The 72,089-nt window shown below is 35.9% G+C and overlaps 3 protein-coding genes across 4 annotated transcripts; 1 reads left to right on the forward strand and 2 right to left on the reverse strand.

Moving 5' to 3' along the window:
• Nucleotides 1-3,765: 3,765 nt before the first annotated feature.
• LOC108988443 (phosphatidate phosphatase PAH1) lies at nucleotides 3,766-19,366 on the reverse strand. Its single transcript, XM_018961703.2, has 11 exons — nucleotides 19,102-19,366; nucleotides 17,019-18,692; nucleotides 16,333-16,922; nucleotides 16,163-16,236; nucleotides 12,990-13,074; nucleotides 7,720-7,806; nucleotides 6,552-6,624; nucleotides 5,327-5,370; nucleotides 5,105-5,233; nucleotides 4,929-5,027; nucleotides 3,766-4,154 (listed from the first exon to the last, which is right to left on the reverse strand). Exons 2-11 carry the CDS (start codon nucleotides 18,505-18,507, stop codon nucleotides 4,098-4,100), a joined length of 2,727 nt encoding a protein of 908 aa, XP_018817248.1. The 5' UTR covers nucleotides 18,508-18,692; nucleotides 19,102-19,366; the 3' UTR covers nucleotides 3,766-4,097.
• A 31,767-nt stretch (nucleotides 19,367-51,133) lies between these two features.
• On the forward strand, nucleotides 51,134-61,966 carry LOC108988442 (calcium-transporting ATPase 1, endoplasmic reticulum-type-like). Of its 2 annotated transcripts, XM_035689327.1 has the most exons (9): nucleotides 51,134-51,203; nucleotides 51,381-52,975; nucleotides 53,229-53,301; nucleotides 53,429-53,550; nucleotides 55,521-55,802; nucleotides 55,913-56,290; nucleotides 56,791-56,900; nucleotides 60,606-60,834; nucleotides 60,973-61,966. In XM_035689327.1, the coding sequence occupies exons 2-9, from the start codon at nucleotides 51,563-51,565 to the stop codon at nucleotides 61,549-61,551; spliced, it is 3,186 nt and encodes a 1,061-aa protein (XP_035545220.1). In that variant the 5' UTR covers nucleotides 51,134-51,203; nucleotides 51,381-51,562; the 3' UTR covers nucleotides 61,552-61,966. The 2 variants fall into 2 exon arrangements, with proteins under 2 accessions (XP_035545220.1, XP_018817247.1); XM_018961702.2 differs by lacking the exon at nucleotides 51,134-51,203 and having other exon boundaries at nucleotides 51,243-52,975.
• Nucleotides 61,967-65,424: 3,458 nt separating this feature from the next.
• Nucleotides 65,425-67,443, reverse strand: LOC108999688 (spermidine hydroxycinnamoyl transferase-like). The gene has a single exon (XM_018976599.2). The coding sequence runs from the start codon at nucleotides 67,092-67,094 to the stop codon at nucleotides 65,715-65,717; it is 1,380 nt and encodes a 459-aa protein (XP_018832144.1). The 5' UTR covers nucleotides 67,095-67,443; the 3' UTR covers nucleotides 65,425-65,714.
• Between the last annotated feature and the right edge of the window lie 4,646 nt (nucleotides 67,444-72,089).

Raw genomic sequence — 72,089 nt, forward strand, 5'->3', positions numbered from 1 at the left:
ATATGCACGAGAGGCAGAAAAATTATACCCAACCAACCAGGAATTGAGTTGTGAAAACCAGGCTCGTGGAGCCTGCTTTAGGCCATAAATAGCCTTGTTAAGTTTGCACACGTAATTAGGATAATTCGGATCAATGAACCTTTAAGGCTACTGCATGTAAACTGTATAAGATAATGAACCAATAAAAAAGTATTTTGAATAACTATTTGGTGCAGGGGTCATCCTTGACTAACAGCAAGAGATATTATCAAACGGATGGTGATTGATTTCACTACTGGACTAAAAGTCTCATGATAATCTAATCCTAATTGTTGATGATAGCTTTTGGCTACCAATCTAGCCTTCCTACGTTCAAAAGAACCATTAGAGTTTAATTTGATGCGATACACCCATCGACAGCCAAGAATATTAAAAAAAGGGAGAGGGGGTACCAAACTCCATGTTTGATTTTGAAGCAAGGCAGTGTACTCTTGAGTCATAGCATCATGCCATTCAGAGAACTTGGAGGCAGTTGAAAAACTGGAGGGTTCATCTAGAACAATTACCGTGGTGTTGAGACAATGTCGCCGTGGATAAGGGATCGTGTCATCCGTGACTACTCGTGATCGCGAGGAGTTGGTATAACTTCGAGTAATGATTGGAGATCTTGGTGAAATGAGAGGAGATGAATCATTTCTGGATGGAATGAGAGTGGTTGAATGCGAAGGAGGAGAATCGAGAGCAGAAGGATTTTTAGAAATTGAAGGAATAGAGGACAGGGAATTAGGACTCAAGGAGGAATTAGGGCTCAAGGAGGAATAAAGGAAGGAGATTGAGAATCTGGGCTTGGGCCAGGACCAAGGATAGAGGTTGTAAAGAGAGGGAGTGAAGTATGAGTCTGGGCCGTGTTGGATGGATTGGATAAGTGTTGGGGAGTGGGCTTTGAATGAGAAAGAGGAAAGGATGCCTTATTGAAACTTAAAGTCTATTTGATTTGGGTTCTAGGCACTTATATCCTTTGTAGGTGGTGCTAAGCCCAGAAAAACACAAGATATGGAACGAAAATTTAATTTGTGTTGTTTATAGGGACGTAAGTTGGGCCAACATTCACAACCAAACACCTTTAAAAAAATATAATCCGGATCCCTATTGTAGACAAGAGAATATGGAGATTGATTTTTGAGTATCTTTTAAGGGAGCAAATTGATCAAGTACACATTAGTTTTGAATGCTTCAACCCAATATTTGGTTGGAAGAGAGGCATGGGCTAATAGAGCAAGCCTAGTTTCAACAATATGTCGATACTTACGTTCTACTAGCCTATTTTGTTGATGAGTATGAGGGCATGAGAAACGATGTGTGATGCCAAGTTTGTGACACAGTGGGGTGAGGGGTTTGAATTCACTACCACCATCGGTTTGAAGCATAATTAATTTGGTATTAAACAAACACTCAATAAAAGGCAAGAAAGTTGAGAATACTTGTTGAACATTAGACTTTAATTTCAATGGAAAAAACCAAGTAAGCGAGTAAAGTGATCTCCAAAAAAAATGTAGTATTTAAATCCATTTTTAGAAACTACAGGAGATGGGCCCCAAAAGTATGCACTAACAAGTTCTAAAGGTCTTGTGTATGTGGGCTGATTGGATGAGTGAGGCAATTGATGGCTTTTTGCTAGAGGACATTCGGAACACTTGAACGCAAAGGGAGTGGGAGAAGCAGGCAAACAGTTGGTATGCAAAATCTTAGAGGCAAGTTTAAGGGACGAGTAGCCCAGTTGTCAATGTCATTGAGGGAGAGATATTCGTTCACCAAGATGAGCTGAAGCAGGTGGTTGATTTATTGTTCAAGGGAAGACATACAGTCCATTACGTGTGGGTCTAGTGAGGAGGGATTTCCTTGTCCGATTGTCCTTCACAGAGAAATGAGTGACATGAAATTCAAAAAAGCAAGAGTTATGAACACAAAATTGAAGAACTGAGATGAGGTTTTTGGTGATATTTGGAACATGAAGTAAGTTATGTAAAATGAAAGATGAAGAGCTTGAAGTAAGAGAGGAGTCACCAATGTGTTGAAGGGGAAGGCACGATCCATCACCAACTCTGACTGTCTCGTTACCAGAGTATTGTTTGGTGGATAGGTTGAAGTTGCTTAAATCATTGGTAATGTGGTGGGTAGAAGACAAATCTGGGTACCAAGTGGTGTCAGAAAGGGAGCTAGGCGTGGTGTAATTTGCAGGAAGGATCTGGGTGCTTCTGTTTGAAAGGCATGATCAAATTTGTGCCGACATTGGAGGGCAACATGCCCTGGTTTGTTGCATACTTGACATGTGGGACGTTGTCCACCAGGTGTTTGATGATAGTTGCCTAAAGGAGAAGAAGAGTATCAACCACCACGGCCATTGAATCTACCTCGGCCTATGCCTTGCAGACCACCACAGAAGAAACCTCTACCACGTTGATCTCGACCACTATGGTGCACTGTAATAAACTGAGGGTTCAAAGACATTTTTGGCAGTGTGAGTAAGCTTACTTTCATGAATTAACAATAATTGATATAGTTCATGAAATGAAAGAGGTTCGGATCTTGTAGTGATAGAGGTCACAAAAGATTCATAAACTAGACCTAAACCAGTGAGCAAATAAATGACGAATTCCTTATCTGGAAGTGGGTTACCTGTAGCAACCAATGTATCAGCAAGAGTCTGAACTTTTCCAAAATATTCAGAGATAGATTGATCTCCTCGAGAAAGGTTGGTAAGCTGAAATCGTATTTGAAATTCTTTTGCTTGAGAATGTGAAGCAAACATGGATGCAAAAGAGAGCCAAAGTTCTCTAGCAGTGTTAGCAGAGAGAACATGGCCAATGACAGAATCAGAAAGGAATGAAAACATAACACTGAGTACCAACTGATCTGTATGCATCTTGGAAAGAAAATCTGGCTTGGTTTTTTGTAAGCCATTTGAGATGAGAGATAGAAATTGATCTGGACAAGGGAGTGTTCCATCAATATAGCAATAGAGATCTTATCCTCTAAGGTATGCCGATATTTAAACTTTCCATAGTAGATAATTTTTTGTTATTAGCTTGATGGTAACATGTGAGAAGGAAGAAATAATGGACGAAGTTGGCTGTGGAAGAGAGGAGGAGATAGGCGTAGCCATGGATCAAGGAGACTGCTAGTCAAGCAGCTCTAATACCATGTTAGAGGCACATTTTTCCTGCATTCCAAGTTGTATTCATTATATTGAGGCAGTGTGTATACACTTTACAAGAGAATCAATTCAGTTACAAGAGAATAAAGTAAAGAAAAAAATAACATAAATGTAAAACTTATTCTAGAATATCCTAGAGCTAATGTAAATCAATAGATTCCAATCACTTGTAATTTGTAATTCGATATTATTATATAAATATACAATAATATATTTACAAAGTAGAAGTTAGAGCACTAATATTGACTTGGGCAAATGTATATTGACTTGCATTGGATTATGCAAAGAAAAATATATTTATCATCCTCTGCACCATATACCAATATGTAATTTGTCATTTTTATCATTCTATTTAAATTCACACATGTTGATGTGTAAATATGCGTGTTTGAATAGAATGATAAAAATAATTAGGAAGGCAAGTAGCATTTCTCTTGGCAAAATGAAACTATCTTAGCTTTTAGCTACAGTAATAAAAGGGATTCAACAAATTTGGCCTCAACCGTAGAAAGGTCATCTTAGTTTTTTTATTCTTATTTCGCCCAGCAGAATGGTGAGCATGAGAGCTGCTATACAACATAACTAACTGTTCATCCATTGAAAGATATCACAAAGGTCAGAAAATAGCTACTTATATTTCCTTGACGCATGTTTTCTTCCCACAAATAATACAGGTCAGAAAGAAAGAAAACTTGAAAGAAAATGATACAGGAGGAGGGCTAAATGTCAGAGAATTTTATTCAGAAATGTATCTTATGACCCTATCAAATAAATAAAACTTCCAGTAAAACATTGAGGGCTAGCATTAATTCTGGGATAAAGCCCAGCTGGTACTGGCAAACAAGGAGAATGTTTAGTGTATCCAAATTTTGTGGGACAATGCAAGCCACTGACCGCGTTGGTACTATAAATCAATGTCTGCCACTGGCATTTTCCAATAATTCCACGAGTTATAATCTTCCTGCATGGGCATCAATAATCAAAGGTTTCATGAAGATTGCAGATCATGAAAAAAGATATGCGTAAGACAACACCCTTTCCACCTCCATCGACCCAAAGAAAAACAATAAGGTCAAAAACTAAAATAATCTTGTTGTTTTGCTCAATAGACAAATTAGTTTCTAAACTCTAAAATTAAATTTTTTACTCCCTACCATTGCATCATTTGATGCTATCACTTCTTCTGTCACCCTCCAATTGGTAAATCGTTTGAAACGCCACATCAACACTATTAGATGCTTGACATGTATCTATTAACAAGTTACGCGTAAAAACATCCAATAAAAAAACAAAAATAATTTTGTTTACAAATATTTGTTTTAAGAATTTAAATAAATATATATAAAAAAAAAAAACTGCAGTAGAGGGGACAACAGCTCCTCCAGACAGCAACCCTTGGAGGGGCCAACACCACTCTAGGTTCCCTTTCACCTTCTTTTGGTTGGGAGGGGCATGGAGGAACCAACCACAGAGGGTGGGGGTCCCCTCAACCGTTGTGACTCAGTGGCACAACCAATTTGTGAGCCCTCATGAGATTAGATATTGGTCTTGATGTAGCATTTCAAACGGTTTACTAACAAAAGGGTAGTAGAATGAGTGATTTCATTGATTGTGCAATGTTGGAGTAAAAAGTTCAACTTTAGAATCCAAGAGCCAATGCCCACTAAGCAAACCACAGAGAGAATTATTTCAGTGTCTTAACCCAAACAAATATTTAATTGTAAGGTTATCTTACCTGCTCAACCAATGAAGTTGGTGGGAACATGTCATTGACAAGAGTGTGCAAAGATGTGTATGACTTCACATCAATGCGATGACTAATGGCCACCTCACCCTGTCAGTTTATATTATTAGCTTCTCAGTAAACAAAATATTACTGAATGGTGAAAAACATAAGCTGAAGATAAATACCTTGGGATTAATGATAAATATTTTTCCCTTGGGAATCCCAATTTTCCTATAACTGAGTTCATCTGTGTCTCTATTTCCAAAGCCGGCATAAAATGGATTGCATTCAGAAGGAAAGAGTTTTCTAATATCCTGTAAAATATGACATACAACAAAATCTCATAACAAAGGATACAATTGTGTTTAAATATACATTCAGTAACAAGGTTGACCCTTGATGTTTACCTCTAAACACGCAATCTTGAATTCATGAGGCGCTCTTCGTATTACTGCCAATGGTAAAGGAAGAAATAAAATAGTAAATAAAGCATGCAAAGCAAGCATAAATAGAGACTTATGCTACCTTGGCAAGAAACGTGTACTTACAACAGTGAAGCCTATGGTAATGCAATTTAGTACTTCTTTCTAGGGTGGGGTAACAGGTACATGTTACCCGGCCCACCCGAGCAGCCAACGGGAAGGAAACCACCCGTTAACCTGGGTGGGATGGGCGGATTTTGCTACAAAATATTAAAGGGCAAGCGGGTAAGTTCTGGGTTGATTTTATTTAACCCAGTATATACCCACCCGCCCGCTTGATATAAGTATGTATATCATTACAGAACATAAGAAACCTAAGTTACCAAACGCCTTTTGCGCTGCTCACATCTTCTCCCTCAAGTTCTTCTTTTTCCCCTTCCCTTCTCTTCACTTTTTGTCTCTGTTTCCTCTCCTTCTGTTCTTTCTTCTTTTTTCTCTCTTCTTGCTTCCTTCTCCTTCTCTCTTAAGAGACCCACTGTCGGGGGTCTCTGCATGATCAGAGATCCACATGTTGTCTCTGGGGGAGCAGATATGCGACTTTTGATGTTGGTTCTTGTGTTTAATGATGGTTTTTGTGTTTGATGCTGGTATTTTACGGATCTGAGGACAGAAGGGTGATAAATTCATTTCAGTCAACGGGGATGGGTGGAGCGGGGCAGGGGCAGGGACAGGGATGGGGGGGCTATATGGCGGCCGCCCCGCTCTCCCGCCCAGGAGAGCCAGCTACCAGCCTGTATAGGGTATACAGGCTGGTAGCAACCCTACTTTTCATGTAGGTGCTTCTTATAATACATCCACCTTTCACTAAATTCATTCATTTGAAGTCAGCTCCGTAGATATTAGAACTCAAAGTTATTCATTCGATGGAGAAATCATGTTATACATATTTCAGCATTGTGTTTGCTATATTCACCATCTATCCACCCCCCACCCAATTTTGGCTGAATGGTTGGACAGAATGTTTTGTGCATGCTCATAACAGCAGAAAAGTCACAATCACCACTAAACATATTTACCAGAGAGCCATCAGAGAATATCACATTATATAGTTGGCACCATAGGCAATTGTGCTACAGACTTGATGCAAGCTGAAGTATTTCATGCAACTTTAGTGACATTAAATAATTCTCGAGGATGGGAAGAATATCACCTTCTCGGTACAATGAGGGAAATAATCCATCAGGGGAGATAACAACAGGCCCATTTGGTAAAGTATTCCCATCCTGCAATTGTAGAAGATTTGTCAATTCAGCGTATATAATTCAATGACCACAGTAGCTGCAGCCTCTGCAAGCATAATGTAGGGCAAGAGGAGAATTGAACCAATAGCGAAGCTACAAAGATCAACCATAATCTCCCATAATATGATCCAGAAAGCCAAATGTTCAGCAGAAACACAAGAATTTTTTCGGATGCTGGATCAGGACCCAAACCCTTCAATGAAACTGAGTAAATTATCAATTATTTCAAAAGCTTAAACTGATAGCTTTCTTTTCCTCTAGAGACTAAGATGTTTCAATTCGTCAGTCAGTCTCTTGCCTACCCATTGATCCAACAACAGTTTGAAAGGTTATCTTATTTGGGAGTCTTTGGATCTACACTGACTTTCAACTCCCCAAAGAATTTCATCAGGCCTACACCCTTCCTCATCTCTAAGTGCCTGGGTATCCACCATAAGCTACGGTACTAGTTGACATTCATGAAAAGTATCTAATGAATTATGATTTCAATGCATCTTGTTTAGCAGAAAGACAGATATTCCTTGCGCATTATCAGACAATCACTTATTTACAAACCTCGTGTGGGGCGAATCGTTCTCATTTCCCATCTCATGGAAAACCATTTTCGCTGCACTTAGTCCTATGCCCTTCTAGGCTTTGTTTGAACCTCACACCTAAATTTAAGGTTGTGCCATCCTAAGGTGCTAGTAAACAGAACTGATCTAATCGATATCCATTGTTGATAAATCAAAGATCTAACTGTCAAATCAGGAAAATTGGGTGTTATCATATAGGTCTGTATCAGCTAAGTTCACATGTTGGAGATATGCGAACTCAAATTGCTGGCATTCGTCACAGTGGTATCATGTTAAATCACCAATCGTCCCAAAAGTTAATTAGCTTGGTAAGAAGAGATGAATTTAAACATTTAGCTAATATTCTAGCAAATTTAAAATACATCTCTATGGTTGATCTTGACCGTCCCGCCAAATCTTAATTTTCAAAGTTCAAGATTTCATTATGCTAGAAAATCTGGTGAGATTTCAATTTTCAATCATTCAAGGAGCCAGTCAACAAAAAACCATTTTGTCTTGGTACCTGTTTCAGATTGAGCAAAAAACTCCTAGTAAGATATGCCTGAACAATTGCACGTGCACTAAGAAACAGCAGGTGATATCCATTCTCCTGTAAAAGGAGGAGCTAAATATTAGACATCAATATATTAAAGCAGGTCATATCATTCCAGAATAGCATATTGGGCAACTCAAGAAAAGCTCACTTTTGCTTGAGTAATTAATTCTACAACCATACTGCTCAATAAAATTTATCATTCATACCAAACTCCAAATAAAGCAAATGTTTTAAAAAGTTGATTTACTAGCATACTGCTACGAAACAGAATCGATCTATCACAACTGGGATCTGGTGGCCATTTTTTTAATGTCTACTGTCGGATTTCTAGGAGATAAATTAGGAAGTTCTATTTTAGTTAAAATCTGAAATTACTATTTCAGATTTTAGATATTTCTGTTTCCTGTTTTCTAGCCTAGATATTTGCTGATTTTATGGCCTTCCTGATTTGGTGGCCTTCCTCTTCTATTTATCTTGTAATCGTTTCTCTTGGAGATTAATAAGAATGATAATTCTTCTCAAAAACTACATGATATCAGAGCAAAATGATCGCGATGTTACTACTTATTATAACGAGTTGGTAACGTTATGGCAGGAAATTGATCAGTGTTATGATGATGTTTGGGAAAATTTGAACGACTATGCTCGTCACAAGAAGAGAGAGGAAAACAGCAGGGTTTACATGTTTTTAGCCGGCCTTAATCGAAGTTTGGACGAGGTCCACGGCCGCATTCTCGGCAGGCAACCATTGCCCTCTATTCGAGAAGTTTTTTCTGAAGTTAGACGTGAGGAGTCAAGGAGAAAAATCATGCTGCGCAATACCGAAACTGGTTTAAACCTGGAACCTGAGAATTCTGCTCGTGTCAAGAAGTGTTGATTCTGAAAATGACGGGCGTAATAAACCGTGGTGCGAGCATTGCAAAACACCGTGGCATAGGAAGGAGACGTGTTGGAAACTTCATGGTAAACCAGCAAATTGGAAGCTAAAATCCAAACATGATGGTCGCACCTACCAAACCACTGCTGAAGAGCTTCAGGAGCTTTCTACCAACTCAGATGCGGTACCTTTTACCAAGGAGCAATTAGAGCACCTGTACAAATTGTTTGAATCTCCAAAACTTTCCTTAACTCCGTCTTGTTCTTTGGTACAGAAGTGTAACCCTCTTGCTAATGCGTTTTTAGGTGTTATTCCTATTCTTGGATAATTGATTCCGGCGCAACTGATCATATGATTGGTTGCTCCGAATTGTTCTCATCCTATAGTCCGTGTGCAGGCAATAAAAGGGTCAAAATTGCAGATGGTTCACTCTCGGTAATTGCCAGGACAGGAACTATCAAACTCACTTCGTTGTTAACCCTCCATGATGTGCTCCATGTTCCCAATTTGTCTTGCAATCTGTTGTCCATCAGTAAAATTACCTCTGATCATCAGTGTCAAGCTAATTTCTACTCTTCTTATTGTGAATTTCAGGAATTGACCACAGGGAAGATGATTGGCAGTGCTAAGGAAAAAGATGGACTCTATTATTTTGAAGATGGACCGAACTTGAGTAGACAATGTCAAAGTACCTGCTTAAATTCAGTTTCTGTTTCCAAAGATAATGATATTATGTTATGGCATTATAGGTTAGGCCATCCTAGTTTTCAGTATTTAAAACACTTGTTTCCCAATTTATTTCGGAATAAAAGTCCCACTTCCTTTCAATGTGAAGTTTGTCAGTTTGCTAAACATCATCGTGCATCCTTTTCCACCCAACCCTACAAACCAACTACTCCATTTACTGTGATTCATAGTGATATCTGGGGCCCTTGTAGAACATCTACGAATTCCGGTAAAAAAATGGTTTGTGACCTTTATTGATGATCACACGAGATTAAGTTGGGTTTATTTGATGATAGAAAAATCTAAAGTGGGAACAATTTTCAAAAAAATATTCAAATATTGCAGAGTGATAATGGTCGAGAATATTTCAAAAACATTTTGGGCCAATTTTTTCTTGAAAAATGAATTGTTCACCAAAGCTCTTGTGTCGACACTTCGCAACAAAATGGTTTGGCTGAAAGAAAAAGCAAACACTTATTGGAAGTAGCTCAAGCACTGCTTTTTACCAATCAGGTACCTAAATATCTTTGGGGTGAAGCCATTCTTACTGCTACATATCTCATAAATAGAATGCCTAATAAGGTTTTAAGCTTTGAAACACCTTTTGATGTTTTTCATAAGTTTTATCCAACAAATTGGCTTTCTTCATCTTTACCACTAAACATATTTGGTTGTACCACTTTTGTTCATATTCATAGACATAATCGAGGAAAAATTGAACCCCGAGCCACAAAATGTGTGTTTGTTGGTTATGCTCCCACTCAAAAGGGGTATAAATGTTTTGAACCCATTTCCAAAAAAATGTTTGTTACCATGGACATTACTTTTTTTGAAATACATTCCTATTTCACACCTCATCTTCACGGGGGGGACACAAAACAGAGACTCGGCTGTTTTTCATAATTTCTTCGAAACTGAAGACTCGCAAAATGATCCTTCTCCAATTATTCAACCTGAAAACCCAAGCTTTATTATACTAGGGGAAAGTGAGTCGAGTTTTTTAGATATTGAAAAAACAGGTCTTCCTACAGGGCCATCTCATGATGTTTACAAAGGAGAAACAAAAACGAAAAAACACAGCGTTGGTACCATTTGACATTGTCTACTCATGACAGAATACAACTCGAAAGAAAGGATCTTCCAATCCTTCGCACTACCCAAAATCCATAAACCCTCCAAGTAATGTCCTTACCGAGTCCTTACCTCATGTTCAGCCCATTCATCTTCGAGTTTTGAGTCCTCTAGCTCTAAAACTGAGTCTGGGTCCAATCCTGAGTTCGATGATTCTAAACTTCCTATTGCTGTCCGGAAGGGTGTGAGATCTTGCACGTAGCATCCGTTGTCCAATTATGTGTCATATGAAAATCTCTCACCTGTTTTTCGAGCTTTTACCTCACAATTGTCTTGTATGGAGATTCCTAACACTGTGCAAGATGCTCTGAAAGTTCCTGAGTGGAAGGAGATGAAAGCTCTTGAAAAAAATGACAGTGGGAGTTAGCTGATCTACCAAGAGGGAAGAAAATTGTCGGGAGCAAATGGGTGTTTACAGTCAAGTATAAATCTGATGGCTCTCTAGAATGGTCTAAAGCTCGATTGGTTGTCAAGGGATTCACTCAGACCTATGGCATTGATTACTTAGAGACATTCGCCCCAATCGCAAAGCTAAACACTGTAAGAGATCTTTTGTCACTTGCAGCTGATCATGATTGGCCTTTGCAACAGTTGGACGTAAAAAACGCATTTCTCAATGAAGATCTGGAGGAAGAAGTGTACATAGATGCACCACCAAGATTTTGTGAAAAGTTAGGTACAAAGGTGTGTAAACTGAAGAAATCCTTATATGGGTTAAAACAATCACCAAGAGACTGGTTTGAGAAATTCACTTAGTTTGTTAAAAGTCAAGGGTATACTCAAGGGCAAGGAGATCATACGATGTTTACAAGACATTCACAGGATGGGAAGATAGCAATACTGATTGTGTATGTAGACGATATAATTCTCATTGGAGATTACGTACTTGAGATGAACTGATTGAAGGCTTCTCTATCATCAACATTTGAGATCAAGGACTTAGAATCTCTGAGGTATTTCCTTGGAAGGTTGAAGAAAGGGATTGTTGTTTCCCAACGGAAGTATGTCCTTGACCTCCTTAAGGAGATTGGGATGAGCGGGTGTAGGCTAGCAGACACTCCAATCGATCCCAATCAAAAACTTGGAGATGACAAGGAAGGTGTTCCAGTGAGTACAACTCGGTATCAAAAGTTGGGAGGGAAAGTTAATTTACTTATCACATACACGGCCCGATATTGCTTTTGCTGTGAGTTTGGTAAGTCAGTTTATGCATTCACCCTTTGAGAAACATCTTGAAGCAGTTTATCGGATTCTCAGGTACTTGAAAAGTACACCAGGCAAGGGTCTACTCTTCCAGAAGACCACAGAGCAGAACATAGAGGCATACACTGATGCAGATTGGGCATGCTCAATTATTGACAGGAGATCCACATCAGAATACTATACTTATGTCTGGGGAAATATGGTCACATGACGAAGCAAGAAACAAAATGTAGTTGCAAGGAGCAGTGCCGAGGCAGTGGCTATGGCTAACAGAGTTTGTGAGATGTTATGGCTGAAGAGAATTCTTGAAGAGCTACGGATGCCAGTAAACATACCAATGAAGTTGTATTGTCACAACAAAGCTGTCATAAGTATTGCTCAAAATCCAGTACAACATGATCACACAAAGCATGTAGAGATTGACAGACACTTCATAAAGGATAAGATTGATAGTGGAGCTGTTTGCATGCCTTTTGTTCCTACTACTCAACAAAAATCCAATATCTTCACCAAAGGACTTTTCAGACCTAGTTTTGAGCTCTTTGTAAGCAAGTTGGGCATGATAGATATATACGTTCCAACTTGGGGGGGTGTCGGATTTCTAGGAGATAAATTAGGAAGTTCTATTTTAGATAAAATCTGAAATTACTATTTCAGATTTTAGATATTTCTGTTTCCTGCTTTCTAGCCTAGATATTTGCTGATTTTATGGCCTTCCTGATTTGGTGGCCTTCCTCTTCTATTTATCTTGTAATCGTTTCTCTTGGAGATTAATAAGAATGATAATTCTTCTTCTCAAAAACTACATCTACCAATGAAAGTACAATGACAAAGGAAAAAAAAGACACGACATCAGCAAGCCTGCTTTCAGCATTCCCACTATATGGCTTGGTGCCAGATGAGCATGAATAATATTTTCATGGATATTCCAGCAAGTAAAATGAAAAAAAAATATTTAACATATATTTGAAAATAATTACAAAATTAATAAGTGGTCAATCTTGAAGAGTAAAATGTAGAAGGATGATAACAAGCCCTTTCCATATTTATTTATTTATTTTGGCAAGCCAAAAATATTTGAAACCAGGAGTGGGTATTGACGACAGTGGAATTCGAGCCCACTTCCTTCTGCTCCAAAGTCAAACTCCCTTAACAAATCATAGAAACCTATATCTTTTAGAGTACATTCTGTCTCACATCATAAAATTTCATTTTGTCCAAAATTGATACTTCTGTCATCTAAGTGACCCTACAGCAGCCAAATGATGATTTGGGAACATTAAAATTAGAAAACACATACCTTAATAGCAGAGAAAAGTCTAGCGACCCCAGATTGCGTCCAGTCCCTACCCACTAAAGGCATAAACTGGCCTAAAACATCAGATCTGAAAAGGTAGAAAAAACAAGGGCCAGGGTAATGCATGTCACGTAAACCCTACAGTTAAATGGAAGAAATCCAACACATAAAAATAAAAGACATCAAATAAGGAACATCCATAAAAATAGAAGCCATCGAATATCCTTGCATAATAATAAATTTGGTAACAAGAATGCTCTTCGTTGCTTAAAAGTAAAACTCTTCATGGAGGAAGAGTTTCTTCCTTGCATTAAATTCATCTGTTAAGCCATTAGTTCCACAAACATTTACTTGATCCTATATTCCTGACTTTTACATGCCCTATCACCAGGGGAGTGGCTGTTCTCCAGTTTTGAGCCCCAAATTTGCTCCCTATCTGTTCTTTGATTCGTAGCACGTCATTTAGTACAGATCATGTTAAAGCATGTACTTAATAACCTTTGCCACCATCCATTATCCTCAAAAATAAAATCTTGATCTCTCCAGAATCAACACAGGCAGAAGGCTTCCTACGAAGAACAGTTGGCTATGCAGACAAAGCAAGTGGCAGATCAAGAAGAATACACAATCTCCAGCAAGGTAATGGGGACCATGAACGGGTTCATAAACACCACCTTCAAGAAGGTCGCTTTAGAACCTCCGTAACTTGCCAGGTACAAGAAGAAGCCCATGATAACGAGAGACCCAGGCAGCATTGTGGCTCGCATTGCTAGGTGAACTGCCTTAGCACACCCAGTTGGAGGGTATTAAGGCCATGGAGAAGAAGGATCCGCTCTCCACTGTTGTATTCCTTCTATTTTTTAGCTTTTAAATTGGGGTTTGTATGTGGAGAAATTGGACCACCTGATCTGAATTGTTTTATGGTACAAGTGAAATGGAAGAGCTTTTCTATAGCTCAGTTTTTGGCAAATGGAATCAGAATTTGGTGAATAGAATGGTGCTTTCAGAAATTTATTGATTATGTTTGACCATGCGATTTGTATAACCTGTTTGATTAAATGTCTCTTTGACAGTCCCGTTGTGGTGTTCTAGTTAAGAATAACTTCCTAAGCTCAATATAGCCAGTTAGTGAAATAAATGGGTAGTCTTTTGGTAAGATTGTAAAGCTGCGTTTGGCATTGGCGGGGATTGTCCACTTTCCAGTTTCCACCACCATCATGGCCGAATATGCAAACAAAAGAATTTGGGGTTCCTTCATAGTTGTCGTCTTTGTTATGCAGGGCATTAAATTAGCAGGTTGTATATTTCCAATTATGGTTGCATCTGTATCCTTATGTTAGGAGCAATCCCCACTGCAATAACTCAATAGTGAAGCATGATGATGCTTGAAAGGCCGTTCACAGTCCTTGTTTTCAAGAATGCAGAACAAGCTGCATCTGATATGTTAAAGTTGTTGCAGAGAGCAGTAGGAAGTCGGAGTTTCTTCCTAATGCTAAGAAAACAAATGTTATTTTACGTTGTTAGAAATGTGGTCTGCCCCTAGATGCATATTACATGATGTGTCACAAATCGAAAAGCCAACCGGAGCAAACAGAAGGGTCTTAAACCGGAGCAGAGACACTCCCAATGACCAGGTGTAATGTTTTGAGCTTCAATACAAGACCTGAAGTTATGATAGAGTGACCTGGACATGAGCGAGAAATAAAAAGGAATATTTCCATTGAGATTTTCTATTAAACATTGGCAAGACCCTTGTCTGATAATTATCTCCCATGCGGAAGGACTATTACAAACCAGGAACACTGGTCGAACAATCAGCAAGAGCCTCAAGATGTCCTACTTAGATGTGATTATGATTGCCAAGCCCTAGGGGTTGGCTCAAGTGGAAAGAACCTAGGTCTTGGTGGTATACTCCCTCTAAGACTAAGGTTTGAATGTTTTGGAGCAAACAACTTCTAGGGTCCATTGTACAAGGGAAATTTCCCCTTGAATTACCCCAAGTGTACTTGCGGGAAACTCCTTGCCGAGGGCTTGTGCACCCACAGGATTAGTCAAGACTTTATTCCCAGTGCCAATAAAAAAAAAAGTGATTATAATTGCTGAAAGAGTCCGTAAGTGTATGTAATTACATCACAACTTTAGTCTCCATTGCTACACTAACGAAATTAATTTTTTATTGCAATTTTTTCTTGGATTGTCAGTTGCCTATATGAAACTTAGGGAGCCTACCTTGTAAAGTTCTTTAATAGCAAATTTGCTTTATACAATAACATCATGAAGTCACACCATCAATTTGTCAACATAATCCTGAATATAACCAAAAACTGATGATTAAACACAGATGATAACCTAACATCGTTATTTCAAAATTTGTCCAAATTTTAACAGCAGCCCATCTCTCCATCAACCAATCTCTCTTTTCCATCTCTTTCCCAGATGGCATGAGTATCGGGTATCAAATTAGGACTATGATGGGAACATGATTTTCCTCCAGTGCCAATAGAAGATCTTTCTTCAAAAAACAATGGAGGGTTCTGCTGATTTTAATAAAAAGTGTACAAAATATTGCATTGACACCCACTATAGGAGGTCACCTTGTCTTGGCATTTTGAAATAGGCTGGAGCAAGACAGCAAGAGCTAACCAGAGTGGTCAGGCATGAGCAACCAAAACGACCTTTTCCATTAATACTTTTATCAAAACTCAAGCTGAGGTTCATCTGGATTTTATAATTCAAGAGAGGTCAGGATTTGAAGAACACTACAAGTTAAAGTTCCCTAAGAACTTCAAAAGATCTTGTTTTTTCTGTAGAAGCTTAATAGTCCAAAGACAAAAAATAACAACAACTAATATCAATAAGCCATGTAAATGACTCAGCATAACAGGAAACTCCCCTAGAGCTGCCTTGGTTGTGATATCAAAACTCTAATGGTATGTGCATATACTTCAAAGTCCAAAAAGACTAAAGCATATAATAGCCAAAGTCAGGCATTTGGGTAGATCACCTTTGGTGATTTCCTATACAAAATTGAAAGAGAAAATAGAGAGGAAAAAGAACATTATAACAGGAGCATCTTCATTGGCTTTCAGCAAGTTACAGTAACAAGCATACTTTTTTTTTTTTATAAGTTCTTAACAAGCATACTTAGCAGACAGATAATAAGATTTAAACCTTACTTGGTAATAGTCCCATCAACATCTGAAATTACAATTCGTGCATTCCACTTCCACAAGTAAATATGGGCATCAACCTGTTAAAAGTTAATACAGTTTTAGCAACTAAATTATACAAAAGTTCTACTTTGATATCCATATTGGAATCTTTGAATTCTAGATGATTGACAAACCTTTTGTGTTCCCAGAACCCTGGTAGAGAAACTGAAAGTTATAATATTTTGACCTTCTTTCAGACTCAAAGAAGCTATCTGCTCATTAGTGGGAACATTGGTCCTTATCAATTGCTTGTGAGGGGATCCATTGCCATTATGCGATGTCAAAGTTGACACTACTGTTGAGTTGCCAGATTCAGAATCAACAAAGACATCGTCATTGGATGAATTACTGCTAGCATGCTCAAGTGTTTTTACTCTTCTGAATGGAATAGGCCAGAGCCTCCATCTACGCCCAGATGAAGGAGTATTTCCAGAATCGTCATCCCTCGGCTGTGGTGTGCCATCCTGTTCCACAGGAATTGCATCTTTGGGTTCAACAGGTAAATCTAAACCAAATGCAGCCACTCCAAGAACAAGATGAGCAGCTTTTTCCCACGGCAAGTACCTCTCTCTAAATCTGACTATTAGATTCTCATTACTGATAATTGATGCTGATGAGTTTGTAAACTCCTCCGCAGATATCCGATGCACATCAAAGGCTTCAGCAGCAGCTTCCAGACCCATACCTGGATGAAGTTCATTCCTACATAGTGAAATCTCAAACCCTGCAAATTGTAAGATGGATGAAAGAATATAAATACTTTATGAGGTGTACAACAGGAGACCCATATTTATACTAAATGACATCAAGAGACCCTTACTTAGGATGGAGTGAGTTTGATTCTCTTCAATGGAAACTCCTGTGTGAGTTTCTGCTGGCTCATTATTACTGCATTCATCTACCCCTTCAAATGCTGCTGATGTGGTAAACTTTCCATCCTTAGATTCTGAACCATTATATACAGAATGAACAGATTTGCTGTCATCCATGTGTTCTACTTCTGCTTCTGCATTCCATGCATTTTCCTCAATTGATTCAACTTGAACCTGTAAACCTGGAGACGTCATATTACCAGGAGAACTTGAACTACAGGAGGCAGATAGCCCATCATCATTTCTCGATTCTACAGCACTCCGATCTTTCCCTCCCTTAACAACTTGAGAACTCTGTTGAGATGTCTCTTCTGAACATTGAGCGTCCAATGAGGAAACCACATCTTTTAAATCAGTATTTCCAACCTGTTTGGTCAATTCTGATAGCTCCAAACAACCCTTAAACACCTCTCCACTCTTGTTAGGAGGAGACACACCTTCTGAATCGCTTTGCACGTGAATCTTTCCTTGCTGGTCTGCAATGTTCATAGCTTCTTGAGATTGACAAACATGGCCCCCCTCTCCTTCACAAACTTCCAGCTGGTGTCCAAAAGCATTGTCATTATTGCTAATACTGCCAACATCAACAGATGCACCATTAGCTGTAGATGGACTCATCTTGCTAATATAATCAACAGCCCAAACATTTTCGCCTGTGCTAAACTCCTCATTGCCTTCACAAAAATCTGCCTCTTCACCTGGGCCCAGATGAAACTGTGGTGTACTTAATTGCACATTCTCTGTATTCTGCTCTGATGTTGAGATGGGGGCTGTCAATACACGACCATCCACACTTACCAATACCACTTCTGCATTCAAACTTTGGGGTTCCACAAAAGCCTCGCCGTCTAAACAGTCATATCGATTTGATCCATATTCTGATAACTCTACCGAACCCTCAAAAGAAGATTGCTCATCCTGGAAGTCATAAAACCTTCGATCGACATCAGATTCTACCCTCTCAATACGGTCCGGACGCAAGGGAACATATTCATCTCGCAATCCAACCACCCCTGAATCAGAGGCACTATGTTCAAGTATGTGAATGTCATTAACGTTGTAATTACTATCTTTGTTGTTATCGCCTAAACTACTATCCTCTGCTGTAACTTTCAAGTTATCAGAATCCTCTGCCACCTCGTTTATCTCACCTCCTTTACCAGCATCGACCTTTATAAAATAGGCCTCGCCTGAATTATCAAGATACATGTGGAAATTGGCTTCAACGCCATTGACTGCTATGCGAACAACCTTCTCAGCACCTTTCAGAACTCCCTGAAATTTACCAAAACGAACATACCAAGGCGTGCTTCGGAATGTCCCATCCTGCTGCTGAACAACGATGACATCAACAGCCCCACCAAAGGGGTGGAAAGGGGTAGCAACAGAGTAAACACCCTGGGAAATTAGGCTCCCAACTTTACCCACCACATTCATCAGGTCAACCTACTATCAAACCCTCAAGATTTTGGGAAGCCCACAAGGTTCAATCTTAATTTCCTCTCGATTGAAAAAAAAAAATCAACATAAATTATTTCCTCCAAACCAGAACGCGATATATTTCAGGATTTCATGGATTTTTTTTTTTTTTTGTCGATCATAATTGCCACTCTTCAACGGCGCTGCGTGACATCCAAGAAAAAAAAAATGCAATCAAGTTATCATCTTTAAGAGAAAAATTACGAAGTAAAGATGATGTCCATGCTTTGAAGAAAATTTGAAACCTTAATGCCTGTTTGGGCAATAAAATGAAGGGAAAGTAAAAGAAAAACTTCCCGAATACATATTCTGAACATTAGGGAAGATAAGGGAAGGCCACACGCAAACGAAACGAAGAAATGAACTCAATCTACACTTAAAAAAGAACCTCGATTTTTCAATATTTTTTTAGCTTTATTTTTCCCAGCAAGCAGAAATGCACAAACAGCAACTTTCTGAGAAAGTTAACAACAAGATTGGAGAAGAGAAAATTGCAGAACGAGAAAACGAGCTCTCAAAGAAAATAAAAGAAGATGAGGCGGCTAGACTTACAGATACACAATTGAATATGGCCGAAGACAGAACAACCAGGAAGCTCGAAATGCACAATTCCTTTTTTTTTTTTTTTTTCTTCTTAAAATCTCTTGAAATTTCTTCAATCAATGGTTCTATGCTCGCGTTTGCAATCCTCAACCCGTTGAAATTGTCGGAGGCTTCGAAGTTTGGTCGTTAGTGAGGATTGTCTCTGGATAACAAAAACAAAAGGCCACCAGAGCCAGAAACTTCCACCATGGCCAAACAATAAATAGGTATTCCTGGAATGAAGTTGCTCAACTGGTCATATCGTTGAATGAAAATTACAGACCCTTGCTCTTGAAATCTTACGTAAATGTTAAAGGAAAGAAAGGGTGTTTTAGGGAGTTCAGCTTAGTTTCCGTGTTAAATAAATACATGTTGTCTCCAGGTATGGAATGAGCGAACCCAGGCTAGCCCTCTCCTCGTAGCGCTGTCTTCAAAATGTGAAAATTCAATTCCTGATTTTGAAAAGACCAAATTGCCCTCCTTCCCCAAGTTCCATAATTTTACGATACAAGTACAACGTACAGTTTAAGATTTTACTAAAATAAATTTTAATATTATTTTTATTTTAAAATTTAAAAAAATTAAATTATTTATTTTATTTTAGATAAAAATTTAAAAAAATTATAATGATTAGATTAAATGAGTTGAGAGGAATTATAAAAACAAACGAGATAATTTTACTACTCATCATTTTACACACTACATATTATACTTATTATTATTATTATTATTATTATTATTATTATTTATTATTTTATTTTATTTCTACTAAATTAAATAAATTTTTATACTTATCATCCCAAAAGAACATATTTTTTAAGCGAAAATAAAAACATGTGTATAGATTATAAATAGGATTTTTCGTAAAAATTAGAGATTGTGGAAGTTTTTCAAGATAAAAGAATTTTGTTTCCACAAGTAGATGTGTTTGGTTCACTATTTGTCGTGAAATTTATTATAACTTAAAAAAAAAAATTAAAGTACCAATCATCTTTTAAGATAGTTGATGTGAAATTTTTTTTTTTTAAATCATAATATAATTCAAAAATACTTATATAATCATTAAATAAAAAAAATTATCAGGACTCATGTGTAATTATTTTTCGAAATAAATAGTATTATTTAAAAAGTAGTGTTATATGTACTTATAGTTTTATTTATATTTTTAATTACAATACTCATTTTGTTAATTTTGTTTTAAAATTTAAATTTTTATAATTTTTATCATATCAATAAATGATATATAGATAAATAAATTTTTTTTTATAAGTTTTTCTTAATTTTTTCTTATTCAAATAATAATAATAATAAAAGTAGCAAATTGGGTCACGTCATGACTCATTCTGATAGAGGACAAGATCGGTATATGATGTTACAGAGAGGGCATTTTCTGAGACAGAATAATGGGTGTGGACGGTGGCATGGCATCTGTTTGTGCACGAGTTGCGCATTGAGAGTTGCACGTGTTGCACATTTATAAAATAAAATATAAATGCCTCAAACTTATAAATAGACTGACCAAATGTCATCTTCAAAACTTTAGGTTTCGTTTGGTTCCTCAAATACTCTCAACTCATCTCAATTCATCATTATAATTTTTTCAAATTCTAATACAAAATATAATAAAAAATTCAATTTTTTCAAATATCAAAATAATAATAATATTAAAAAATAATATTCTAACAATATTTTATCATCTCAACTCAACTCAACTCAACTCACTTCAACATCCAAACACAACCTTATTTTTACTCAGAACTAAATCTAACGTATAAGATGAAAATACTGAGTTTATTTTTAAAAAATATTTTATTATTGTATTCCTTCTCTTTCAATAATATTCTCATACATTATGACAAGTACTCGGCCTATAAAGATAATTAATATATTATATCTAATTTTTAAGACTGTTCACTTGGATACATATCTGGCTATTTGACTATACCGGGTTCGGATATCCATTCGGATTAACCCTTGTTGGTACTTGGAAGAATCTAGATTTTGAAACCCAAAACCCGATTGTACTTGGGTAGACCAAATCTTGCAAAAAAAATCCACTTTTTTTTGTTTTAAACCGAGTCCTCGGGTTATATCGGATTGGGCATAACGTAATTTTTTAAAAAATAAACTTGGGTTGCCGATATTCGCCTCATGTACTCGTTCCCGTCCCAGGATATGGGCAAGTCGGTAATTTGGTTTAGAGGTGGCAATTTATGTTCGTGGATCGTGTTTATATCTTGTCAATTGATTAGTATTAGAGTATATGCGAATCCAATCCATTTAAGTAAACGGGTCAAACATTAAAATATTAACACGATCCATATAAATAAAAGGTGATACCAAATAACTCACTTAACCCGTCTTATAATGAAATTTTATTGGATTAACCGGGATACGACCCATTTAACCTATTTAATCCACTTCAACTTGTTTTATATAAATGGATTGAATTGATCCATATATTTATTTTTTAACTCAATTAATATAATTTTATATATAATACAAGGATTAATATATAAATCATTCGTAATTACAACTGGATTCATAATAAAATATTTTATTATCAATATCCAAACCAATAATATGTTAGAAAATTAATATTTTCATAAAATAAAATTACATATTAAAATTACATATTTTAATTTATAAAATAGTTATATCAACTTCAAGTTGAGATGCTTGACCCATTTAACTATTCGTGTTGAATTTGAATTGACTAAAAAGAATTGACTAAAAAATGATTCGAGATTGGCTCAACATGAGATCGACATGACACGACCCGGTTAATAGCCCTAAGATTGATGTTCACTTTCAATTTCTAACTTGGATCTTTTTACTTAGGCTGCAATTTGACAAATCTTGACCATTAATCTGAAACTAAAGATCATGATTCCACCATATAAACAAATGTACAAAACTCAAGATCCATTCAAAAGGTAATGGTTAATTCTTTTCACCAATGAACTAATATTGCCGATTGTCACTGGCTCATTAAACTATGGCTCGTTAGAACCCGATCTCATAAACTACCATCTAATCCTCACTTACCTCTCACATACTGCGTGGTATATGATAAGTGGAAGGGTGATGCTACAACTCCCGCTGGGGGCTCCCGCTTGGGGCTGTAGATTATTTTATAGGTATTTTATTTAAATAATTTTTTATATAAATTTTTTAATATTTTAAAATATTTTTAAAAAATAAAATAAATTTAAAATATTATTAAGAAAATATTTTTTTAATCAGAAAGTAAAAAAAATATATTAAAAAATATTTTCTTAATTACGAAATAAAATAAAGAAAATATTTTTTAATAATATTATGATTTTTTTTAAATATTTAAAATGGACATGCTACAGTCTCGCTGTGGCTTCCGTTGGGCTTAATATGTATTTTTTTATGTATATTTTTTTAATTTATTTTTTATATAGATTTTTTTTACACTTTTAAAAAATAAAATAAATTTAAAATATTATTAAAAAATACTTCCTTAATCAGAAAGTAAAAAAAATATTAAAAAATACTTCTTTAATCACGAAGTAGAATAAATATTATTTTTTATTCTATTTTGTGATTAAGAAAATATTTTTTAATAATATTATAATTTTTATTTTATTTTTTAAAATATTTAAAATTATTAAAAAATATTTATATAAAAAAAATGAAAAAAATATAGATAAAAAAATACTACATGCCCAACGGAGCCCAGCGGGACATGTAACATTTTCCTAAGCGGAAATCTATCTATGTTTTTAGGCGCACAGACCTCAAAGCACACCAATGACGTGACATTCAATAAAAAAAAAAAAGTTATGTGTGGAGATTAAGTTTTTTTTTTTTTTTGCACTATATTTTTTTTCATTGATTTTGCTGACATGGCCAAGGTTTTTTTTTCTCACTGACTTTGTCGCTTTCCTGTCTCCCTTGGGTGCTTTTCAGGAGGCCCCGTCAGTCCCACAGGCACTAGCGAGACACCATTTGTTTGCTGACATCATTGTGGAACCACCAAAGCGAAGTCGAAATTCCAATGAGCTGTCCAAGTTTTAACCTGCATCTAAATGTTAAATTAAATTGAATTAAATTGAATTGAAATAATAAAATATTATTTTTTTAATATTATTATTATTTTAAAATTTAAAAAAATTAAATTATTTATTATATTTTATGTTGAAATTTAAAAAAGTTATAATGATAAATTGAGATAAATTGATGTGAGTTTGATAACTAAACGTACCCTTAAGGAAGAGGAGATGTTTTTCCAGTTTACAAAAGATGAAATTGACCGCACTGCTTCTCCTTTCTGCTTCATCGTTGTCCTGAAATTTTTGCGTAAATATTCATCGCTTGACTAGATCCAAAAATTCATCAAACAAATATGGGATTTGAAAGTGCAACCAGTGGTGGTTGGAATGAAGAAATCGGCCAACGTTATGGTACCAAAGACAAATGAGGATGATTTTTGCATTTTCATGGTGAGGAAATTTTTCAACGTTGAAGGTGTGCCCTATCGCATTTTTCACTGGTCTCCCAATTTTGATGAGAACGTAAAACCTGTTAAGGCCCCGGTGTGGTTGTTCCTACCGGGGTTACCACCAAATTTTTATCACATCTCCATGCTGAAGATTCTCACTGGAGGTTTTGGAGGGTTTTCGAAGCGAGACAATGCCACTACGTGTGTTTCACGCCCTGAAGGAGCAAGATGTTGTATTGAAATGGATATCACCCAACCTTTGTAGAAAGGTTTCTGGATTTGGTCCCCTAGTGAACTTGGAAGTAGATTCCAGGAGGTCGTATTTGAGACTCTGCCTTCCTTTTGTCAAAAGTGTAATATTCAAGGACATTCTGATAACAATTGTCTGTTACAAAAGCAAGAAATAAATGGAGTAGAGGAGGCAGCAAAGCCGAAACAAAAAGGACCTAGAAAGGTGTGGCGTTAGGTTAAGTGCCCTTAGAAAACTAAGAAAGAGAGCAGGAGAAATAGAAGGGAATAGATTCTTAATCGGATTAAGGTGAGGCAGAACCTTAGAGAGTAGGCGGATTAGATCCTATATGCATCAGGAGATGGTATTATGAGGAATTTACAGGAGTATAATAGGCAGAGTCCTATAATGGAATGAGAAAATGTGGAGGCTCTAGCCAAAAAACAAATTTAGGCTTTAGAGGAGATTGAATCCCCTCGCGTTATCAATTTTTGGTTGACAAATTACAATCCCCAAGTAGTTCTTTATGGTTGGTGGATGAAATTTTGGAATATGACCAGGGTCGTATAGCGCGACATGTCATTGAAGATATGGAGAGGGAGAATGAAAAGGAGCCCAACCTACTTGAGCAACAGAACCATGTTGTTGTGTTGGATTTTGAAGTGCCGTCGGAGGATGGGGCTTCTGCGAGAAAGGATTATGAACCTTATCCAGAAATGGGTGTCACAATTCTTGAAATTTTGAAGTCAGACAGAATGAAATTTGGGGTGATTCGTGGAGTCACCACTCGGTCTAAAAAACTTCGTTAACTATGTTTAACATCCTTACTTGGAATATCAGGGGTGTGCACATCTTGAAATCATTTATCCCGTATTATGAAGAGACTTAGACCTTGTATTATTGCGATCATGGAACATTTCTCGACTGAAAAAAAAAAAAATGCAGATTTGAGCTCAACATTTAAAGCTTAATAATTTTGTCTCTAATTCGGAAGAGGGTGGAAAATTTTGATTGTTCTGGGATGATGAATTACAGTTTACACCAGGTTTGTTCATGAACCAAATTTTATCAGGTTGGTTCTCGCTTGGTGATGAGAGGATACTTGTTACATTTGTTTATGCCAGTTACTTTAGGCAAGTGCGGTTGGAGATGTGGGAGGATATTAGAAGTTTGGATAGTGAAGGTAAACCATGGTTTTTGGCAAGTGACTTCAATATTATTCGGAATGATAGTGAAAAGGTAGGGGCGTTTATTGGGCTGATAGGGCAAAGTAGGATTTTAATACTTTCATTGATGATTGCGGTTTGCAAGAGGTTCCTTTTTAGGGATTTAAATTTTCTTGGTGCAATGGACAACATGGACGCCAGTGCATTTGGGCTTGGCTGGATCGGGTTCTTGTAAATGCATCGTTTATGAGTAGATTTCAACATGCAATAATGCATTACTTGCCCCATACTTCGTCCGATCATAGTCCAATGTGCATTGAGCTGTGGAAGGATAACAATTTTTCAAGAACAAGCCAGTTTTGGTTCCAAAGAATGTGGGCGTCTCATGATGATTTTCTTCCACTAGTAAGTAGATTGTGGGATTGTGATATGGGCAGCAATGCTTTGACACAGGTAGCCAGGAAATTATATAATCTTAAAATTGCCCTAAAGTTGTGGAATACTTCCACGTTTGGGCGGGTGGAGAAGGAGCTTAAGTTGGTGGAGCATCAACTAGTTGGTTTGGAGCATGAGGTTGCTAATAATTATTCTGAGACTACCAAAGAGCAGAAAAATCTCGAACCGATGGTTCAAGGAGGGTGATGCGAACACGTTCTTCCATGTGAGCGTCATGCACAAGAAGCGAAGGAATAATTTAACTTCTTTATTCTTGCAGGATGGATCTTTCTTGTAATCTCCTGATGAGATACATGATGGAGAAATCATTTATTCTCAAAGTTTGCTAGCTGCCGAACCAGTTGTTAGAGATGAGGTTGCACTTTCTCTCATTCCTAAGTTGGTTTCGGAGGAAGAAAATACAGCTCCACTTCAGCCTCCAACTTTGAAGGAAGTTAAAGAGGCCCTTAATTCCATTCTGGATGATAGCTGTCCTGGCCCTGATGGGTTTACAGTGACTTTTTTCAAAGTGGCATGGAACATCGTTCGGGATAATTTGTGGAAGGCAGCAATGGACTTTTTTAGTGGTAGTCCTCTACCCACTTTTTATGGTGCTACAAATCTGGCCCTTATTCCAAAAGTAGATAAACCGGATAGCTTCACAAAATTTCGGCCTATCAGTTTATGTTGTGTGGTGTATAAGATTTTTACCAAAATTATGGTGAATCTTATGGCTCCTATCTTAGGTAAGCTGATTTGTCCTTCTCAATCATCTTTCTTAAGTAATCGTAGTATTTTTTAGAATATCTCCATTGCTTAAGAGATGGTCTCCGGGTTTAATAGAAAGGTACATGGCGGCAATGTTATCTGTAAGATTGACATGGAGAAGACTTATGATCGGATCAATTAGAGCTTTCTACTTTGAGTGCTACAGGGATTCGACTTCTCCCCAAGTTGGTGTGATATTATTCTTTAGTGCATATCCTCTCCTTTTTTTTCAGATTATGCTCAATGAAAAATCTAAGGGGTTCCTCAAGGCTTCATGTGGGATAAGGCAAGGTGACCCCCTTTCACCTTATCTCTTCATTCTTTCGGAAGATATTCTTTCGAGGATCTTGGATTCACAATTTGATCTTGGAGCTATCAAATCTTATTCTCTATTCAATTCTTGCTCTCTATGCGGATGATTTGTCAATCTTTTTTAGAGGTGATAAATGCTCTATTTGGGGCCTGTTGAAAACTTTGAAGCTATATGAATCTATCTCAGGACAGAAGATGAGCGCAAAAAAATCGATGTTGTTTTGTTCCAAAAAAATAAATTATGCAAGGAAGCAAAGTTTGATGTAGGTTACGGGTTTTGTTAAAAGCAAATTTCCTTACAATTACCTCGGTGTTCCGCTACATACTGGTAGACTCACATCCTCTCTGTTGAAACCGCTTGTTGAGAAAATCATGAAGAAAGTAGTAGGTTAGAAGATAAGTATTCTTTCTGCGGGTGGAAGATTGGTGTTATTGAAGCATGTCCTTAATAGTATCCCGATTCACATCTTATCCGTGCTGAAAATCCCTTTGGTGGTGATTAGAGATATTCAATGTTTGCTTTCAGAATTCTTGTGGGGCTCCAAGGATGGCAAAAGAAAAAAAAAAAGTCTGGGTGTCGTGAGGAAAAATTTGTCACTCGACTCAAGAAGGCAACCTGGGTGTGAGATACCTTAAGGAGGTGCATGATTCGCTTTTACTGAAATTTGCATGGAAGCTAATTGGCAGTGAGTCTCACAGGGCAAATGTTTTTGAAAGCCAACACTTGAGGAAAATGACACCTTTAGAAGCTGCTTAATCCCCCCGTGGCTTTAGTTTTTGGAGAAGTGTGCTTAACAGGGTCCCTTTGGTCCTCAAACATGGTTTATGGAAAATAAAGGAAGGGAAGGTAAACTTTTGGTTTGATCCTTGGCTTCCATCGAGTGTGCTGGCTATTTGAGTTTAGGTTGTCCACTTCCCTTTGCTCCAAAATCGTGATTTGCTCTCTCTAGTTGGTTGGAACATATCTCGACTTAAAGATTTGGTTGGGGATGAGTTATGTAATAACATCCTGCAATCCAATATTTAGTTGAAGTAAGGTCCAGACATTTTCATTTAAGCACCTTGTCCTGATGGAAAATTCTCAACAAAAGGTGCATGGGATATGCTACGGCTTCAATCGGTGCCTCCTCATTGTGCAAAATGGACTTGGTTCAAAGTTATTCTAAGTAAAATTTCTTATACTGCTTGGAAATTCTAGAATCGTGCGCTGCCAGTTAATGCACGTAGTCAAAAAAATTGGTATCCATTTAGCCTCCCACTGCCATTGTTGTATGGAAAATTGTGACATTGAAACGGATGAACATATTTTTGGGAATGGTTCTCTTGCTGAACGGATTCGGGAATTTTTCTCTAAGAGATTAGAGATTCAATATAGAAGAGTCCAAAGCATTTATGATGGTATTGCTCTTTGGTGGTTGAATGCTAAGAGATCGTCTCAACTGGGGGTGGTGCGTGGCATTCTCCTGACTATGATTATTTGGGGACTTTGGAATTTCCAGTGCAAGAATCGTATGGAGGACAAAAATTTGTCTTGGGAGCATATTGTTTTGATTATTATGATGTGGGTCCAAACTTTGTTTGCGAAGTCTATGAAGTTTAACTCTAGCTCTATTCGGAACCAGCAGATAATGCGGAGCATTAAATGTCCTATAATTATGCCATAGTTTACTAAAGTGAGAGCTTTTGCCTGGCAACTTCCAGAGCGTGGTTCTTGGAAGTTAAATATAGATGGATGCTCCCTTGCTAATCCTTGTTTATCTGATGGAGGTGGTGTGATTCAAGATGGTAAAGGAGATTTTCACGTAGGCTTTGCTCATCACTACCAAGTTTAGATTAATATTGTAGTTGAGTTTTGGGCTTTAAGGGACGGACTTCGCCTCTGTAAAGAGCTAGGTTTGTCGGGCATTACTATTGAAACTGATTCTATGATGTGCTCTCATAGTTTCAACGAGGTGCCTGTTCACACTGGTATTTGTGAGATTTTTGGGATGAGATGGTTGAGCTTCTGCAGACTATTAATTGCCGCATTTGCCATGTCTTTTAGGAATGCAATATATTTGCTGATTATTTCACCAAGGAAGGTGCTTGTAACCAGTGTTTTTAATTTCGTACCGTACCGGCCGGTATAGTCGAAATTTGTCATACCAGACCAGTGGCCGGTACAGGTATCATATGTGTTTCGTACCGGCCCAAAGTACCGGCCGTACTGGCCTATATTTCAGCCTGTACCGGCCTGTATTTCGGCCTATACCGACCTATATTTCGGCCTTTGATTTTTTTTTTCATTTTTTCAAACTACAAGCTTATTTTTTGACATCCAATTCAAACTAGACTATTTATAATTTATATACATGTATTTATATATAATTTTGAAATATATATACTATTATTTTGAAATATAATTTATATATATATATATATTTATATGTATAATTTATTTATATATCGACTATCCCGAAACGGTACCGGTACTGAAATATTTCATTCCAGTGCCTTAACCGGTACAACATCCGATACGGTATTCAAAACATTGCTTGTAACTCATACCTGGATCTTCGTGTTCACAATATTCTCCCTAGGAAGCTTAAAAGTTTGTTGCGCCTTGACAAATGTTCCTTACCTTGTCTACGTCTGTGGTAATTCTTTCTGTGGTTTTGAGTTGTTTTTTTCTTAGTTTTTGGTTTCCTTTTGTGTTAGCTTTTGTTTTTTCTTTGTGTTGGTAGCTTATTTGTTTTGTTTTGTCTTTTTCTCTTTGGTGGATTGTAACCATGATATTCTTCCATCGTAAGTGAAGGCTTCTTAATAAAGCTTTGGAGGTTAAAAAAATAAAAGTAAAAATAAAAATAAAAAAACAAAAAGAACTGGTGAAATATTCAAATCTGGGACGCATGCCTACATCTATTACTACTATCTAATTTTTTCTTTGTACGTTCCTCTCCACCTCCTTCCATTATCTCATTGATTGTCCCTCTATGTATATTTGCTTCTTGCTAATTGGCAAACACAAAAAATAAAAGCTGGAATATTTCACAGACTTTATAACTAGCATTGTCTATTTGTCTACATAGACTGCCACACCAGAGTTGGAAATGGTCCGATGAATATAATTGGAAGCTAAGCCGTACGTCGTCCATCAAAATGTAACCCAAGACTCAAGTGGAGGTATTGAATGATCACTCAGTGCAATCCCATGGATTTTTGCCTTATTGAGACAATTAGCATAGTTTCTGCATCTTCCTATTAGCTAGCAACATTGACTTAGTGGTAGCCATTTCCTTTTCTGCGACTTCACTCATCTATCAGTACTCAATGACTTAACAGTATGCCCATATATAGTACCAATGCATTCTAATCCAACTTATAGGTCACTCCCTCCGTGACTTGAGCCCTTGGCGTTAAGGGTGTAAAATTTGAAAAATTGACTGAACTGAAAACTTGTTTGGTCAATTTCGGTCCTCCATTTGTGGGACCAAATGGGTTTTGGTTTTGTCCAAGGGTGGGGATTTTCACCCCAGACCGACCGAACTACAAATATATATTTTTAATACTTTTTTTTGTAAATTATAGATTATTTTATATTGTAGTTATATAAGTGAATTATATAATTTTCATATAAACTATTATTTTGACAATATAAAATGTTAAATATATAATTATTAATTAACTAATATCACTTAACTAATATATAATTATCAATTTTGATAATTTGAACAACTCTTTTATGCAATTTTTAAGTAAAAAATGTGCAAATAAAATTAAATTGTTTTATTATTCAAAATTATAAACATTGTGGGCTTCTTTTTATACTAATGGGCCGAAAATACACATTGTGGACTTTTTTGTATACTTCAAGAATGATGAGATTTTTTGTATGATTGAGCCCCCATTTAAAATTGGCCCAGACCGATATGGACCGACATGACTGATAGCTAATGGTCCAGTTCGGTCCACTAGGGTATCGATCCAGGAAAATGATGATCATCTCTCGGACCGATTTACACCTCTATTTGACGTGATTCTTACTCTGATATCAATTTTTAAAAACACAACCATTGACCCAAAAGTCTTAAAATTGTTGAATATTAATTTGGTTAAATATTTAACCCTTAGGATCATAACATACGATAGAGAACAATTGAGAGTTAGAGGGAGAATAGGTGGTGAGAGAGGAGAGCGAAATCAAAAGAGATGGAATGACGATGAGGCACCGAAGACGTGCAGCAGATCGCGAAAGCCAAGGCAGGTAGCATGGGTGGCGACAAAAACAAAATTGTAGAGAAGTGAGAGAGAGAAAGAGAGAGCAGTCGAAGAGTGACAAAGAGAGAAAAAGAGAAAGAGAGAGGGATCAATGAAGACTTACCACCCCCGTAGGTCTGAGGGGCTGACGATCATAGGTATGGGAAGCAGAGACGGCGGGGAGGAAGAGTTAGAGACACAGAGAGGGAAAAGTTTGGAAAAGATGTAAAAGTTAGAGGACCCCTCAGTGCCAACTTAAAATTTCAACATTGTTTCAAACGTAAATAGATGGTTAGAAAGTATTTTACAATTTTGCTAATAAATTATTATTTTTTTAGATATAAAAATTGTTACAAAAAATATATTTCGAATGTAATATCACTTCTTTCAAACATGGAAGAAAATTTGATAATTTTTTGTATTGATTTATCATAACTGTCACAAAAATTCATTTTTAGTGACGATTTTTATGCATCACAAATTTTAAACCGTCACAAAAACTTAAATTTATATACTACAGTTGTTGGTAGGTTTACAAAATAATTTCAAATTGCTGATAATACTTGATGACATGTACCTTGGATTCAACTTAGAGATTGTACAAAGAGTTGCAACAACTAAGGACTTGTTAGGACTTGAAAAAGGTGTTATATATAGGAATGTAGAAAACTTAGGTTGCCACACTAATTTAAGTCGTTGGAAGGTAAGAATTTTTTTTTTTTTTTTTTTTTCCCGAAATTTGAAAAAGAAAACTTAACTAGATCACCAATGGGAGGCCAACATATAGGATTTTATTAAGGGAGGAGAAGGGTTGTGATTCTATGAATATCATTAAGGTTTAGGGGCTAAGCATCAAGGAGGAGGGGGATTATGAGGTTTAGGGATATCTTTTCATAAGCAAAAGGACTTTGGGTTTTTTTTGGGTTCGTTTCATTAGGCTAATGAAATTATGATTGTAGTGCACAAAAGAATCTTCCTTGTTCTGCTTTCATTAAAGGTAAGTTTCTATGCCTAATTGAAGGCCATGGCGGCCTTGATTTTTTTTTTTTACCCCATGTTTTTTCTGGTAAGAATACAATATTCTATAAAAGTTCTCTAATAAGGCTGATCAATTCCTCAAAGTCGTTCCTACTTACCAATTATTAAAAAAAAAACAACACTTAATGTAAAATCCAGCCCAATAATTTTAAGGTCAGAATATTAATCATTTTTATTGGGTCTAAACTATATTTAATGAGTCATATTGGATAAGTCCACGAGCGATAAGTTCTTGAAATTGATTATGAGTTTTAATTAGACTCAATAACTAGGTTAAATATCATATATTATTGAACGAGTTAAACTTGTTTTAGAATTTAAAGATCGGTTATTAGAAATTTATTTCAATTTAAAATCATCACTGATTGAAGTCCCCTACACAGTCTTAGTCACTACCAATCCTACATTGAATGAACTGTTAAATCATATTTTTAAATTTAAACTCTCTTTTTAGATGATCACGACTGAGTGTTCAGCAGATTAGTGTCACTACATGTATTAACCGAGTCCAACTCAAACTCATCGGCACCCTCTCCCAAATCTCTCGATAAATATCTCACTTCTGTGTGTTATTTAGAAAAAACCATAAACCTCCATAAGTGCAGCAGCCGAACCCAAGATAGCTAGTCCAGCACCGTGCGTGTCCCATGTTCACCACGCCAATAGTCGACTGCCTCATGCCTCTCACAACATCCCTCACGTTTTCTCTCTCCTTCTAGTTCACGTAATTGATTTCATGCTGGAAATATTGGAGTAATGCTGCAACGTAAGTAGCTTGATCATAAATTAAGACTAGCACGTTATCTAGTTATATATATTATTATTAAAGCCAGTCCTTTGAAAGCCACTGTTTATGTATCATGCATGTCATAATATTTGTAAGCACGTCATTCATCATGTTTCATTCTGCATATTATAGTTATGTAAGTATTATACATCTCATGCATCTCACGTGTAAGTTTTCATAAGATCAAGTGTAAGATAAACATAGAACAGTTAATCAGATGGTTATTTAGATGCATAGTACCAATGCAATTCATGGTTGGATATGCAAGTCACAGAGCTAAGCGTGGTCCACTATAGTACGCTAGAATATTATTAGCAACTCCCCTTGCGGCTATGGGATGTGAGGCCGGTGCATAACCTTGCACATAAGGTTAAGTGTGTGTGTGTGCTAGTATGATGAGTAAGATAAGTTAGATAAGCTGGCCAAGATAAGTCATGCTTGTCATAGCATACATATGAACAACCATGATTTTAAGTTCTCAGTATGAAATATTTTATGAAAACCCTTATGTTAAGTATGTTTACATTATGTTAGGTTTCTTACTGAACCATCCACTCATTTTAGTTTTTTTATGTTTTTAAACCACTCAAAGTCAGAATATTTATAAGAGTAGAGCTACAGGATAAGATTTAGTCCGGGAGGCATGACAGTGACTTAGATCATATACAGAGATTTTAAGTTATGCTTTTTATGGTAAGGACTTTGTGAAATTTTAATAAATGCTTCCGTGCACTCTCATTTATAATTTTAGTATTTTAATACAAAAAAAATCTATTTATTTTAAGGAATCTCTGTATTTGGTATTTTCTTTATAACAAAAAAAAAATATTTTTAAGTCAGATTCAGTAGTAGTATTCTGGCTTTTGTGATTTTCTAAAAAAATGTCTTTTTTAACTATGGGAAGCGGGGCGTTACACTTAAATACAACCAATCATCATCTAATTAACAAGTACCTCTCATACAATCAATTATAATTAAGTAATAAAAAAACTCCATTTAGGAGTTGAATACTTGAGTTTGGCACGGCATGTGGAGGTAGAATTGGTAATAGCATATAATCTTGAGGAAATGACTTTTTGCAAAGAGAAATGCTATATACTATCACTTTTTTTTTTTTTTATCATCATCTAATATGACATTAAATGATTAGAAAGTTATTTATTATTCATTACTTATTATCAGCTAATCATGTCACATTAGAAGATGGTGATTAAGAGAATGGTGGATAGAGTTTTTTTCCAACAAATACAATAATGGCATTCAAGGGCATGGTCGACGAAGTTATTTAAGATGAGGAGACAGTTCTAATAGTATGCATTTGATTTTCAATCACATGTCTTGGTAAAATGGATTATCTTTTGTACAATTAAATTTAAGTAGCCACTAAGTTTGATAATTGTGGTTTACTACCATTATATTGATATCAATTAAATTTAAGTAGCTACTAGCCACTAATAACGTGTTTGTATGTCTAGAATTGCTCTTTTGAAATTCTCTTGGTAACCAAATGACAAGAATGTGAAGCATCGACAAAGAGAACAAAAATTATAATACCGCACATATCACTACCAACACCAAAACACATTAAAATTAAGCATAAATGAAATATGCAATGAGTGAGAGATGGGAAAACTTGGAAAGTGTAATGCCTAAACTCTCCTATGGGTGTAAAAAAAACCGATAAATTGGTTGAACCAGACCGAACTAGTGTTTTTGGTTTGGTTCGTACTTACGAATCGAAACTGGCTCTAAACTGGTCTAATACCGGTTTTTATATTTTGAAAATCGGTTTGAACCAAACCGGACTGGTATATATATTTTTAGTTTTAATTTTTTATTATTATATATAAAATATTATTTATATAATTATTTATATTATATATATGTTATATGTTAAATTTCTAATTAACATAACATGAAATTTTAATTTTATTATTCATGTCTATTAGTCTTATAACATAAAATTAATCTTAAAATTTTTAATATAACATTTGATTTATGATATAAAATAAATTAATCTTATATTTTTAATATAACATTTAAGTTTTGATATTAACATATAAATTTTAGTTTTATAATTCTTTAGCCAAAAATTATAAAATATGGGATATGAGTCAATCACTCATAATACTCACAACCTAAAATTCCCTTAATAAAAGGAATTATTTTTTGGTAATATACAAGTGGCCTTAAATGCTAGCCATCATCCAGACGTAATGCATGGCCATAATGCCAAGTGTTATTAGCCTAGCAGATGAATAGGGAAGGGCATGCCCATATGAGCTCCCCTTCCTTTTTCTATATCTCCCACTCGTACATGGTGACCATAGTCCTAGATCCATATTTCTCACTATTTTCTTAGTATTGTTCATATAAACAAATAGGTTGTGCCACCACCGAGTACACCTAAAAAGAAAAAAATGTGAGAGCATTACCAAATTTCTCCTAGAGAATACTAGTATAATGACATTCCTAAAGTGTCTTATATGCACCAATCTCATTTGATTGCATCTAATCAAGCATCTTCGATCCCTCTCGAGCTCCAAAAAAATTAAAAAAAATGCATCTTTAAACTGTATTAATCATGACCATTGACATCATACTATTGTAGCAAACAATATAATCTCTAAATATGAAAGAAAAACATAACTATAAAAAACATTATCCAAATATATGAAAACATTATTTTTTCAAAAAAAATGCAGAAACCAATCCAACTAAAGTAACTACAAAAAGTAAGTTTCGTTGAATTTTGGAAGCATATAGCACATCGTGGGGCAATAAAGTGTGACAGCCTTGCAATTCTATCTTGTGGGTACCAACTCTCAACACCTCTACACTAGTTCTATTCCCACTCTGATATCACAACCCCCAACTACAATCCAACAATACTCCTCAAACCAGACTTTATCTTGCACTATATGCTCAGTCACTCCTGAATCAACAACTTACATTAGATATGAGTGAGCAACCATCACATGACTTGTTTCATAAATAGAAAGAGGATAGTCAAATGGTACATTCTTCGACTCAGTGTAGTCATGAGCAAAGTGACATTTATTTCCATAATTGAAGTAGTCTAGCTTGGACTTGTTCTTTTTGCGCTTGTCTCTCTTGCCGCGCTTAGAAGGTCCTGACCATTTCTGCACATGTCCAGTAACTACTCCAATCTTAGCTTTCTTGCATTTGTGCCTAAATGCCTTACGGGAGCCAGATTAAGTTGCATAGGCTGAATGTTTGGGTTTGGCGGCCTCCAAGCACTCAACCTCAAGTTTTAAGTGACATGACACATCATCAAAGGTTTTAACATTTACATTGTGCAACAAATTTTGGCTCATCATTTATCAAGAATTGGGTAGAGAGCATATCACTGTCTGTACTTATTGTTCATCAGTCATATTGTTTCAGGCTATCTTGAGTTTGCAAATCATGGATGACATCGCTCTAAGATTTTGCTTTACCGTGCATTTAGAGCACATCTTATATGAGTCAAAATTCATGGTCAATCTGTGCAATATCGTAGTTGAAGTTCCCCCGAGTTTCACTTTTAGTGTCTACCACATATTCTTGACGGTATTGAACTCCTTAAACTCATTGATAAGATCGTCGAGCATGCCACTTAACATAGTAAAGTGCAAGCATCGATCATTCTTGAGCCAATTCTCAAAGGCCTTGCAATCCTTTCGACGTTTTTATGAGTCCCCTTTCTCAGGCTCATTCAAGGAATGAGTTAGAGTCTTCACGACCTCCTGCTCAATCAAAATATATGAGATCTTGCAATACTAAATGTCATAGTTCTTCCCGTCTAATTTCTCTCATTTGTTTGAGCCAACAACAATATTCTTGGATGTCATTTTACTACAAAAGGGCACATAAGACATTACACACACACACACACCCCAAAGATGTTGAGATGAGATGATAATAGTAGTAAAATTGTTTAAGTTAAGTTGTTTTATAGGATTTTGGGAAAGTAAAGAAAAAATGAATAAAAAGATTATAAATTTAAAATATTATTATAATATTATTTTTTAATATTATTGTTATTTTGAGATTTGAAAATGTTGAATTCTTTTTTATATTTTGTTTAGAAGTTTAAAAAAGTTGTAATGATTAAATGAAAAAATTAAGATTTGAAATTAAAAAATATTTATGTTTGAGTCATGTTTGGATGTTGAGATTAGATTAAATAAGATCAACTCAACATCAACCAACACAACATCCAAATGAGGTAAGAGATTTCTCATGCCAATGTTAAAAGAAGAACAGAAACTCGAAATGGAGAAGTAATGTGGAGAAAAATCTCATTCTCATTATATTGTTTAATGATACAAAAACTACTGATATATATACATTACAAAAAGTAGAAAGGAAAGAGTCCTAAAACTAACTTTTGATCTTCTATTGAGTTACAAGTAATGATCTGTGGCTGTATGGACAACATGGATAGGTAGTGTACATCGAGTTTCCTGATATTTGTGCATTCTATGTAGCCATGTATTTTACAACTGATGTCTTGTTTTTTTGTGCCATTGCTTTTCTTCTTTCTGCTGCTATCTTCTATTTCTTGTGTGCTGCAGTGTGCTTTATATTTACTTTTATTGTTGCATGTATTTCTTGTGTATTACATGGTTCTTTATATCTACTTTTGATGTTGCATGTATTTCTTATGTTCTGCAGTTTTGTTGCTCAGTGTCCTTATGTCCTTTTTGCTTGTAATCCTTCTTATAACATTTTATTTCTTGAGACTCCCCCTCAAGATTAGCATAGATATTTAGGATTCTCATCTTGGACAATAGAAATTGAAAAACAGAAGCTGATAATGCCTTAGTGAAGATGTCTGCCAATTGGAATTTTGAGACTATGTGGATAGGAGTGATGACTCAAGCTAAGACATTTTCTCAAATAGTCGATATGGATGACTGCTTGGTTATCACAGAACAAGAGAGTAGGTTGTGCATGGTTGATGTTGAATTCTTTTAACAATCCAAAAAGCCACATGATTTCACAATTTGTGGAAGCTAATACCCTATACTCTGCCTCAGCTGAAGACCTATAAACAGTTACTTGTTTCTTTGATTTTCAGCTTATTAATGAATCCCCAATGAATATGCAAAAACCTATGATAGACCTCCTAGTTTCAGGGCAAGCAGCCCAATCAGGGTCACTATATGCCTTTAAGTGTAGAGATGATCTTAATGGCAAGAAAATACCCTGACTTATGGAACCTTTGAGATATCTGAGAACTCTATAAGCTGAGTGCAAATGAGTTTGTGAAGGTTTGTCCATAAATTGGCTTAGAACATTCATAGAATAAGTGATGTCTGGCCTGGTAATTGTCCAGTAAATGAACATTCCAATGAGTCTTCTGTAAGCTGTAGGGTCTTGCAGAATTTCATTTGTGGTGTGGCTCAACTTGTGATTCAACTCAATAGGTGAAGAGACTGTTTTGGTGCCAAGTAACCCTGCATCTTCCAAGATTTCGAGGGTATACTTCCTTTGAAAGATATTGATTCCAGAAGATGACCTTGCAACCTTTAATCCTAGGAAATATTTGAGAGTGAATCAACTTCTTCTTGAGAATTACTTTCCACTATGATATCATCCACATACACTAAGAGTGATGTAAACCCTTTTTGACTAAAGAATAGTCAGATTTGGATTGATGAAATCCAATGGAAGTGAGTGAATTAGAAAACTTTGAAAATCATTGCCTTGATGCTTGTTTAAGTCCATAAAGGGACTTATACAGTTTGCATACTAATTCCTCCCCATCAAGTTGCTCTCTATGGATGTGGTATTCTGGTGGCATCTCCATATAAATTTCCTTATTAAGATTTTCATGTAAAGAAGCATTATGAACATCCATTTGAGATTAAAAAAAAAAAAAAAACCCAGTTGTGAATAGATATGCTAAGGTAAGAAAGACACGAACTATGGTGAGTTTAGCAATTGACTGAATGTTTCTTGGAATTCAAAACCTTCTCTTTGAGTATACCCCTTGGCTAGATGTCTAGCTTTGTGTCTTTTAAAAGAACCATCAGATTTGAGTTTCACTTTGTAAACATATTTACAACCAATGACAGTTTATTGGGGGGAAGGGAAGTAACAGTCCAAGTGTTATTTTCCCTTAAGGCATTGAGTTCAACTTTCATGGCATATTGCTAATGTTTAAATATCACAGCTTCGCTATAGGATCTAGGTTCAGAGAATAATGAGAGGGAAATAGAAAAAGATTGGTGAGATGGGGAGAGATGTCTGTCGGTCAGGTGATGATTGAGTGGATGAAGTGTGGAGGATGGAGAGGATGTATTGAGGGGTATGAATTCTGCTATCTGGTAGTGGTATTGATGAAGATAGGTATGTTGATGTCTATCTTTGGTGGACCTTCGAAGGGGGAGGGTGGCATGCAACTCATCTGGTGGTTGCAATTTGGAAAGGGTGGCATGCAACTCAGAAGGGGTAGCAGGCAGGGATGTTTCATGATGAGGTGATTCAGATTGGGAAATATGATTGGATGGTTCAGGAGAGGATGTGAATGAGTCATTTGGTGGTGCAGGAGGTAAAATCAAATTTTGAGAAAATGAGGAATGAATGTCTAAAGATGGATGAGAAGAGGGAGTGGAGATAAAGGTGGAGGAGTGGAATGTAAAGATAGATTCATGAAAGACTACATTCCTAGAAATGAAGGTAGAATGAGTCCCTATGTCATAGAGCTTGTAACCTTTGATATTTGTAGGGAAGATTTATAACGAAGATGAGCATAGGAAGGTAGTGATGAAAAGAGCATTTCATAGGGAGATTTATTAGAAATGAGGGGTGTAGGGATCCTATTGATGATATATGCTGTAGTTAAGATGGCATCTCCCCAAAAAGGGGTAGGTAATGCAACTTGAAATAGGAGTGCTCAGGCAACATTCAAAAGGTGTTGGTGTTTCCTCTCAACAACACCATTTTACTGAGTGGTATACACACATGATTTTTGGTGAATGATGCCATGGTCCTTATAAAAATTAGCCATGTCGAATTCAAGGTCATTGTTAGTTCTGATCTTCTTAATTTTGCTATTGAATTGAGTGTGTATGAGGTGAAAGAATGATTGCAAGATAGGTCTTGTATCCGATTTTAGTTTCATTAGAAAAACCCAAGTGACTCTTGAATAATCATCCACAATAGTTAAGAAATAATGAAAGCCTTGAATTGATGCTTGAGAATATGGGCTCCATATATCACAATGTATTAAGTCAAAAGGAAATGAACTAGTGGATACACTTGAAGAAAAGGAAAGATGTTTCTGCTTTGCCAAATGGTAGATTTTACAATGAGATTAGTCCTTGGACTTTACATTAGGAACATGAGAATGAATTAAACTCACCCTTTGTGAAGATAAATGTCCTAATCTAAAGTGCCACAGATCTAAATCTTGTTGTATAGATGCTTGATTGACTCGAGTTTGATTGGAGAGAGTGGAAGAATGATTGATGTTGCTGTCATGAGAAGAAGGCAGTGGATAATAAAGGTCAGCATGAACTTTAGCAAGCCCAATTGTCATCCTTGAAGAGAAGAGATGACTTGAATGAAGCAAAGATCTTTTAAGAAAAATAGACATGTATCTGGTCTTTGAGTGAGTTTACTAACTGAGATGAGATTGAAGATGAATGAGGGCACACATAGGACATTAGTTAGAAATAGTGAGTCTGATAGTTTAACAGTGCCTATGTGACTTGAGCCTTTGTGCCATATGGGAGTTGTACAAAGGCTTGTATGCAAGGAGAGGGTTTATCAAGAAAGGAGGTGGAGCAAACCATGTAATCAATGGTTCCTGTGTCCATGATCCATGGCGTGTGTAAACATTAGAGTGCTTAGAGTGAGAGGATGAGCTATGTTTGTAAGGATTCACAAAATTGAAATGATAGTAATTAGTAGGTATGGAAAGACTAGAGAGACAATGATGGTTACCTACTAGGTTTGAGTAAGGTGTGGTCAAGGAATTTGGTTCTGAAGTTGCTGGTTTGATAGGACCAGGATTAGGCAGTATAGGCTTGGTATGTCCCGAGCTTAGTTGGGGAAATTGAACATTGACAAGATCCATAAGGTGTGTGCTTGTGCTTGAGAGAGGTTCAGTTGAGAGACAGTTAGAGCACGTGCTTCAACTGGTGAAGTAGTAATCTGATTTGCAGAATAAGGTGCAGCAGAGGTGCCTCCAAGCTTGGTGGTAAACTTGAAGTTTGGTGGGAATCTTACTAACTTGTAGCATTTATATTTTGTATGTCCAATCTTACCACAATGGTGGCAAACTAGGCCTGACCTATCTTTTTTCTTTGGAAAATTTTGGTAGGCAAGTAAGGCAGAAGGTTTTGAGGTGGGTAAGACTGTAATCTTTGCTTGCCTCTGTCTTTCCTCTTGTAAAATTAGTGAAAACATTTTATCTAATGAAGGCAAGGGACTTAGCAAAATGATTTGTCCCCTTACAACATCATAGCTATCATTTAAGTCCATTAAAAACTTAAACACATAATCTCCTTGTTGGACTTCACTAGCATTTTTTAAAACATCACAGGTACACTTTCCACAAGAACAACATGGAAGAGGTCTATAACTATGTAACTCTTCCTAAATAATATTAAGTTGTGTGAAGTAATCACTTATAGAGAGGTGTCCTTGTACAATCCCACTAAGCTTGTATTGGAGGTGATAAATTCAAACTTCATCAGGTTGTGCAATATGTTCCTTAAGTTTGTTCTAAACCTGTTTAGCTGAAGTCATGAAAAACACATTAGATGCAATGTCTTTTGAGATATAATTCAGAATCCATGTAAGGAGGATGTTATTGCATCTTAACCATGAAACATAGGAAGGGTCTGGCAAATCAGGAGTGGTGATGGTGCCATTCAAGAAGCCTGACTTGTTCTTGATGGAAATAGAAAGCAGAAATGATCTGCTCCAAGAAATGTAGTTTGAACCAGTTAATGGGGATGAGACAATGATAGTGTTAACATTGTCATTGTGATGTAAGAAAAATGGACTATTTGGATCCTCAACAAGGGAAGGAGGAGAAGAAGAAGAGGAGGATGTCATGATTTATGAGATGAAGTCTGTTTGTAAACGACGTAAACACAGTAGGAGAAATTTCTTGCTCTGATACCATGTTAAAAGAAGAACAGAAACTCAAAATGGAGAAATAATGTGGAGAAAAATCTCATTCTCATTATATTGTTAATGATACAAAAACTATTAATATATAGACATTACAAAAAGTAGAAAGGAAAGAGTCCTAAAATTAACTTTTGATCTTCTATTGAGTTACAAGTAATGATATGTAGCTGTATGGACAACATGGATAGGCAATGCTTTACATCGAGTTTCTTGACATTTGTGCATTCTGTGCAGCCATGTATTTTATAACTAATTTCTTGTTTTTCTGTGCCATTGCTTTTCTTCTTTCTGCTACTACCTTCTATTTCTTGTGTGTTGCAGTGTACTTTATATTTATTTTTGTTGCTGCATGTATTTCTTGTGTACTGCATGGTTCTTCATATCTACTTTTGTTGTTGCATGTATTTCTTGTATACTGCAGTTTTGTTGCTCAGTGCCCTTATGTCCTTTTTGCTTGTAATCCTTCTTATCACATTTTATTTATTGAGAGCTTGTCTAAGGTAAAAGGAATAATAATTAAAATGGATCGCAAGATTGAAAATTTGTTAAGCTTTTTAGTCATCTCTTGCGTTATAATGTCTAATTAGTAATTTTTAAATTAATTTTTTAATTGGTAGTAGTGTGTCGTGTTTAGTCAAACTACTAATTTCCTGAAATATCTTTGTTTTGAGTGTATGAAAAATATCTTAGTACTTCGCTCTCCCATAAAGTTTTCCACTACGAAATGAATTCCCTACAAATTATTCTGCTTAGTCATTAAATGGATATGCTTTAAAGTATAGAAGTAATTGCAACCATATTCAGCAACAAGTGAAGCTTATTAAATATTAGTTAATAAAAGAGAACAAAGAAAAAAGAAATATAAACTCAAGTTAATAGTATAGAAAAATATTTTAATCACAAAAAGATTTCACAAAAGTAAACTCATAAATTGATATAGTTTGATGTAGTACGTGTAGATTGTAAATATACTTTTATTATAAAGTACTAGATGTAATGTATTATATGAAACCACACTAGTTTGTAGATTTATTTTTGTATGATCTTTTTGTGACTATAGCACATTTTGATAGTCTACTCCTTGAATTTTCTAGCCAATTAGATATTAAAATAGGAGTCATTGCTAAGGCGTTTGATGCACAAAGGAAGTGTTATGGGATGCATTGTTTTGATTGTTGCAGTAGGAGGGAAACACTATTGGATTTTTTGTGAAGAATAAACTGATGTAATTTTATGTGATATGTTAAGTTCTATTTTACGATAAAAATAAGTTTACAAAGTCACGTCACTTTGTAAACTTTTTTTTGTATAATCTCTTTGTGGCAAAGACTTCACAAAAATAAATTAATAAACTGATATAATTTGATGTAGTACGTGTAGATTGTAAATATACTTTTATTATAAGAAAAACGCTTGTTACAAGCGTCTGGTGCAAACAGTGTGCAAACGTGGCTGGCGTGAAGACACTTGATGAGAGAGAGATCGAGCTGATGAGAAAGAGCTAAGAAGAGGGAGAGATTGAGCTGATGAGAGAGAGAGAGCTGATGAGCAGTGGCGGACCTGCATAGGGGCAGGGGGGCCATGGCCCCCCCCCCCCCAAAGTTTGAAAAAAAAATTAATATATTTTAGTTTTTTATGATTTAATAGGATTATATTATTTTATATTGTGTTGATCCCCTCTCTAAAAAATTATTTTGCCCCCTCTACAAAATTATTTTGATCTTATAAATTATTTTGACTAAAAAATAAAATAAAAAATATTTTATTATAGTTTTAGTTTTGCTCGGCCCCCCTACAACAAATTTCTGGTTCCGCTACTGCTGATGAGAGAGAAATAATTCATTTAAAATCTGACGTGGTATGGACAACTGCATACCAGTTGTATCTAACGATTGTATATAGAAGAACTGTTATTATAAAGTACTAGATGTAATGTATTATATGAAACCATACTAGTTTGTAGATTTATTTTTGTAGAATCTTTTTATGACTATAGTAATTTTTGATAGTCTACTCCTTGAATTTTCTAGCCAATTAGATATTAAAATAGGAGTCATTGCTAAGGCGTTTGATGCACAAAGGAAGTGTTATGGGATGCATTGTTTTGATTGTTGCAATAAGAGGGAAACACTATTGGATTTTTTGTGAAGAAAAAATTGATGTGATTTCATGTGATATGTTAGATTCTATTTTACAATAAAAATGATTTTACAATATCTAACATACAACATTAAGTCACGTCACTTTATAAACTTATTTTTGTATAATCTCTTTGTGGCTTTAAAGTCTCGTTTGTTTTTAGATCTCATCTCATCTAATCATTATAACATTTTTAAATCCCAATACAAAATAAAATAGACGATTCAACTTTTTTAAATCTCAAAATAAAAATATATTTTAACAATATTTTATTTAACTTTTTAACTTAATCTCAACTCATCTCATCTCATCTGTGAAAATAAATGAGATAATATTTCTGATAATGAAATGTAACAAATCAAACTGGTTAGAGTATGGAGTCATGGACTACTCCCCGATCCTTTCTTGAATCAGCACGAGCGTCAGCACCTATGGAAGTGAGATGGAGTTGCTTGAATAGCTTGATAGGAGGCTAGGAATACATGACTATGACTTGTGGAAAAATGAATGGAAGAAAAATTATCTAAGACAATTACAAGTATGACTTGTGGGTGCCGGAGATCTATGGGCATGTTGATTTGGAGAACGTTGTTTGAGAGATGAAGTGAGGTGTTGATACATCTGTGGTGGACTAACTTCAAAGCTGGGAAATTTTGAGTAATGAGTCTTGAAATCTCCCGCATATAAAATTCTGTTGAGCCAAGATTATTGTCTTGTCAATAAAAAGTAAGTCCATGCACGGCCGTGCTTCTTCTTGGTTGCTTCCTCTTAGGAAAATAAATAAATTAAACCGAGGAAAAACATCAAGTATTGACTGGAGAAAGACGGGTGAGTTAGGATGTTGAAGTAAGTTGAGCTGAGTTGAGTTGAGTTGAGATGATAAAATATTATTGTTTATTATTATTATTATTTTGAGATTTGAAAAAATTAAATTATTTATTATATTTTATGTTAGAATTTAAAAAAGTTATAATGATGAGTTGAGATGAACTCAACTTCCAAACAAAGCCTAAAATATAAAAGCAGTTGAACAAGAAACTTACAACCAAAACCCAGCTCACGAGCCGAGGCGGCTTTTTTTTTTTTTTTTGGATTTTACTATGTATTAGCCATTAGAAAAGTGCTATATCTCTCGAGAGATGTAGCCTGAAAATTCATTGAAAATGTAAAAGTTGTTTTTTTATTTTTTATTTTTTTATTTCATGTATTTTTTTAATCATCATAAATATTTAAAAAAAATAAAAAATTCATAACACTATTAAAAAATAATTCTTTAATCACTAAGTAAAAAAAAACAAAACATTCGGGATACAAATTCGGGTCTCAAAACATTTTTTTAGCCACCATTCACTCATACACCTTATACTTGATATTTATTTATTTATTCTCATAAAGTATAGAATGTGAAATAGTGAGTAACAACTGAATTTTTTTTTTTTTTTTTGGTATAGTCTTTTTGAATCATTTTGAAAATTTACTTTTCCTTTTATTTTTTCCTTGGGAACATCAATTAGTGATAATCGGCTGAATAATCCTACCTAATTCTTGTACATGGTGAAATCAACTTAGCGTTTGTTTTTGAGTAGGGATAGAGGTACTATCTTTTCATATCCATTTACTATTTATATTATATTTATTTTTTTAATATTTTCTTTTAAGTATTTTTTTAACATTCTTAATTATTAAAAAAAATTAAAAAAATATATATAATTTTACTAATAGTCACTTCCTTAATCATTAAGTAAAATAAAAAATTAAAAAAAAATCAAATACAAAAATAATAGTAAATGAGTAATAGGAAGGTAGTAACCTTATCATTTTTCTTATTTTTGTTTGGAGAAATATTTTAGACATCAAATAATTTTATAAAATTAAATTTATAAATTGATATGATTTGATGTAGTATATCATATGATAAAATTAATTTTATTATAAAGTAAATTTAACAGATTACATGAAATCACGTCAATTTATAAATTAATTTTTATGAATTTTTTTTATACCTTTAGACTTCTCGTTTATTCTTAGTTTTCTGACATAATTTCCTTTAACATAAGACTCTTTTATTAATTTTTTTGCTGGTATCTTTTAACTAAGATGCCATAAATTGCAGCCTTCAACTCTAAATTAGATGATCTAAATTGTGGGACAAGGATCTCACCCTTTCATTTTTATCAGCCATCTTATCATTTGCTATATCATATATAAAAGAAAAATAGATTACATAAAAATAAATTTATAAATTGATGTAACTTGATGTAATACGTTAGATTATAAAATTATTTTTAATATAAATAAATTTAATACATCACGTGAAATCACGTCAATTTATAAATTTATTTTTATGTAATATCTTTATACCTGTAAGAGTCATCTTTACAAAAAATTAAAAAAGAGTATAGAATTTTGTTGCATTCAAGATGTATTTTTATTGTGTACAGTGCATTGAAGGATGCTGTCCTGTCCCATATTTGCTGTCATTGCAAAGGATCCATTATTGCCTTCGCTAATTAATTTAATATTAATAAATATTAATGTTTAGAAAGAGACATAAACCAACCAACCACTAATTTAAAAGTCAATCACATAAGACTTGGAGTTCGAGGCAATTCAATATTTTAATGTCAATGGCTGAATGGTTATTGGATCTTACTCCCACAAATTTGGACATATACACAAATCCTGCCAATTTCGACTTGAACCCATCAGTTTTGTTCCCTAACCCATGACCTGGAATCTACGAGCAAGTGCAACCCAGCTTGGGATGTTCACTCACTGGCATTAATTAGGTTCTTCAGATTCAACTTAGGGAATTGAGGACATTTTCCAAACATAGAAGTCAACTTTCTCCTTATCAATATATATATATATATATATATATATATATATTTTCTAAGAGGAATATAATACATCAGCTACTATTCACTAACACATTCTATATTTATAACTTTTTTATAAAATATGAAAGTATTTTTTATAAGATATGAGGTTATTTTTCATAAGATGTGACGTGTAGATCGGTGAATATTGACTAATAAGAAGATTTTTTTTTTTTAAATCTTCTCTAATATTTCATTCACAAACATCAGTAAACACAAAACATTTTTTAATTTCAAGTTTTCAAATTCTTCATCTAGTCATTACAACTTTTTCAAATTTCCAAACCAAATATAAAAAGTAATTTAATTTTTTAAAATTTTAAAACAAAAATAATATTAAAAAATAATATTCAAATATTTTTTTAATTTTATAATATTTTTATTCAGTTTTTTTTTTCTCATTTTTCAAAACTCAATAAATATATTAATTCAAACTATTTTACTATTATTCACATATATTTTGAAAAATTTTAAGTGCTCAAATGAGTTCTAAGTGTAAAAAATAAACACGTGTAGGTTCTACAATATCTGTTACTTTTGCATGAATTTTTTAGACAAAATTAAATAACATAAATATTATAAAACTTGGCTGGTTTGGTTGTATAAAATTAAACTATCTCATCTCATTTCATCTTATATAGGGGTGTAACCGGTCCGGTCCGGTCCGGTTTTGGATAAAATCTAGGACCGAACCGGTATGTACCGGTTTTATATTTTTCAAAATCGATTACGCACCGGTTATCCTCCTAAACCGGTACTTCCGGTTTTACCGATTTCCGGTCCGGTCCGGTCCGGTTTTCCAGTTTTTTAAAAATATAAATTTCACAATTTGTCATTAAAAATTTGTTTATAAAAAAAAAAAATTGATTTAAAAAAAACTGTTTTATACTTTTATTAATATATTAAACTATATAATAGTATTAATATTAGACTATTGGTATAGTTATAAGTTATATATTAGTATTAGTTATAAACTTTTAGTGATTTAGTATTAACATTTTATGTAATAATTTATAAATTATAATAAGAAATTATTTCATATATGAATATATATGTTATATATAAAATTTCACATAAAAATTTATAATTATACATTATATATAAAACTTATATATATTAATATTTAATATATATAAAATATTTTGTATAAAACTTATATATAAAAATATTATTTTTTATTTTTTTTAATCAACCGGTCCGGTCCGGTCCAAAAAATTCTGGAACCGGAACCGGACCGGAACCGGCCGGTTTTTACGTTTTAAAAACCGGTTCCGGACCGGACCGGTTCAAAACCGGTAAAACCGGTCCGGTTCGGTCCGGTCCGGTCCGGTTTTCCGGTTTGAGTTTACACCCCTAATCTTATATAATCATTACAACTTCTTCAAATCTCACAAAATATAATAAATAATTTAATTTTTTCAAATTTTAAAATAAAATAATATTATAATAATATTTTTTTAAAATTTTAATAAAATATCTTATTTCATCTCATCTAAATTATGAAACCAAACGAGTCATTACTTAGCTATGCTAGTTTCCTTTTTCCTCTCTCAAAGCCATCCCATGGTTCAAGTGGGCCAACAGTTTTTTTTTCTTTCAATTGTACTTTGTATCCATAGAGTGGACTTTACTATGATGGAAAACTTGGTATGGATAGTGGAAAACTGAATTATAGACTAATTATGGGTTTGTCAAGAAAGTGAAAGCAGAGAAAGTTCTGAGAATCCTCCAAACAATCCGATCACTGACCCTTTTGAGTTTTGTATGGCCCCATCTTGTTCTGCTTTGGCTCTTCCTTTAGGCTTTATGCATGCCTGCCGCCTGGTCCCTTCACACCCATCCACTGGTCATATTTCTGAAATTTATTCAAAAGACTTTCTAAACTCAATTTGCAGACGGCAATGATATTATTTTATAATAACTATTACAGATATAAAAAAATTTTATAAAATAAATTTATAAATTGATATGATTTTATAGAATTCGTTAGATCTATTTTATAATAAAAATAACTTTATAATTTGACGTATCACATTCTGTCACGTCAATTTATAAATTTATTTTTATGTAATCATTTTGTGATGAAAGTTTTTTCTTTATTTTATTTCTTATAAACGAAAGTTGAAATGTGTGACCTTCGACTTTCATAACATCGTAACGTAAAGAAGCTGCAAACACAAGTTTGGGGTCAACAAGTGCAAATAAAATGTTTGAAAGACAAGATGGAATAAATATGATTCTTAAGCATTTTCCATGAACTTTCGTCCTAAAATGCCTTTCTGTTGGCTCAAGTTTCCAGTTTCTTGAAGCTGCAGTGCGTCAAAAGTTGGTAAATGGGATTCGAGTTTCAGGACTGGGAAAAAAGAAAAAAACAGAGGCCTTGTCGTTAGTCAAAGAAGCTAAAGGTCCAGACTCCATTCCATTCAAGGATTACTTTTTTCTTTTGGTCTAGAGAGTGGTATCGACCAAATTGTGTGTCTTGTGAGTTGTGACCACTACCAGATGGCAGCGGCTGCTCTCTCACCCAAAAAGCAGCATGTGTTTATACATAGAGATCTCCCTTTTCCACATCATTCAAATTGAAAAGTAAACCAACGACAAGAAGGCATTCTCTACTTGTCCAACAAGAAACAACTCGTGAAAGCATGAGTGCTCTTTAATCTAACGTCGCTTTCTCTAGGCCAAAAATCTATAAAGTAGATCGTTTTAATTTATGAATTTATTTTTATATAATTTTGTTTAATATTTTGAATATTATATTAGATGTCGTATCAGTCAAGATATTGAAATGAAATATTTTGATATCAATATTATTTCGTATACTGTTTCGAAATAGTCGATATATGAATAAATTATATTTTAAAATAATAATTTATATATGAATAAATTATATATAAATACATATATATAAAAATTATAAATAACCTAATCTGAATTAGGATAAAAAAATAAACTTGTAATTTAAAAAAATTAAAAATTAAAAGTCAAAATAGGCCGGTACAATTGATATTTGGGCCGATACGAAACATAATGATAATATAGACCATACCGGCCGATACGGTACAACATTAAAAATAATAATTTTGTTTGCACTTCTCTTTCCTATACAAAGATTTGCTAAATTTATTATCTAAATTTTAAGGTTTTTGCATTTAATTTATTTGGATATTCAAGCAATATTTATTAACTATTTAATAAGGCCTACATTAGCACACGTAGTAACAAATACCTTTCAAACTTACTTTTACGTACCTATATTTCTCCTACTCTAAATCCTAACATAAGCCTAGGTTATTTTTATCGATAAAATTAGATAAGATATGATAAGTTAAAATAAATATTAAAAATTAAATAAAATATTATTAAAATATATATATTTTTTAATAATATTTTTAAAAATTTTAAAAAATTAAATTATTTATTTTATTTTATGTAAAATTTAAAAAAATTATAATAATTAGATAAAATGATATAAATGAGTTAAAATGGATTGTAGAAATAAATGAGGCTAATACCCTACCAACAACAACAATAATAAAGACTAGTTCTCTGCTTAGCCAACAAGAAAGATAAAAATAATAGCAATGTAATGTGAAAATAGTAAATGCCCTTTAATCTAATGTCGCTTGTAAGGATAGTTTCAAAATGTATATGATGATGTTTCGTTACAATTCAAAAATATTATCCTTGAATTTAAATAATAAAAAATAATATTATTCTTGAATTGGGTTACATATAAGAAAAATGTTATTTATATTTATAATTTTAATTATATAACCATACGTACTAATATGTCAACTATTAAAAATAAGAAAAATTTTAAAATTTGAGATTTGAAATCTAAAGTAAAAAAGAAAACACCGATAAAATGGATGAAGCTGCTATTCCGTATATGGACTCGTTTATTTTCAGAGATGAGATGAGATGAAAGTTAAAAAGTTGAATAAAGTATTGTTAAAATATATTTTTTAATATTATTTTTATTTTGAGATTTGAAAAAGTTGAATTGTTTATTTTATTTTATATTGGAAGTTAGGAAAATTGTAATGATTAGATGAGATAAGATGAAATATTTTCTGAAAACAAACGATAATATTACACCTAAAATTATACATTAGTGTAGCATTACTCTACCTATAATGTTACAAAGATGACGTTTCTGTCTTCATAATGTTTAAGTTGCATATAATGACACCTAATTAATCTATTTTAAGCCCTTTTTTATAAGACGAAAGTGACAGAAAATTGGGTGTAACGTAAAGAATAGCATTAGAAAAATATTAGAGATTATATTATGATTCCATTCCAACAACCATTGATTTATTCCTTTTAAAAAGAATCACATCCAATAAGTTATTGATAATATAAAAATAAAGAGAGCACAAAGCATAAGCATGAAATTAAAAGGCATATGCTCTGGTTTCTCCGGTAATTTAATCGCACGGAAGGTTAGCAGGTAGTTTCGATAATCTCCTCTCTAATTAATCTAAACGCACTAAGGGAGGGAGAGAGAGAGATTGTGAGGGTCAGTGGAAAAGTAGGAATCATTCCTCGATCTGATGCGCCTCATTGAGCGGTCGAAGCATTTTTCCCATTTCTGACTTTTTTTTTTTCATTTTGTATACTTTTCTAGAGAAACAAACAAACGCTAATTTAAAGGGGCTCTTTAGAAACCAGTCGGAGTTCGGTGATTTGGGATTTGCAGTGTCCTCGGAAATTTTGTTTGTCTTCAATTAATCAGGGTTTCGTACGATTTGATCTAGAAGATTGGGTTTTCCCGAGGAAACAAGTTCATCCTCAAAGTCCGTAATCTCTATGGGGAAGGGCGGCCAAGACTACGGAAAGGCGGAAATCGTTAGCCCCAAACCCTCCGATCGAGAGGTATTTCCAGCCTGGGCGAAACAGATTCCAGAATGCGAGCAGCACTACCAGGTGAACAAGATATCTGGACTAGGATCCGAAGACGTCGAGAGATGGCGCAAGATCTACGGCTACAATGAACTGGAGAAGCATGAGGGCCAGTCCATTTGGTCTCTGGTTATCGAGCAGTTCAACGACACTCTGGTCCGGATCCTACTTGTGGCAGCAGTCATATCCTTCGTGCTCGCCTTGTACGACGGCGATGAGGGCGGCGAGAAGGAGATCACCGCCTTCGTGGAGCCTCTTGTGATTTTCCTTATCCTGATTGTTAACGCAGTCGTTGGAGTTTGGCAGGAAAGCAATGCTGAGAAGGCACTAGAAGCGCTTAAGGAGATTCAATCGGAGCACGCCACGGTCATTCGCGACGGCAAGAAGCTCCACAATTTGCCTGCGAAGGAGCTAGTACCCGGCGATATCGTGGAGCTTAGGGTTGGCGATAAGATCCCTGCCGATATGCGCGTCTTGGAATTGATTAGCTCGACCTTAAGGGTTGAGCAGGGGTCACTGACTGGAGAAAGTGAAGCTGTGAATAAGACCAATAAGGCAGTTCAGGAGGACGCTGATATTCAAGGGAAGCGATGTATGGTTTTTGCGGGGACGACGGTTGTGAATGGTAATTGCTTTTGCTTGGTTACTCAGACGGGTATGGAGACAGAGATTGGAAAGGTGCATGAACAAATTCACGAGGCATCGCAGAGCGAGGAAGATACGCCGTTGAAGAAGAAGCTGAATGAGTTTGGTGAGATGCTGACGATGATAATTGGAGTGATATGCGCGGTGGTGTGGCTCATCAATGTGAAGTACTTTCTTACTTGGGAGTATGTGGATGGGTGGCCTAGAAATTTCAAATTTTCGTTCGAGAAGTGCACGTATTACTTTGAGATTGCAGTGGCATTGGCCGTGGCTGCAATTCCCGAAGGTTTACCGGCGGTTATCACGACGTGCTTGGCGCTTGGTACGCGTGAAATGGCTAAGAAGAATGCCCTTGTGCGGAAGCTGCCGAGCGTTGAAACTCTGGGTTGTACGACTGTGATTTGTTCGGATAAAACCGGAACCTTGACTACAAACCAGATGGCTGTGGCGAAGCTTGTGGCGATGGGGAGTAATGCTGATAGGCTTCGAACCTTCAAGGTTGATGGGACTACATACAATCCATATGATGGTAAAATACATGACTGGCCAATGGGTGGTATGGATGATAATCTTCAAATGATTGCAAAGATAGCTGCTGTCTGCAATGATGCGGGCATTGCTCAGTCAGAGCATAAATATGTAGCCACTGGAATGCCTACCGAGGCAGCTCTAAAGGTAAGACCTTTCTTTTTGAAATTTGTTTTCCTATTCACTTTTGTTTTCTATCTTTATGACTGATTCTCCCCCTCGACTGATCCATAATTAATGGACAACGGTGAAGAATTTTCTGTTCTAAAAAAATTAAAAATAAAAAAAATCTGCAAATTGAGTTGCTGTATGGTGTTTTGTTTATTTCACACCTGCTCTGCAACAGCAAGTAAAATTGTTATTGAGATTCACACTTGAATCTGCTCTCAATGCATTTCAGGTTTTAGTTGAGAAGATGGGCCTTCCTGAAGGTTCTAACCATGGTGGATCAACGACTAGGAGTGATTTACTACGTAAGTTGAAACTGGCATACTTCTCTCTTTTGACGCCTTCCACCTCCAAGAAAATGAAAAAGTTTTAACCTTGATGATTTACATGGTCTGCTGCCGTATTTTATTTCTTAATTTTACATTTATTTAGGTTGCTGCCAATTGTGGAATGAATATGAACATAGGATCGCAACTCTTGAGTTTGATCGCGATAGGAAGTCCATGGGTGTTATTGTGAACTCCCAATCTGGGAAAAAGTCATTGCTAGTGAAGGTGCTCTCTCTCTCTCTCTCTCTCTATATATATATATATATATTATTGTATTAAAGAAACTTTCACACTTTTTTTTTTTGATAAGTAAAGTAAGAGGTAAAATTTATTGATAGGAATGAAATAGGCATAGCCTATGTACACAAGATGTATATAAAAGAGCTTCTAAATACATTCTAGAAATGCTAAATTAAAGATAAGAAGTCATGAACATTGCTTCCATCTAGCACAATGGCTGAAAACCAGAGCAATAACGTGTGTACAAAAAAATTCTGAAGCTTCGTCATTGTGAGCTCCCTATCTTCAAAGCACCGCGCATTCCTTTCTGACCAAGTTTCACACTTATTTTGCCTTTCTATTAAGTGCAACAGTATCATTGTGATATAACAGAAGCTATCTGTGAAGCATGGGCAATGTGTTTCCTTTTCATTTGGTGTTTTTTTTTTTTGTAAGTAAGAAGAGATTTTATTAGAAATGAATGTATAGGCAAAGCCCATGTACACATGAAGTATACAAAAGAAAACACTTAAATACATTCTAGGAAACGAAAAGCGACATCAGAAAATCATGTACGGAAGATCCGTTAATAACTAAAGCTGTAAACCAAAACAGCAAAGAGTGCACAAAAAAATTCCAGATTTGCTCGAGATGCTCCTTGTCATTAAAACACCACACATTCATTTCCATCCAAATGCACCACATAAGATGCAAAGGAATCATCTTCTAGGCCGCGCCCACTTGAGAACAACCAAGAAGCCCAATCCAACATGCAAGTAGGTCAACCACTCTCAAAGGCATCACCTAAGCCAAGCTGATTCTACAAAAGATGCCATCCCACAAAGCCCCTGCCGCCTCACAATGCAAGAGTAGATGATCCACGGTTTCCCCATTCTTTTTACACGTGAAGTACCAATCCATAACCATAGTACCTCGCTTCCTTAAATTATCCAGCATCAAAATTTTCCCAAGAGAGGCAGTCCTAATGAAAAAAACCACTTCGGAAGGCACTTGGGACCTCCAAATGCACTTCCAAGGAAAAGGAGGACTATCCCGAAAAGTCAACAACTTATAGTACGAATGAACAGTGAAATTTTTGCACCCCTTAAGACTTCCACAACATCCTATCCTCATCATTACCACCAAGCCCCAAAGAGTATAAAAAGCTGAAGAAAGTTGAAACTTCGTCAATCTCCCATTCCTGTACAGCTCTAGTTAAACAAATATCCCACTGAATAGTACCATTAGAACAACAAAGCAAATCTGAAACTGCAGCAAACTGATCTGAAGCCAATCGAAAAATAGCTGGAAACACACTATTGAGGGCCTGATCACCACATCAAATGTCAAACCAGAAATGGATCCTAGATCCCTCGCCAACAGCAAAACTAACATGACTAACAAAGCTCTCCCAGCCCTTTCTAATGAACTTCCAAAGCCCCAAACCATAAACCCCCTGAACTACATTAGAACACCAACCCCCCCAAGAAGTTTCATTTGGTGGTTTTTTAAGTGCAATATTTTCTAGGAAAGCTTCTACAAATTTAATGGTTCAGTTGAAGTTGTCTCTACAGTTGCAGTCAAATGCCTTCTTGATTTATCATCAACGTGCTTGGTTAGTTGATTTGTATGTTTAAAACCTTAAAAGTGCAAAATGTGGAGAAGAGAAGTTGTAGGGTTCTCGTTTATAAGACTGACAGTCCTGGGGGAAGCGCCCCTCCCGGGGGTGGGTATAAGGGGACAAATTTGGCAATCAGAAGTATTATAAGGTGCTAGGTTTCCATTATCCCGTATTGATTCAATTGAACTTGTATATAATTGTAATTAATGTCTTCTTGTATAATGAAGAGCTGCTGATTATTTCATGTTGCTAATGGCAATTAATTTGCAATTTGTTTTTACTTCCGTTTAGTTGTTTTTCACTTTGTCAATTGTACCATGTTATATAATTCTAATATGAAGTTAAATTGTGGCAGGGTGCTGTAGAAAATCTCTTAGAGAGGAGCACTAAGATTCAGTTGCTTGATGGTTCCGTTGGACTTCTTGATGAGAATTCAAGGAAACTCATTTTAGATGCTCTTCAGGAAATGTCAACTGGTGCACTGCGCTGTCTTGGTTTTGCATACAAAGATGAGCTCGGTGATTTTGAAACCTATGATGGCAATGAAGATCATCCAGCTCATGCACTTTTACTTGATCCTTCAAATTATTCATCCATTGAGAGTGACCTCATTTTTGTTGGCTTGGTTGGACTGAGGGTAAGTCTTGACATTGCTAAATTCTACATGATTTACTTATTCAATCACTTTATTTTTCCTTAGTAGCCTTAGGCCTAACTTTGGGCGATCATTTTTCCAAATTTTTATAGGACCCTCCTAGGCAAGAGGTTTACGGAGCAATTGAGGACTGTAGAGCAGCTGGGATTCGTGTTATGGTTATCACTGGAGATAATAAGAATACAGCAGAAGCAATCTGTCGGGAAATAGGTGTATTTGGACCTAATGAAGACATAAATTTAAAAAGTATAACAGGAAAAGAGTTTATGCAACTGCATGATCAGAAAGCTCATCTACGCCAAACTGGTGGGCTCCTGTTTTCTAGGGCTGAACCAAGGCACAAGCAAGAAATTGTGAGATTGCTTAAAGAGGAGGGAGAGGTGGTTGCCATGACTGGTGATGGAGTGAATGATGCGCCTGCATTGAAACTCGCTGATATTGGGATTGCAATGGGCATTGCTGGAACAGAGGTGTTGTTTCTTTTCGTTTAGTAAATTATTTCTCATATTTACATTTTGAGGTACATGCCATGCCAATGGTAGACCTACATGAAAGGAATAATCAGCAAAAGAAGCTGACTTATTAAAGAAATCATTAGGGAGAAATGCCTAAATGGTAATATTAGAATTTCCATGAGGTAATGGAGGCAATACTGAGAGAATGGATATGTTTCATTTAATTGTATAGAGAGAAGTAACATACTAGAACAAATTGTATGGACAGTAGATGTGCATTGGACAAAATTGAACGCTGTTGAACTGGACTTATGTGGCATATGCACTGGTAGATGGAATAAGGGAGTAAGCATTAGTAATATTGTATACCATAATTATAACACCACTAACTTCTTTCCTGGTTAAAATACACTTGTTTTTCTGATCAGTGAAAAAATACATAACTTGTAATTTCCCTATATTCCTTGTAACTCTCCAATCTTTTTCAGCCATTGTTTCAATTTTCCTACTTTCAGGTCGCAAAAGAAGCTTCAGATATGGTGTTGGCAGATGATAATTTTAGTACAATTGTTGCAGCTGTTGGTGAAGGCAGATCTATCTACAACAATATGAAGGCATTTATCAGGTTGGATCATACTTTTGCTTGTTTAGTTTTCATTTTGCATGATTTTAAGACAATCAATAATCAGAAAAAGAAAGCTCTTAAAATGGTGCACTTCAAAGTTGGGATTTAGCTATAGTTAAACTTAAGTCTGTTTGGTGGCCTGTGTATTGTCATGAAATAGTCAATTTTGACTGATTGAAGAGGTTGAATGAAATTATAGCCACGACTAGGTAAATGAATGGCTATTAACAAACTACAAGTGATTTATTTGAGTTGATTTCCTTGCTTGATATTTGAAAATTTTGGTGGATGGTCATATAGTTGTTTTGGTTGTTAGTAGATAGTATCTAATTATAAAATAAAAAGGTATCTAACTTGATGCAACATAACGAATCTGTAAATCCCATTAGTTTTCCATGGCCTAATCTGTTCTGAAGTGCAATGTGAATTTGATGCTTAACGGCTCAGATCATATCTAGGGCTGGTCATGTGCTGGGATGGGTCCAGTCTGGATCATCACCTTGGGATAAAATCGTATTTCCTTCCTAGCCCAGCCATGCCTAGACTTGTGCCTTAGATTGCAGACATGGGCCCAGGATTGGCCTGGGTACTCCCATTGATTGTTCTTCATTTGGTATGAAATTGTCTTTGTATTCATCATTAATAAGATCTTTGTTTTACTCATAAAAATAATCTTTTTAGTAATTTATTTTTTCTTTAATTTTTTGTTTAAAAGCCCCTTCCAAGTTTTGTTTTTACTTATATAAAAAAAAAGTTTTGTTTTTACTTATTCAAACATTTTTGTAAGTAAAAAAAATCCTTGAAGTAAAAAGAAAATTAAAGGATTATAATGGGAATCATAATATTATAGGAAGATGGTGAATGAAATCTCATTTTGCTTGGGGGGAGAAGTTCAAGCACTTTTTAATGATTTGGGCTCCACTTGTAACATTGATTAGTCCTTCATAGTTACAAGGAGAACATGCTTTTTTTCATGTCATGTTAGTGGCATCATCTTGCTTTGACCTTCTCTCTCTTTCCCCATTTATACTATCATTTTTATATGACTTATAAAAAAAAATGCGAAAGTGCATGCAAAAAGGACAATGAATAGATTATCTTATGATCTATTTTAGGATCTTAGGATCATAAGATAGGATTGCATACTATATTTTCATTTTTGGATTTTTCTAATATTCATACCTTAGGCTTTAGCCCTTGGGTTCGTTTTTGTAAGGAGTAGAGCTCTTGTGTATCCATCCCGAGTATGTTGGCCTCCCTCCTTTGCAATAAACAAAAGGACACCACTGTTTTTGTAAGGAGTAGAGCTCTCGTGTATCCATCTTGAGTATGTTGGCCTCAATGCCCTCCTTTGCAATAAACAAAAGGACATATAATGCACATAGTGCTCTGTCATGTGCATTCTGTTTTTATTTTTAACATAGTACTTTATTGCTGTCGAGTTGATTCATTTTGTTTTGCATTAGTTCATTAATGGAGTCTAATCTCGTCGTGATTGTGGAATTACTATAGGATAAATAACTTATAATGCACATAGTGCTCTGTCATGTCTAGTCCAGCGGTACTAGGACTGTAAATGAACCAGTCTGTTCGATAGCCCGCTTGATACTCGTCTGGTTAAACTAGAATCGAACTCGATTCGTGAGAAAAAAATCACTTGTGAAAGCGGATACCCGCTCGATTAGTAAATGACACATACCCGACTAAACTTGACTTGACTTGGCTAAGGCTGTCGTTAAGGCCCGCCCGTTTATGCCTGAGTCGACTTGATTAAAGCTCATTCATAAATTGATAAATATATACATACACCTCTGTATATATACATATATATGTGTGTGTGTATATATATATTAGTTAATAATATAAGCATAGCATCTTTTATAATTAAGTATATAGTATGTAACGTAATTACTTGTGCATAATCACTTGTGCCTATATATTGAATATACTTCATAGCTATATTTTATAATTTGTACAATAGTTAGTTGATAAGATTTAATAATTTCATATACTAATACGAGATAAATATATATGAAATGTTGATGTATACTATCATATTATGTTTATGTATTTGTAATTTATGTAGGCATATAATATATTATTATTATGGATAAACATCAACTAGTTACATAGTAATTATTTATAAATTTTTACAATTTCTAATTCAATAGAGGTTCTATTTGTTATTTGTAAAAATTCCATTAAATTTATATTTATATTTTCTTATTTATCTAATTTCTTAAATATTAGTTTTTTTCCAATAAATAAAAAATAAAAAATTCGTGCCAAGTCAGCTTGGCTTGGCACGAGCTCGAGTTTTTTGAGCCGAGCCGAGCCCGGCAATCCAAAGACCGGCTCGGTTCGATTATAGCCCTAAGTGGTACTTCCACTTCTGCTTTGGTGTCTACTGCCTCTTTAGCAAGTGAGAGAGATACTTGGGTGTATATTACAAAATCATGCAAACTTGCTGGTTTTTCAAGATGATGGACTCATTCTCTAAAAGTAATGTTATATACAGTTCTGAGTGTGCAGTGTTTGCATACTCCTTTTGAAAAAAAGTGAGGGCCACCATTAAAAAAGTTATTATTTTTATGTGGGTTCCAGATTTTTCCACTTTTTTCAAATGGAGTATGTGAGGACTGCATACTTTAGAACCGTAAATATTTTTTTCTCTTCTCCAAAAGGTTTTTATAAGAAAAAAAAAGTAGTATCATCTTTCCTATGGGTGACAATATATGACCCGACTCGTGAACCCAACACGAACACGACACGAAATTAGTGGATTTGAGTTTTATGTTAATGGGTTTAGGTCAAAACAGGTTGACCAGTTAAGACACGATTTATAAGCGAATCAATAACGGGTCAATCCATTTAACCTGAAATCAACCTGTTTTGATCCGTTTAGATTTTATTTCAAAATTATAATTTTATTATTGTTGAGTTATAATATTGATATTTCTCATTATGCTTATGTTGTTATTGTTAATGTTGTAATTCTGGACCTATGCTTTGTTATTGTAGATTTTGTAATATTGGTTTTATTATATTTTAAAATTTGAAAAATGCTGATATTTTTTGTTAATAGGTAGTCTTATTTTTTTAAAAGGATATTGTGGCTACTAATAAATATATATTTTAACTTTTATGTGAAATTATGTTAATCAAATGGGTAATGCGCGTTAGTTCAATCCATTTACATGAAACATATTTAAATGAATTGTGTCGTGTTTACCTATTTCTAATTAATTATTAAACGGGTCAAAACGGGTAACACGACATGACCCATTATCTAAATGGGTCGGTTTAGGGTTTGAAAGTTTGACATGTTTAGCTTAATGGGTCAGGTTGATCTATATAGTCGAATGTTCATGACTTGACACAACACAAATACGACCCGAAAACACAAATTTCCACCCCTAATCTTTCCTTCAATGCGGAACTGCAATCCATGTTTGGTGATATTTACCAAGTCTGTTTGTCAGCACTTCATGCTAGTCAAGCTGTGATCAATTGGTCTTTGAATTTCGAAAAGGCACCTTTGTTGAAATTAATATGTGAAAGTTGTATATCTCCTTTTAACTTAAAAAAACAAAAGTTTTATATCTCCTTTCATAAAATTGATTACTTTTCTGCCTCTTAAATTAGATACTTCTGGCATATGATGACATGTCAATGTGTATTTTTGTGTTTCCAACCATTATTCAGGTACATGATTTCGTCCAACATGGGTGAGGTCGCCTCTATTTTTCTAACAGCAGCTTTAGGTATTCCGGAGGGCCTGATACCTGTCCAACTTCTGTGGGTCAATCTTGTTACTGATGGACCACCTGCAACTGCTTTGGGATTCAATCCTCCAGATAAGGACATAATGAAGAAGCCACCTCGTAGAAGTGATGATTCACTAATCAATGCTTGGATTTTATTCCGCTATCTGGTATGTGTCCTTTCCTTATGCTCCAAATTATGTTGACATTAATGTTTATAAGTTTTAGTTTTTTCTTTCTGCACACTTTCCGCTGATAGCACTGGGGGACTTGATATATAATTAATCCACTTTAATGACTGCACACAGGTAATTGGGATGTATGTTGGAATAGCAACCGTTGGTATATTTATCATTTGGTACACCCATGGTTCCTTCCTGGGCATCGACCTCAGTGGAGATGGTCATAGCCTGGTCACATACTCCCAACTTTCCAACTGGGGGCAGTGCTCATCCTGGAAGAACTTCACCGCCTCATCCTTCACTGCTGGCAGCCAGGTCATCTCTTTTGAAAACCCTTGCGATTATTTCCATGGTGGTAAAGTGAAAGCGATGACACTCTCGCTCTCTGTTTTGGTTGCCATCGAAATGTTCAACTCCCTCAATGCGCTTTCTGAGGACGGAAGCCTCTTAACAATGCCCCCATGGGTGAACCCGTGGTTGCTTTTGGCCATGTCAATCTCATTTGGCTTGCACTTCTTGATCCTCTACGTGCCCTTCCTGGCAGGAGTATTTGGCATTGTGCCCCTCAGCTTCAATGAATGGCTCTTGGTTTTGGTAGTTGCATTGCCCGTGATTCTGATTGATGAGATTCTCAAGTTCGTAGGGAGATGTACAAGTGGGTCTCGAGCACCCAGTAGAAGAACGATAAAACCCAAGTCAGAGTGAGGCAACTTGTGGAGAATTTTTATTCCTAAGACTGCCACTGTTGGTTGGTATTTTTGACATGGGATTATTAACCTCCGTTCTTTTGATACTTCATAGTTTTTTATGGGGAAGAAAAAAAAGAAAAGGACATTTTTTCATTACTTCATTAGAAAATTTATGCAGCTCGTTCTTGTCATGCCCATCTTGATGGAATGTCTCCGAGGCAATGTATAAAATGCACTAGGTTGGGCTTCTGTCTGCAGTGTATAAAATGCAACCCCAACTTACAACCCACCGAACCCTAATCCTCACATATTCTAATTGACACATCAAACACAGTTAGAAATAATCAAGGATGATGTAATGTGTTAGTTCTGATGGTTGGTAGGTGTAATGTATTAATTTTGATAATCAAGGTAGGTGCAATGTGTATTTTCCAACTAATAATTGTCTAGGAACTTGACAAGGATAAAGCAGCCCATATCCCTCCCAGCTAATCTCCTACATTAGATATTTTCTGTACAAACTGTAATTAATTCGACATATCCGTACTGTATAACTATATTTCTTTTATGCCCTTGAAAATTTCTGTAAAATCGCCGTAAACTGTAATTATAATTTGATCTTTAGGGCCCTCTACAAGTTGTAATTGTAATTTGATCTCCAATGACCATTTGCAAACTTTTGTTGGTACCGAGGTTGTAACAGGCAGTTGTAGGGTGTGCCAACGCTATAATCGAGCACTTGCTTGATAATCGGGCATAGTGTGATTGTTTATCATTAGCAAAGAGCGTGCATTTCAAATTTGGTGATCGGTTTTGTTTTCGTGGGTGCTAGTATATTTCTTGTCCTCTAAGGTGATTTCAAGATTGTGTTGAGATATTTAGGATCATAATTAGACAAAATGATTTACACCATTAATCTAGTTGAAATTTTTAGAAACTTATAGAAAAATAATTTTTTTTTGCGATGATGTGGCGGAAAGTGGCCCAATCCGAGAGGTGGTGTGAGCTTAGTGAAGAAACGGTTTCTTTATGCTCAAGGACTTTCGGTGGCCCATACCTCTGAAAATTTTGCTCACAAGAAACTATCATAGGCAAGTGGTTCGAGGTGTTGCACCCCAAGTACCTTAGCAATGTTTGCGGAAGCAAGTCTAAGAACTTTACATTAAAAAAACCTCGATCCAGTCGAGCCCAGCTCCTTGTAGCACCTTTTTGCCCATTACACCAAGTTAACCTTTTCCCTTGAAAATTAGTTTCAAGTAATCCACACCCATTGATCAGAGGAATAAGAATATTATTTGCTTCTTGAATTTGTTCAAGATGAAAACACCCCAATTGTGAAAAACCTGATATTTACACAACCATAAATAGCATATGAAAAACCTGATATTTACACAATACACTTGTGATTTTCTCTTCTACATTTTAGCAAACACCTTAAATGCACACCGTGTTCTCCATCGCAGCAGCTCTTCTGTGTTTCCATCATTCTTTTCCACAATACAAATAGCCAACCTTTTGGGAAATTTTTTCTAATCCATCAAAACAGCGAAAATAGAGAAATTTTCCTGGTCTCCCATTTTCAAGCGTGAATTTTCTGGATTTTGCTCTCGTGTAGCATCGAAGCCTCGAACTTTTTGGGAAAAAAAGACTCTGTTCTTCATATTCTTGTATATGACTCCTTGATCTCGAGATTTCACCTCATGTGCAGCGTCGAGCACCCTGGAGACAGCGACAAAGGAGATTTAACTGCAGTCGAAGATGGAGCAGCTGCCTGAGGAGAAGGAGCAAAAACTGGAGGAGTCACTGCCGGAGAGGTGGGAGATGAGACCAATGGGGATGTCTTTTGGGACGAGGTGGGAGACGAGCTTTTTTCTGTAAAAGGAGAAACGAGTGCCAAGGGAGAAATGAGTGGGGACTGAGATGCATAACATCTCCATGATAGTTGTGATGGGCTGTCTACGTGTCATTTAATTATTGGTGGGCTGTTAATTGGATAATATTGGACGGACCGGTGCTAAGGTTTTCTCATATCTTATTCCCGAAGACTACTCGTTCACTATCCGTACCATGTGAATTTATTTTTGAGTCTTGATATCGGTACCGATAAATGGTACCAATGGCCGAATCGATAAGTATAAAAAATTTTCTTTTTTTTTAATATATATTTTTTAAATTGTTTTTGTTAAAAAAACACCATTTCACTATTAAATACTTCCATAACCATTATTTCTTTTAAAAAGAAAAAAAGTATCGATCAATTTGGGGGTCCAATTCCTCAACCCAGCATTTTCCTCTATTTCTTCTGCTCTGCCGTCCCACTGAACTTTTTTTGAGAAGCTTTCAAGAGAATTTCCTACCCAAAATAGACAAACTCTCTCTCGTCCCGCCCAATGTTGTGTTTTTCGATTGCACGACATATAATTAACCGACTTTGAATAAAGAAAAATGTTGAATACAGTTGCCGTGCATAATTGCAGGAGAATTGGTGCCCACGTAAAAAATGAAACGCACCATTTTAGTCAAGTATTTAAACGAATCGTTTCATACTAAAGAGATTTTCCTCTATTCGTCTTCCCACGAACTCTCCCTTCCTTCGTCTTCCCACAAATCTCTGCCTCTCCATTTGTACTGTCGTTCCACCATCGTTTTCCCACTAAGCACAACCTTCCCACAAAGGGATGTCTCTCCCTACTTTCGTCTGCCCACGAAACTCTGCCTCTCCCTCCCACGGTTCACTCATCGCCGTTAATTTTCAATCAACAGTATGTGCTTTCAAGTCTTATAAAAGAGGGTAAATAATGCATCTATGTCTGAGAATTATGTGGCAAATGAAAAGCTCTCATCAGATACCACACAACATAATTCACATCCATCTTCGGAAATTATGAAACTCATTACTTGTTTTAAACTGCATTTAGGAGAGGAGATTTTTTCAGTGCAGACAAAACAAGGCCAAAACCTTATTGATATTCCGGCTATACTCAGTACATACAAATATAATGCTATTCCATCTTAGAAATGCATGCTAAAGAGAAGTTTCATTGCTATCAAGGGAATCGAAGGAAGACAAGCAAATTAGAGTTTAAGGCTAAAAGATATTGCTATCTGGTTTATTAACATTAAATTTCACATACCAAAAATACTTTATTTTCCCAATATGCATGGTGATTTCTTACTAGGAAATAATTTTCTGAATAATTCTTTATCTATACAGATTCATCAAACACTTATTCCATTGACACTAAAAAAGCGAGTTTGTCGATATTATCATACTTATCAACACAAATAATATTGCAAGTGTGCATCAGACTTTCAAGCCAAAAAAGTTTAGTGAAAATCATATTCAAATAGTCAATATTCTACTCTTTTCAAAATCATTGAAGAAAACTTCATTGAGGTCCTTTATCATGTTAGTCAATCAGTACCTATTTTAGTAAGCTACTTTTATTTGATGGACAATTACTGCTTTGGGTATTACAGAAGTTCTAATGTTCCATGGACTTTGTGAGAAAACAATCTCCTTTATTTATTGAGAAAGGTTTGAGTGAACACCTTCGAGGAAAGAAGCACAAGGCCAAAGAAACAGGGCTTAGAACCCAGAGAATGGACAAGATTGACAGATCAAGATCACTGCCAAAGGAATGAACGCCTTCGCAGCTTACAGAGATTACTGATATTGGAAGCTCAGGACTGGAGACAAAAACTGAAGGGGAATCAGTTCACATCTTCTTGCGGAATGGAGCAAATACACACGAAGATCCAGTTGAGATTAGTAGTTGACCGAGAAAAGAAAATCAAAGATCTTACCAATGTCTGATGAAGCTACCCACGAAGTAAAATTAAAAACAAACTACAAAAAAAATAAAAATAAATAATCGGACAAATCAAATGAGATCCCAAAACGGACTCCCTAGCATTCCCGATGAGTTTTGGCCAAAGTCCTAAAAAACAAGGAAACTCCAACAATAATGATATCCCAAAGTAGTTGATATCCATAACTTTCTCAACTGACAAGCTCATGAAAATAAACAAGGAAACTAAAATCAACATAATAGCAAGCAACGTGCATCTTCGCTTGGTGACAATCCATCTAGCCTAGAAGAACTGCCACCTTTACCCACATTTATTCTACAGATAAACTGCTATTTAATTACTAAGTAGCTCGATTTTTATGGTCCATTACCGTGGCATGTCCTCATAGAAGAACTCTTTAAAAGAATTCATGCATTCTGTTTGCAAACGGAGTGCTATGATTAGAGATCCATCTGCAGCTGGACTTGACATGATGTACGTCTTGCCATCATCATCATTTATTAATGCTGGACCAACGTATATTGGCTTTCCCCACCCATAATCCATACCATAAAATGGCAAATTGATCCAACTTAAAATAGAAGCGTTGGGATTTCCTAAATAATTAGGTGGATTGGTGTGTGCACCATTGTGCAAGCCACACCTCAAAGCGCCCACATCCTTCTGGCTAGCAATAAAATCAAGAGCAGACCTTATATACTCATCTGTCATACGCTCGATGGCTTCCCTTAGTTTTCCGGCAGCATAACTAAGTGGTTTGGCCAAGAGGTCGCCATGGACACATTTCGATGTTACGGTCTGAAGAACTGTGTTTCCAAAGTATCCTGGGGGGAGAGACGGCTTCAAGCGGCTGCGAAAATCAATCACCAATGTAACTCTTGTTGGTTGAGAGTTATCGTTTGCTCGCGCCTTGCATATACACCTCCATAAGTGGCTGGCAATAGTTTCATATCGAGAATAAGGTCGCGTCGACACCATCTCCACGTCCTGACATGGGATCGCATTGGCTTTCTTCCTTAGTCCCTCGACTTGCTCTTTGGTGACTTTCAATATGGCGACACAAGTTTCTTTCTTCTTCTCCTCATTGGCATCAGTGTGTCCCAATCGGAGTGGTGGTTTGGTGAACTCTTTATGCTCAAAGCGTGGAGGCATAAGCGGTTCATGAAGTGATTGTAATATGGTGCGATCATGGAAAGGCATCTCATTCTCCTCCAATTCATCTCCTCGAGCCAACTTGGCCCATGCATTGAAGAATTTAGCTGCAGACCATCCATCAACCATTGTGTGGGACATGACTGTTGCAACACAGAGACCACCGCAGCTAAACGTTGTGACTTGCACCAGCAGCAAGGGCCAGTCCTCAATCGGTCTACCATAATCAACCTTAGGGACCAGATCTTCGATTGCCTTCATTGGTGCAAAGTCGCCAAGTTCATCAAGTTTTGCTTCTGAATAAGCTTCCAGTAACTGCGCTCCCTTGGCATTGCAATGGACTTCCAGTCGACCACCATGAATCCAGTGTAGTCGACCAGCTAGTGGATAATAGGGAACCAATACACGACTTAGGGAGTCTTTCAAAGTCTCTACTGTCTTTGTTTTTTCGTTGTTGTCACCGGTGTCTTTGTAAATAAAGATGAGCGGTATATGAGTCCATTGCATTCGTTGATCACACTCGGATAACCGTAATACGCCACCCGGGGTAGGCTTGCTTGGAATGATGGAGGAAGTAGACTTGACGTAAACCATTATGTTTTGAAAATATTCTGTGTGTGTTTTTCTGCAATTTTCTCACTATATATAGACTATATATATATGGCTTGAAAAAGAAAATGTGAAGTATAATTCTATCACATTTTGGGCTCTTTGGAGGGCTAGATGTGCCTCTTGGATGGAGGGTGTTAGTTATGATTGGAGGGTCATTTCGAGAGTTGTGAAAAATAATTTAAGGGATATCTCACATGGGTTGCAAAAATTTAAAAAAAAATGGGAGCTAATAATTTGTCAATTTTGCAGAAATTAAATTGTCCAGTAATTTTTAACTTGATAATCGGTGGTGGAGGCATCATTCATGGTCATCGTGATAAAGTGATAGCGGGCATGTGATGAATACAATAGCTGAATGTTGAACTTTATTGGATGTTGAGCTTTATTAGTGGGGCTCACATGCTTGCGTAGGTGGGCAAGTACTCTTCATAATAATAAGAACGTATTGAAAGTTGAGAAAAGTACTGCAATGTTGAACAATTATAAAAAATTGTCAAACTATATGGCTTGAAAAAGAAAATGTGAAGTACAATTCTATCACATTTTTATACAATCAACCCTTCAAACGCTGCGTGCAAGCTCATGCGCAGCCCTATTTCCCTCCCTGTACACACGATTGATGATAGCATGATATGAACTTGCGAGAATCAAATCCCTTCCTTAATTCCCATTGGCATGCAAGTGCCAAAACAAACCCATCAATCTCTCAACTTCTTATCATCCTGCTGCAAAGATTGTGCGGTAAAAAATCGAAACAGAGCACCAGCATGTTTCAGTGGTCCAAAATGGTCCCATGCACTCTGAAAGATTCAGTGATGATGGATATATCTGCTACGTACGTGCGTCGTGGCTAGCTGTCCTCTTTCTTTTTCAACTCATCAAAATTATTTACGCAATTAATGTGGTCGCTGGTTCTTGGAGGCAGACTAGTTGGTGGTCCCTAAAATCCGGTAGGAGGAGGCAGACCAGAACTCGAGTTTTAAATTCAGATTAAAATCCGGTTCGATTGTGCTGGATCAAATCCGGATCCGAATCCGAATGAATCTAAATTTTAAATCCAGAATCCGGTCTACAACCCGTTAACCCTTTTTTCCTTTTTCTTTTTTTCTCCTCGTATAACATCTATAAATTCTTTAATTTTGGAATCGCTCACCAGCAGGTTTAATGCCCTGCAACAAAAATGCATCAGTATGCATACTGGATGTTAGCTTATAGGTTTACGTTTCATGGTAAAACACCCAGTAGGTTTCATAGTTTATAGGTTTCTAGATGGTATCAAGATAGGCCAAAACTTATAAATTTGAGCTAGGTTTTCGGCTTTTTGCTGGCGAGAAGAGATGAGTCTACTTACGAGTGTGTGATTTAAAGTGTGGGCTGCTGCTTCAGGTGCAGGGTCTAGTTGCATATCGTTCCAGGAGAGGGCCTCTATTAGAAAGACAAGTTTGTCCATGTCAGGGGATCCATAGGAGAAGGGTGGTTGGTTGAGGTTGTTTAGATGGGTATGGAGAGTAGTTGGGGATGTCAATTGATTAGAAGGTGGATCGCTCAAGTATTTCTCAGAATAGATAGAGAGGACTCACTGGCGGAGTTTAGAGAACAAGTAATCATTCTAAAAAATCATCCTTTAAATTACCTATTTCAACGCAATTAAGATAAGAATTTGGTTTATTTTGAGATTTGGAGGGAAATCCGTCCTAAAACAACAGTGAAGCTGTTTCGATCAGCTGAATACAAACTAAAGAGATTCAAAGTAAATCGACTATTGTGCCATGTCCTAAAAACTAAGGAGATTTCAACTGTGATACCCAAAGGTATATAATTAATATGAGTTAATCTTATAACCGGTCGAATTGCTTTTCCCCAACCAACAACTCTCCAATGGGTGACTTCCATATTCTATGTTTCACCCTCGTGGTAGGGTTATAAACCATCATTATACCCGTGGCTGGGCCGTATACCATGTTTCACCCCGTGGTAGGGTTATAAACCACCATTATACCCGTGGCTGGGCCTTAACATAAACAGAACAGATTTCGTCAAAAATCCGATTACAATCATATACAGAATTAGAACTTCATGCCAAGGTTCTCAGATGACACATCATTTCAAAACAAAATACTGAAAAGTTTCAGATTATTTCACATGTTCGAGATAAACATAAACAAAATATTCTCATTTGTTCATAACAAAACTTCTAGATTTTCATATTCGCTCTTTTACATAGTTCAGAAATAAAGTGCACAAAACTAGCTCATGTCTACACCAGTCATGACAGAAAAACACTTTCTTTTATATAGAATTTATGCATATGCAGAATAAACATCTGTGGTTGTTTTCAGATCATCTCTTTCAAAAAGAAAATAAACACATTTATTCTCAAAGTCAACCTCCTTTTATTTATTTTCTGCAAAACTAGTATATGAACCCCGCTTACCTGGATAACTTAGCTTTTCAGAATTTTCCTCAAAAAATGTCGAGTCGAAAATAAATCGTTACCTATAAAAATAATCACATAATTTCCGTAAGTTTTCAATTAATCATGGATTTCGATATTTAATCCTAAACTTCTAAAATAACATATTTTAATATCTCAAAACTTAAAACCCTCGTAATCCCAAAATATATCATCACTTCCTAAAAATCTCCAATATTCACCATGACCATCATCAAACTTAAAACACCAATATTCAAACCCGAAATTTTGCCTCTCCATTTGCACCGTCATTCCACCATCGTCTTCTCACTAAGAACAACCTTCCCACAAAGGGATGCCTCTTCCTACCTTCGTCTTCCCACGGATCTCTACCTCTCCCTCCCACAGATCGCTCATCACCGTTCATTGTCGGTCAACAGTATGCGCTTGCAAGTCTTACAAAAGAGGGAAAATAATGCATCTATGTTCGAGAATTATGTGGCTAATGAAAAGCTCTCATCAGATACCACAACATAATTCACATCCATCTTCGGAAATTATGAAACTCATTACTTGTATTAAACTGCATTTGGGACTAGACTGGGCTAGTAGATCTTCAAGGTTGCAGACTCAAAACCATCGACTATTAAGGACATCTTAGTGTGGAGTATGTCTATCTCCACGTCCTTCAGTTGGAGTTCCTTATCCTTAACCTCGAGCTCCATGGCCATTGCCTTCAGCAACTTTCCCGTTTTCTTGGCTTTCTTTCCAATGGTCATGGATCTTCTAATGGCAGAGTGCGTTGTCCCCTCTTAATGACTCATTCTCGACCTGAAGAGCGCGCGGGTCACCCATCAACTTCTCCCCTCAAAAGTGCAGTAGCTTGTTCAATGCCCTCTGAGTTCTGAAATCTTCTTCAAGGATCTCTTACTCTTGGGAAACCAGATCAGCTAGTTGGTTGGCGGCCTGTGAAACTAGCAGTAACAAAGTTCATTAGCAAAGTATGAAAGACCGAAACAGCAATATAGGAAAGGTACTCACATTGGCAAAAATAGGCTTGAACTTCTAGGCATACGCTTCAAACAATTCTGCCCGGGCATCCTTATAACCTGGCATGGGACCCTGCGAATTCCCTAGCCTCGAAGAGGTAGCTGGCTCGACACACACCAACGGCAGAAGAGCTTTAGCATGCACAGAAGGTAGACTGGATTCCTCCTTGTGCAGATCAAGAGCCTCAATGAGCGGATCCTGTAGGTGGATAGACTGGGAACCTGGCAGTCCCTCAGCTTGGGCCGAACTCCCTCCTTGAGCTGCTCCCGAGCGACCCAGGGGGGGGGGGGTTGCAAGCAGGGGAAGCATCGTTGTCTGTCTCCACTATTACAACGTCTTCTTGTAGAAGAGAAGTGTAACGCCCCAATGGAAGGCCCAAATCACATGGCCTATGCTCCAAAAGGACTAGTCAATGATACAATTGGAGCCCCATTGGAACCTTATAAAGAGCAAGAACTTCTCCTTCCCAAGCAATGTGGGATCCCATACACCACCTACCCTTATCCATATCATATGGGGTATCACAATCTACCCCCCTTAAATTCCCGACGTCCTCGTCGGGCCTGTCCATTATAGGTGGCACGGCTCAAGTCCCACATTTCTGGTTGGGATATGCTCTAATACCATTTGTAACGTCCCAATGGAAAGCTCAAACCACATGGCCTACACTCCAAAAGGACTAGTCAATGATACAATTGGAGCCCCATTGGAACTTTATAAAGAGCAAGAACTTCTCCTTCCCAAGCAATGTGGGATCCCATACACCACCTACCCTTACTCATATCATATGGGGTATCACAATCTACCCCCCTTAAATTCCCGACGTCCTCGTCGGGCCTGTCCATTATAGGTGGCACGGCTCAAGTCCCACATTTCTGGTTGGGATAGGCTCTGATACCATTTGTAATGTCCCAATGGAAAGCCCAAACCACATGGCCTACACTCCAAAAGGACTAGTCAATGATACAATTGGAGCCCCATTGGAACCTTATAAAGAGCAATAACTTCTCCTTCCCAAGTAATGTGGGATCCCATACACCACCTACCCTTACTCATATCATATGGGGTATCACAATCTACCCTCCTTAAATTCCCGACGTCCTCGTCGGGCCTATCCATTATAGGTGGCACGGCTCAAGTCCCACATTTCTGGTTGGGATAGGCTCTGATACCATTTGTAACGCCCCAATAGAAGGCCCAAACCACATGGCCTATGCTCCAAAAGGACTAGTCAATGATACAATTGGAGCTCCATTGGAACCTTATAAAGAGCAAGAACTTCTCATTCCCAAGCAATGTGGGATCCCATACACCACCTACCCTTATCCATATCATATGGGGTATCACAAGAAGACTCAGCTTGAGGGATGTGGCTTTCCTGAGACAAATAAGTGGCTCGGCATAAGGTAAAACAATGAATGATGAGTAAGGGAAGAAAAGCAGAGAAGGAAGAACAGATACTTGAGCAACGCCGGCCGAAGAGGTAACTCCCGGGATCAGTGGGGGAACTGGCT

This window comes from Juglans regia, chromosome 4, assembly GCF_001411555.2.
Source record: "Juglans regia cultivar Chandler chromosome 4, Walnut 2.0, whole genome shotgun sequence".
Taxonomy (NCBI): Eukaryota; Viridiplantae; Streptophyta; class Magnoliopsida; order Fagales; family Juglandaceae; genus Juglans; species Juglans regia.

Excerpts from the sequence above, each read along its gene's own strand:
- LOC108988443 (XM_018961703.2), bottom strand. The coding sequence starts at position 18,507 with ATGAATGTGGTGGGTAAAGTTGGGAGCCTAATTTCCCAGGGTGTTTAC. Across the intron at positions 16,237-16,332 it reads GGGTTCTGGGAACACAAAAG|GTTGATGCCCATATTTACTT; the intron begins GTTTGTCAATCA and ends AACTTTTAACAG. Across the intron at positions 5,371-6,551 it reads TCCCTCATTGTACCGAGAAG|TAATACGAAGAGCGCCTCAT; the intron begins GTGATATTCTTC and ends TACCATTGGCAG.
- LOC108988442 (XM_035689327.1), top strand. The coding sequence starts at position 51,563 with ATGGGGAAGGGCGGCCAAGACTACGGAAAGGCGGAAATCGTTAGCCCC. Across the intron at positions 53,302-53,428 it reads GACTAGGAGTGATTTACTAC|GTTGCTGCCAATTGTGGAAT; the intron begins GTAAGTTGAAAC and ends ACATTTATTTAG. Across the intron at positions 53,551-55,520 it reads AAAAGTCATTGCTAGTGAAG|GGTGCTGTAGAAAATCTCTT; the intron begins GTGCTCTCTCTC and ends AAATTGTGGCAG.
- LOC108999688 (XM_018976599.2), bottom strand. The coding sequence starts at position 67,094 with ATGGTTTACGTCAAGTCTACTTCCTCCATCATTCCAAGCAAGCCTACC.